Source organism: Sinohyriopsis cumingii, chromosome 5 (genome assembly GCF_028554795.1).
Source record: "Sinohyriopsis cumingii isolate HCF-2022 chromosome 5, ASM2855479v2, whole genome shotgun sequence".
Lineage (NCBI taxonomy): Eukaryota > Metazoa > Mollusca > Bivalvia > Unionida > Unionidae > Sinohyriopsis > Sinohyriopsis cumingii.
In genome coordinates, this window is record NC_142965.1 from 42,259,979 (window position 1) to 42,320,926 (window position 60,948).

Genomic DNA, 60,948 nt, shown 5'->3' on the forward strand with positions numbered 1-60,948 from the left:
GGATAGGTCAGTTACGAAGAATTGTATTAGATGATGTTATCAACGACAGCATCAACAGCTCAATCGCTGATGATACAATAAGAAAGAAATTAGCCGGTTACAAACAGAGCGACAAAAAAAATGGTAGAGAGTTTGATCCAAGTTTGGATGTTGAATTTGTAATACAATTACAACAACAGCAGAATAATCACTGTGCGAGTTGTAATTGTTTATTGCTGTGGCAGTATTCGAAAAACGACCCAAGACAATTTACCGTAGATAGAATAGATAGCAGTCGCGGTCATACACGTGAAAATGTGATGTTGACCTGTCTTGAGTGTAACCGACGCAGAGGTGTTGCTGCAGTTATTTAAGTGATCGAGGTGGTAATTGTGTATCCGTGGGAATCACCTGAAGTTGCTCGCGTTTAAATCCGCGTTGAGGAGCAGTCGAATCTAATCTGTAGATGGGAGGTCTGCCGGTTGATCTGGTTATGCTGGATATCTTATGTGTAGTAACACTCCATGTGGGATCGGTTGCTCTTTTTTTTCCTCCTTCTAGTTCGCCTGGTTCGTATAAATACCTAACGGTGACATTACCCGCTAGCGTCGTTGGCTGCGTTGAAACATGTCCGTGAATCACTTTAGTGATCGGGGGTATATATTTCTTTGTGATTGCATTTATTGGCCTCATATTTGTTGTTCTGGTAATTTCATTATTCAGTGCGGCTATCACGTTTGGCAGTCTTGTAACCCATTCACGAGATCTCGTATCGTAAATGAATTCCCTCGCGTACTGGTATCCGAATAATCTCTCAGCGAGTGTTCTATTAAATCGCTCAACAATTGCCTGATCCCGATGAATTTCAGTATGCCCTCGTCGTATAACAACGTTATGCTGCTTTGTCAACGATGACACCGCGCCCTGAAATTCCTTGCCAGGATCAACTTGTAATAATCGTGGCCAGTTTAGAGGTCCTCGCTGATAAATTCGCGAAAACGCAGAGGCGACTTCGGACGCTGTTTTTGTCATTAATGGTTCTGCTTCTTTGTATCTACTAGCAACATCAACTACTGTTAACGCGTATTTGTATATTTTTCTACGGACAGTATCATGAGGCAGAAATAGTATGTCAGCCTGATGAACTTCATTGGGGACACTAACATCAAAATGTGCAAAGTTGATTTGTCGAGGTGGTGGTAGGTAGATTTGCCATATTGCTTGTTTTGACAGCCATTTTTTGGCAGCCTCGCGTGGTACTGATGCCGCGTTGGCGAGTTTATTAATTGCTGAGTTACCTCTCCAGTATCCGGCCGGGGAATAATAAATCGCTTGCATGGAAACACTAGCGTTGGAAGTCCTTGGACTTGTCTGCATCGTTATTAATTATCCAGCGCCTAATGCTAATTTAGATTTCATCGCTGATCTTACTAACCAATTAGCGAGTGACTCCCTAAATGATTTATTTTTTATGGCGCTTAGTGCATGAATTAATTTCACATCCGCGATATGCCTGTCTTGTAGATCTTTACTTCGATAAGCAATATCATGTATGTGACACGCTGCGTCGATAGCGTTTATCGGATACTCGCCGGGTTTGGGCTGATCGTTGCTGTCAAGCCTGATATCTAGTCGTGTTCCCGGACCGCAGTAATTGTATCCTGGGAGATGTTTTTCTCCGGGATACTTTCCCCAAGGGGTACCTGGAAGTCGTCCGAGGGCGGCTGCAATGTCACCACCTCGTTTTTTTTTTGAAATTTAAATTTTTTTGTGCCACATCGCGTACACGTACCTGAAGTTGCTTGCCTGTTATTTTTTGTTGTAACCGTTGTTAGATCATTCGTAGGGGTTCGTGCCCGACACTTCACACAATATAGATCCATAATTATTATTCTTTGTATACAAATGGAAATTACAGATTTTTCTGCAACGCGGCGAAGGGAGCCAATCAAGCATAATTCGGTGTTGCCAAATTCTATCAGAATGATTATCATTGGACCGTCAGGATCGGGTAAAACGCAGTTGTTGCTGAACCTGATTATGAAGTGGATGAAGTGGGATAAGCTGTATTTGGTAGCACCATCTGTAGACGATCAGCGATGCTATAATGTTATAAAAGATTTTAATGAGAGTGCAAAAGCGCTGAGTGAAGACGGTGAGGAAGTAGTTGAATTTATCACTGATATCGAAGAAGCTCCCAGCGTTGAGGACCTCGACGGGGAAAAAAATAACCTAGTAGTGTATGATGATGTGATGCTGGATAAACAAAAAAATCCTGCAAGGATATTCTCCCGGGGTCGTCATAAAAACACTGATGTCATTTATGTTACTCAACGTTACACACAAATACCAAAAGTAATCAGGGATAACTGTAATCTTCTTGCGATATTCAATGGAGTTGATGTTCATATGCTGAGAAATATTCATCAAACCTGGTGTGGTGGCGATATGGATTTAAATAAATTTAAAAATTTCTTCAGTCATGCTCAAAGAAAACCTCACGGATTTGTAACAATAAATTTACACGACCCGCGGACACGATACCGTATTGGACTTGATACACTATTTGCAACATAAAAATGTTTTCTCACAGCAGCAGAGGGGGGGGGCTGGACCGATCATGGATTTTTCAATGACGACCCCGCCACGGAAACTGTTTCAGATTTATTGAAGTAAACCAAGTTGCCAGCGGCGTCAACGAGTTTGTCCCTGGAAACTCTTCGATGAGGGATGCTAGCATCGTCGGAGACATTTTTTTTGTTGTTTTGTATTCTGAATAGAAGGGTTTATTTCGTCGAAATAAGCCCTCTATCGAGGAATAGTTTCCTGGAGGGGTTTGTCATGAAAATAGTTTCGGTCTGTTCGCCCCCTCTGCTGCTAAATCCTTTTGTTTCTAGTTTAAAAATCTTTATTGGAAAGGATATTCCTTCAAAATCAAGCTCCTCATCAATCCAATCCACATTCTCTCCCTTTTCCACATTTGCTGGTATGATGGTATGACTATCATTTTGCATTGTCTTCTAGCAGCAACTCTAATTGGTCTGATGCACTTCGATGGAACTGCTATTTGTTTGTGAAGGACTGAGTGACTGCACAGCATGACCATAGAGCTGAAGTACACATGGCATATCTTGCAAAAACTCTCATTTAGCACAGATTGAAGCGAAGGGAAATAAAGATCCAAAATGTGTGTGCTGACCAAAGTGGAATGTCTTCTGTTTTGAGACTTTGAGTTGCAAGTAAGGATGGAAATTTGTGCAGTCCTCCATCTTTTTACGCGTTCTGAAACTTTAAGCCCTTCACATGTTTGAACAAGGCGGTAAAGGAGGAGGAAGAAACCTGTCTTTTATCTTGTTGAAGTATGAGGTTCGTGCTTTTGAACAGCACGTGTTGTCATCACACTTCACAATGTGAAGCATGTATTGGCTTGAGTGGACATGGGTGTCACACCAGTTTTGATCTCTGCACAATTTATCCTGTTCTGTGAGCTCAGAATTTAATGGATCCATATACTCAGCAATGGTTGTGTAATTGTCTACAGTAAACTCTGACCATATTTTGGCCAATGTTTTTCCGGTAAATTCAAAGTTTTTCTTCTAGTTCAATGTCATTTGTCTTACCTCATTTGTCTAAATGGCTGCCATAGTTGTTATGAGGTAATATTGTCATGAGGTTGAATATTAATCCCTGCTCAGTGGCGCCATCTTTCTCTAGTCTGTTAAAAGCACTTCATCCCGGAGCATTTGTTGCAATGAAGACAGAGTCAAGATCAAGTTTTCAAGAAATGGTGGATGGCAACCTTAATGACTTTTTGATACCGTGGCTTTTCATCCGGCCCACCATCAACAGTAAACATGAGAATCAGCTTGACCAATTTGTCAGTATCAGTCCTGGTTATGGTATCAAACTCTGTCAGACACAGCAACTTTTCAAAGCCAGATCCATGGCTGAGTGATGTTGATGCAGAGTGTTTTCCAGATCAGATGGCCATAAACATTGGGCCAGAAAAGCCCATTGTGATGGATCTCGGTGTCAGCATACTTATTTTATTTATTATTTTTTAAAGAAGCGTTCCACACTCATATTTACTGGGACATCACATTTCTTCAACCCCCCTCCTGCTCATCACACTTCGTCACAAAATTTTTACCCCCCCCCCCACTTACTGTGTGATGTCAAATGTGAACAACCCCATAAGAAATAGAATTAAATAGAATTAAATCACTTATTTGCAGCTGTGTCATCACTGGCTTTTTAATTAGTCATAACTATGTCAGTTTAATAAGTACTGAATATTTGTTTAAAGTGTCAAAATCTAGTACAGTAACCGTTATTTTCTGCCATTATGTATAAACTTGGAGTACGGAATGGTTTGAGATTGTGCAGCTGTATAGCTGTGCTTCAATAGTGTCAGAGATGCTTTATTAATCTGAAAGCGTTTTTGATTGTGATTTACTGTATGCAAAAATTATAAAATACTATGCCCCTGTAGTATCAGAATATAACTTGAATAAGCATTGTTACTGCCAAGTAACTAGTAACACATATATTATAAGAGATGTAATTGTGCTATCCCTTCTCAGCTGTTGTTATTAAATGGTTTAATGCCATTTTTCAGCACATGATAAGCTATACATTGCAACCAGTACTACTGTTGAAGGAAGAACTCAGGAAAACCCCCAAAAGAACCACAGAGAAGCTACTGGCAAACTTTTTGTCATGTAACCACATTGGCTGAGCACAAGACTCGAACCCACACAGACTGGTGAGATGGCAGTGACCCATAACAGAGAGCGCTTTAGACCACTCGGTCACTCATTGGAGCTTAACTGCAAAATCTTAAAATAACAGCAGATTCATCCTGTTAAAAGTGAAAAGCAAGAAAATTGCATTTAAAGTACTTTTACATAGAATGGAATATGATGCATTAAAAGGTAGTGATAATTCTGTCCTTGGAACTCCTCCCCACCCCTTTGTAATCTTGACCCTTGCATTTATGAAATATGTGTATCCTTTTATCATTATGATATTGATACTTTGTTATAGTAATTTTATTTTTGTTCTGGTAATACTCTTTGTTTTGGTTTGTTCCAGTAAATCTCTTTCCCAAAGATGACATAGACAAGGCTTGAGCAACAATAACTGTATTTTCCAAAACTGAACTGGTTTGTTTTTGTTCAGTGCTAGGTCTGCGACTAAGTTTTGAGAGACTTCTTACTCTTGTGGCCTGTCATGAATAAAATATTTCTGGTAGCAAACCCAGCATCATCATGCTGTAGTTTTAATTGCATTCACGCACATGTGTATGGACTGGACTCCTGCATACTTGCTAACAGCTGCCATGAATTAAGGTAATTGTTCTGGCTTTACAGGTTCACAGATCAGCAAATTCAAGAGATTTTAATGTGTAAATAAGGTCTCTGCTGCTTTGTCAGATATCTTCAGGAAAAATTTAAGGATTTCAATGGATGGGAGTGACTATATACACAACATTCAGGTAGTCATTTTGCTTGAAAATGACTATACCCTACAGTCATGTATAGCCAATTTTTAGAAATTGGTGTGTGACAGCCAGGTCGAGTAATTGGCATGAAATTGCCGTATACACGACTGTCCAGTTTTGTTGTTGTTGTTGTTGTTGTTGTGGGGTTTAACGCCATTTTTCAGCACGATAGGCTATACATGGCGGCCAGTATTAATGGTGGAGGAAGAACCCGGAAAACCCCGGAAAGAACCACCGACCCACGAGAAGCTACTGGCAAGCTTTCTCACATGCCCAATTGGCTGAATCTTAGACTCGAACCGCCGCAGACAGAGGTGAGATGGCAGTGATACGTAACGAAGAGCGCTTTAGACCACTCGGCCACTCGTCCAGTTTTGTTATTTTGTCTTAAAATGATGATATAAACCTACCGTACTGTCATGAATATAAAAATTTAATTTATGCAAGGCCATGAATTACTGGATTTTTGTTAAAGAGTAATAATTTTGATAATTCACTGAATGGAAATGAGATATAATTTGTCACTGCCACATCGATAACATTATGACCAAGAAGTTGGAGCTGTTTATAGGTGGTATAGTGGTAAATATCGCAGCATCACATGCAGATGAACCAGGTTCGTACCCATTAAGGTGCATATAATTTTGTTAAAATACTCTTTTACATGTTTTATTACTTTGACTTGGGAAGGAAAATTATGTTACTTCTGATATTTTCTGTGTGAATAGACATGAATGTAAGTGGTTAGCTGCTGACATTAATGTGCAGGGAAATTTAAATATCACTACTTCTGTTCATGATATATATGTTATGTAGGTCAATATGTTTGAGCATACAGATGTAAAGAAAATTGAATGATTGTGTGTGTGCATTATGTTTATAATGCATGTGTCAGATATATCTTCATATAATACCCCTTAAGTTGGCACATCTGTCATATAGCTTCAGTCATGTATAAAGTCATTTTACCAGACATTCAGATACTAAATTACAATTATGGCTATATACCCAACGGTCAGCTTTCAGTGGACATGTGTTTGTGCGAGTTGCATATTCTCTTGTCTGATGTTCCTCATCAGCACCACTTTGGTGATTTGTTTGATTGTTATTATAAGTTAGAGTGATGTAAGATATAACATATTCATGAATTTCAAATTTTAAAGAAATTAGGGTCAACTGGTGGTGAAATTCTACACCTCTGGTTACAAAATAAATAGCCTGAAGGTATCTGATTCTGAAATGAAGGGCATCAGGGTAAAATTTCTTTGGAAAATATAAATTGATTTTCTCAAATTCTTCTGGTTAAATTACTTGCTGGGTGGGTCTTCAGATACCAGGTTTTAGGTAAAATTTTAATTTTGCATTCAAGATTAAGTTGGCATACTTGAAATCTTTGTCTCTCACATTGTTGATTTCTTTGTCAATTTAAATTTCTGTTTAAGGCTGCACAACATTTTTCGAGGAATTCTTATAATATTTCTGTGCCTTATCAGCTGGCATTTTTGTGTCCCTGGAGGATAAGGGATTTTTGTTGGCTTCTTAAGTGGCCACTCATCTCATGTGGATTGTGTTAAAGTAGAGCATTGTGTTAAAGTCCAGCATAGTTTCAGTGCAGTATGCTTTACGTAAATAGAACAAAACTTCATACTCATAGTTTTTAGTGTTTTAAATTTCATTTTAAATTATGTATAAATAGGGGCCCTGAGTGGCCGAATGGTCTAAAGTGCTATCCGTTACGGATCATTGCCATCTCACCTCTGTCTGCGTGGGTTTGAGTCTCGGATTCAGCCAATGTGGGTATTTGAGAAAGCTTGCCAGTAGCTTCTTGTGGGTCCGTGGTTCTTTACTGGGTTTTCCCAGGTTCTTCCTCCACCAATAATACTGGCCGCCATGTATAGCCTATCGTGTGCTGAAAAATGGCGTTAAATCCTACAACAACACCAACATATAAATAAGACACATTTTCTTTCTCACGACAAACTGGCATCAAGTCATGCTCTTGATTCACCATGGTACAGTTTATGCAGATTTCTCATAAAATATATTAAGAATTATTTTCTTCATAATTTAAACATTTCTAATTTATACAGAAGATTTCTATTTTTTTAAAAACAGAGCAGTAATCTAAAAAATATGCTGTAATTTATTTTTCTTGAAAATGACTGACCAGACATCAGAATGATGTCTTAAGTAAAGAATCGGTTAATAATGCTATATAAATATATATATTTACATTGTTACATATCTTGGAGTCACATTGGGGGAGGGGGCATGCTTTCATGAAGGTGGTGTTTCTTTTTTTGTGGGAGTGGACAGAGTCACATGAACCCATCATATACAACACACACACATGCACACAGCTGTAGAAAAAAAAAAACATTGACATTGAAAATGCCAATGTTCCATGTTGTGTTTTGTTTGGTTGCCTCTGTGAATTGGTCTATTTCGATAGCTTTTAATTCTTTTTCTGATAGTTCTTGAACCTTGAAAGATACCCCTCATTAACCTTTAATTTGACTGACTCAGTTCGGCTTCCTATGCTTTTATTTTTGTTATGTATCGCTTGGGTGATGGGATGTCATGGAGGATTCAATGTTTTGCTTCTGTTTCATTCTCATTGCTTTTAATAGCCATTACAGGGCGCTGAGTGGTCTAAAGTGCTCTCCGTTACAGATCACTGCCATCTCAACTCACCTCTGTCTGCGTGGGTTTGAGTCTTGGGTTCAGCCAATGTGGGTGCGTGAGAAAGCTTGCCAGTAGCTTCTCGTGGGTCGGTGGTTCCTTCCGGGGTTTTCCTGGATTCTTCTTTCACCATTAATACTGGCTGCCATGTATAGCCTATCGTGTGCTGAAAAATGGCATTAAACCCCACAACAACAACAACAACAACAACAATAACAATAGCCATTACAGTATCAACAAACCTAGAATCATTCTTCTCTAGGGCTGCTAGTATTTTTTCCAGTTCCTTGTCATCTAATTGTTTGAAATCAGCAGGACGTTGCTTGGAAACATCTGTAAGATACAGCAGATGTATATCAATAGTGTATGGTAAAATATTTAGCTGAATGATATTGGAAAAGGAGAAAAAAGGCTGTCATTTCTGTTTACTTGCACAATTTAAATTTCAACAGAAAAAGCAGTCTTTTCACGATACTGCACTGATAGTTCACATTGCAAACAGTATTGGAAACAAATGGTAGTCCCCAGATCTGACCAACGTTAAAAAAAAAAATTACATTGCAGAAATCCCATTCAATTCATAATAAATGGAATTGCTGGTTGTAAAAAATTTGAAAGTTTAAGATGTATCAACCCATGTTGATTCCATGGAATTCATCACAAATTAGCAATGTTTTTTATATTGCATTGCCAACCTGGTATAGTTTCTGGGTTTGTGTATTTAAAACATGTGCAATCCCATTGAAAATACTGAATTTCACAGTAAGAATTAAAGGTTTAAATCCAGGATATCTGCACACAGCTAGATATCTACACACACCTGGATATCTACACATAGCTGGATATCTACACACAGCTGGATATCTACACAGCTGGACTGGTGGCTTTAAGGCAATGCAGATAACTTCTGTTTAGCGTGGAAAACTGAATTTGTCTCCATTTGTGGATACATGCTTTTGATGTTTATGACTAATTGTAAATAGAAAATATACAATATTGACATTTTTAAATGTATTTCTAACATACTCAGAAGTGAAATATAACTCTCTTAATAGAGCAAATATAATTGCTGTGTACATTCAGACACAACCAATACATGGATATATTGAATCAGATCATTTTATTGTTGCAGATACTCTAAAAGCTTTTGTCATGATTCTAATTGGTAACAATACATTCATTCAACTTTTGAGTTGGAAGTGTCCCTTTGAAGTCAATGAAATATATTTGACATTGTGTCTCAAGTCTGCAAAATAGGTAATTTTTAAACAAATTGATTTGATCTCATGCATAAAATTTCATACGTCGATACTTTATTGTACCTGCACATGAGTGAAAATTGTTATTTTTGCAAAAGTGCCTATTTTTCCAGAAATGACTGGTTGAACTCGGAGCACATATTATTGCGATTGAATACTCCATCAATATGGCATTGATGCACTATAATGTTAAATGCTTGGATTTTTATATACTTGATACTTATACATTTAAACAAGAGATAGTGAGAGAGACAGGAGGCCTGGAAGAGATATGATTTATAAAAAGCATGCATGTGGTGATATTTGATGGTGAGTGGGAGATAACTGTTCATATTCTGTTTTGTCCAGTTTAGTGTCAACATAATTCCACCCATGAGACCGCCCTGGTGGCCTAGTGGTTAGAGCGTCTGCCTCGGATGCGGGAGGTCGTGGGTTCAATCCCCGGCCGAGTCATACCAAAGACTTACAAAAATGGTACTAACAGCTGCCTCACTTGTCACTCAGCATTAAGAGGTTAGTGTTAGGACTGGTTGGCCTGGTGTCAGGATAATGTGACTGGGTGGGACATCCTGCTACATGTCTGTGGCATGATGCCCCATTGCTAGACATCACTATAAACTGTCACACTGCAGACATCGTAACGATGTGACTGAAAGTTTTTAAAAGCTACGTTAAAAATCCAAATCACACACACACACCACCCATGAGTCTTTGTCATTGTTTGTCCTTGGTATTAAGGAATCATATTAATTTATGTGTATCCATTGTTTAGATAATGAGATACCCAGGGTTAAATTAGAATTTCTGATCAGACAAATACCGTAGTTAAAATTATAAAGTAAAATTGTATATAATTTGTGCATTGTTTCTTTTTCATATGTACACAGATGGGTGTTTAGCATTGTTTATCATTGTAAATAATGGTACAAGATTTTTCTCCTACTTTTTTACTAAAACAAAGGCAGAAAACATTGTTGGCACAAAAGGGACAGTATTTACTATCCTTTGGAATAATATGTTAGGTAATGACCATTTTCTATTTGCAGAAATGGAGCTCTGATTTAAAATGGGTACAGATTTGAACCCCTTTCTTTTCCAAGCCAAATAATATGTATATTTTAAATTCAATATTCTTAATGATTTTGCTGTCAACAGATAATTTAGGACTTTTATAGACTTTTTTTTTAACTAAACATTGTGTCTTTGTGAAGGTTTTGCTTTAAGGCATAAATCAGTTTATTTGTTGAGAATATGTTCCAGTTTTCCACAACTTGTCCAAATCTGAAATATTTGAATGTATCTTTGAGAAGTTTGAAAAATAAAGAAGTGACACTGTGTTTTCTTGTAAATATTTGTGTGTATCTTTGAGAACTTTGAAAAGTAAATCAGTGACACTGTGTTTTCTTGTAAATATTTGTATGCGTGTAAGCTCTTGGAGATTCCAACAGATTTAGATCTTGAAGATGTCCTGTGGATATTCACCCAGCTTGCTTCCTGATGCTAAGTTGCTGCTAAATATTTGAATGCCTAGGTTATATTTTAAAATTTGATAAATAAATTCTCTATTCAGTGGTCAGAGTCTTGTAATTGTGTGAATACAGAGTTCATAAGTTTAACCCATTTGTTAGCATTTATGAGTGCAGTTGTGAATTTGCTTCATTGTCAGTATTGTTTTCCTGCCTTTATCTGATAGTGAAAACCTTTTTGTAGCTCAACAAAGCAAGCACCAACATATTTACCCCATTAAGATATATTTTTCTATGATGGAAAGTATATGATCGCTTTTGTTCTGCATCCAGCTCAGAAGCCAATTTAATATTAAGTATGTCGATGTATTCTTTTAGTGTTTTATCTAAATTCTTACCGAACATTCTCTTAAGTGGTGCTATACAAAGATGTTATCAATATTGAAGAATTTCAGATTAAATGAGTCAACATTTTTTGTTATTAGATTAGTACATTTTCTTGCCACTCTCACAGGAGCCACTACAGGACTCTTAGTAATGTAATATGTGCATGGGTCCAGTACACCAGGGTAGTTTCACTCATGCAAATCAGTTTTCTCATAGGGGTGTAAGATTGCATGTAAAAAATCCCCTTGGTGTCAGAACTGGTGTCAAAATAAAAATTAGGAGTCTCTGATGCACACTTCAAGGTCAAGGGAAACACTGGAATTTATTTGACAAGTGGATGAGTGATTTATCTTTTGTGTATTGATACCACTAGCATTTAGTGTATCTTGTAAAATTGTACCAACAATGTTGGTAGCTACTCAGTGAACACAATAGATGAATGAAACATTAAAGGGAATGTCAAATCATGTATTATTTAATATATCGGACACAAGATGGGGAATAGTAGTAATTTTCAAATGGATTAGTGATGGCCAAGTTTTAATGATCCATCAGCAATGTTAATATAACCGGATGTTTTTCTATTAGCTTTATTTTGAATTTAGAGGCAGATTATCATGTCATAAAATAATGACTTAAAGTTTTATGGTACATAAGGCCATTAATGTTTTAGACGTAAATATAATATTTACTGACAAATGTGTATTTTACCCACTGCTGAAAAGTTGATGCCCCTATGAAATGGTCATGAATAATTCATGAACGGTTCATGAACCATTCATGAAAGTTCATCAAAAGATTCATGAACTATTCATAAATGAGCATGAACTGAAAATGGAATTATGAATTCATGAATTGTTCATGAACCAACACTTCACAAAGTGTTCTTGAACTATTCATGAATTCATGAACAGTTCATAAAAGTTCACAAACTGGGTCATGTTGTTGTTGTTGTAGGGTGTAACGCCATTTTTCAGCACATGATAGACTATACATGGTGTCAGTATTAATGGTGGAGGAAGAACCCAGGAAAACCCTGGAAGGAACCACTGACCCACGAGAAGCTACTGGCAAGCTTTCTTGCATTCCCACATTGGCTGAATCCGAGACTTGAACCCATGCAGACAGAGGTGAGATGGCAGTGATCCATAACGGAGAGTGCTTTAGACCACTCGGACACTCGGGGCCCCCCAAACTGGGTCATCATCATTCATGAACAAGTGCATGAACATATTCATGAACTTTAATGAACAAAGTTTCTCATGAATGATTCCTGACTTCATGAACAGTTCCTATAAAAAAAAATATTATCTGACAAACAAATACCTATTTCATCCTGATTAATAAAATAACCTTAGATGTGGGTTTTTGAAAACAGTGTAAAATGCAACATATTATCTTAAAAACGGTTTTTAATTTCAGATAAATTTCTAATATGCAACAAAGAACATGTAAGCTGACAAGCAATACTTTTTTTTACTCTTAGCAACACTTTGAATGTTTTGTAATTTTTCTTTAAAACTTTTTCAAGAGATATTGCGTGGAATTAATTCATTTATGGTAAAGTATTTATTTTTATTTTCAGATTTTTAAGTGGCAATTAAAGGCAAAACAGGTCTTTCAAGATGTTAGAATTTTTGAAAAAGAAGTGGAAGTCCAGAAATGCTGTTGAGCCTAGCAGTTACATAAGGCAGAGACCAGCCAAGTTAAAATGGTCACCATTATTTTGGATACAGAAGCAGATAAAGAAAAGGAAAAAGAGACCAGCCAAGTTAAAATGGTCACCATTATTTCGGATACAGAAGCAGATGAAGAAAAGGAAAAAGAGACCAACCAAGTTAAAATGGTCACCATTATTTCGGATACAGAAGCAGATGAAGAAAAGGAAAAAGAGACCAACCAAGTTAAAATGGTCACCATTTTTTCGGATACAGAAGCAGATGAAGAAAAGGAAAAAGAGACCAGCCAAGTTAAAATGGTCACCATTATTTTGGATACAGAAGCAGATGAAGAAAAGGAAAAAGAGAGAAGATGTATTCACTGTGGAGTCGTCTTTTAAATCAATCTGCGAGTCAATGTTTGATTCAAGTAACTTACACATTACAGAGGAATCAGTTTATAGTGCAAACCATACGACATCTGCTGACAGATTGACTGGTTCAGTACCCATAGAAGACAGGGTACTTGATTTCAGCAAGGAACAGGAAGAACAATATTCATTAGGAAATGAAGCTGATGCAATTACAGTTGAAACTAAATTAGGCAGTACCATGCCTGGGAAGGCAGAAGAAGAGAGGAACATTGACTATTTTCTTATAGATATTTCATCTCTCCAGCTTCCTGATAAAACAATGACCATGCTGATTTTGGAAGAATCAAGGAGGGACAAAGAAATAGAAAAAGATGAAATAGGCAATACAGTATCCTTGGTTACAGACCAGAGAGAAGAGACTTTCCAGCACAACTTGGATTGTGAGAAAATGGAGAATAACGAATTCAAACCACAAGTGGAGGTTAATAAAATGAGTATTGTGATCATTGGTGACGGATTGAGAAGTTGGCATGATTCAAATTTCCAAATGAACAATAAAGAAAATGACTTGGCATTGAATGTTGATAAATTGGAACTTCTGCCAGAACCTTTCCTGTTACCATCAGAAATCAAGTACATTCCTATGACACCAATAAAGAAATATGAACCGCAGGAAATGGCTGACAGCAGTAAAGAAACAGAATGTAAAACAGCAAATGACAATGGTGGACTTTGTGGAATGGATTCACCAGCTACAAAAATCATGCTGTTGGCAGATTCCAGACTTACTGCAGACAGTGGCCTTGGTGAATCCTCTAGAAGAGGTTTCATTGAGGATGAGTTAGACAGTGAACTGAATTCTGATGAAATTGCTGAGGAGAAATCATGTCACAAAGTTTTGGGTCCCGACATGATCACTCCTGTCAGTTTGTCGTATGTGAGAGCAAAGCATGTGGAACAGCAGATTCAAGATCCTGTTGATTCATCCAGTCATCTGTATTTCCATAATGAAGAATATATGTATGTTACATCCCACATGGAGTTGACAAACCAACTTAGCAAAGTAGAATGTCACAAGAAACAGATGAAGAAGAACTTTAGTCCCAGACCTGAAAAAGAGTCTGTGGCAGAGTCCAAATCAAACCCCAATAAGAAAAAAACATTCATCAGGTGGAAATTATATCTAAGATACAGACTTTGTTTAAAGAGGAAAAGAAACTACAAGAAGAAAAAGATAAAGTACAGTGGAAATGTTGCATCTGGCAAAAAGGTATGCTGCATAGATGACCAAACTGACAATCTTGTACATCTGAAAGTTCATCTGCCTATACAGTCTTCATTAGTGTCCTCAAATCCCCATCAGTTTGATTTTCTGAACCAGGTAAGAAAGCTAAAGACAGATAAATCAAGAGGTGTAAGTGAAGAGACAAAAAGCATCGAAGAAATTTTTATTGGTGATTTTCTGAAGATTTTAACGTCCACTTGGTATATTTTTCCAAATATACTCAATGGATTGCAGACAGTTATCCTCCTTCCAGTTGGTTTACAGTTGTGCTTTGAGACACTTCTTCGCAGGCCCCCTGCAGAAGAGAGAGAAAGGATGTCATATGAGTGGCTTCGACTGCATTCATTCAACAGCTACCCCGTATCTGCTCCAGGCAGAAGAATACGACTTTCTCAAGCAGGTTTTTCCTATAGTGGAAATGGCACCGTAACCACATGTTATGCATGTGGAGTGCAACACAGTGAATGGAATTCTAGTGACAACCCTTGCGAAATTCATCGAAGGATATCACCACATTGTCCTTTTCTGGGAGGTACTCCAACCTATCCAAATGTTCCAATCATGCCAGAGGGGGAAAAAAATGTCATCCCAGTTGGAAATAATGCCCGAGATCCAATCCCATCACACAGTACAACTCTGACAATGGTTAGTTCACCAACCGACATTAACGAAGCATCGGAATTGTATCCATCATCCACATATGAATTGAAAACCTGGCCATTTTCCCCATCTGAGGGGCATGCCCCTAGAACAACCATGCCACAAGCTCAGAGTTCACAGGAAAAAGGTCAGGGTCAAGATGCAGCTGAGCAGATCGTGTCACAGGTTGAAAACCCTTCAGACATTGGTATTCCTTCCATTAATCTTGAAAGAACAGGAGATTTTGACCGCAAACCTGCAGTTATTGGTCAGCCTGTAGAATCAGGATCCAATGCGTTCAGTGCCAGCAATGGAAAATTTCAGCAAGAACATTCAGCAGAAGCAACTAACCAGGTTAATCTCTTTATTTGTCCTATATAAGAAAAGACCTTTATTTTGACATTCTTATTTACCTATCTATCCATTCTATTAAGAAATTTAAAGGCATCTTCATCCAAGGTTCTCTTTGAAGTTGGCTTATAACTTCACTGTCATTTCATTGGTCATTGAAGTCGTTTCATTCAGGTCCAGTATAAATTTGATAGGTCAGCTATTTGCCATAGTTACCTGTATCTGATAATGAAAATCTCATTGCAATTGCTCCTTTTATATGATTCATGAAAAGTGACCTAAATATTTCCCTGTGCCACTCTACATCTGCAACAAGATGGCATGTACATATATATGTGTGTGTCTACCAATGTAGCAGTTAGAGTAATCATACATTAGGGCTTTGGTTTCTTAAAATGACAGATTAACACTAAAGACTTGGAATCTGATGGATAGCATGAAGGAAAATCCGACTTAATTTTCAGGTTGAACACTGAAGCTTAAAGGTTACTTACAACAGGTGAAAATTTTCTTCTTAATAATTTGATTATTTTCCTTGAAATAAGGCAAAGAGTCCAATTCCATCAGGATTTTAAGTACTTTAATATTTCCTTACACTAAAGTTCTGCACAAGTGTTTTGCATTTTAGGAAAGGAATAACCTTTTAATTTTCATGGGAATTTAGAGTCTCTGCCAACCTCATGACAAATATAAAATAGAGGCATATGAAGGATCTTGTATATTTATATATCCTAGCTTATATTATTGAATTTGTACACATGGAATATGAGACAGTGTTATGCAAGCATGTATGCATGAATATGAATGGTACCTCACTGTTGTAATACAGATAATTATAGGTATGAAGGTATAAATGTCAATGGAGTATGTTTATTTGTCTGTTGTTATTTTTGCCATTTCTATTGGTGTGGCCATAATAGAAGGTCTCAATATTCACTGAAATAAACCTATCTCTACTCCTAGCAATCTAGCAATGCTATATATTAAACATAAGTTTTTCTTAAAAAAAAAAACACCTTTGTTCTTATTTTACAGAACCAGTCTCAGCAGGGTCCTATTGATGTTGAAAGTCCACAATATGTAAGCCTGGATAATTTAGGTCGTTCAGTAGAGAATCCAGAACTTGTTTCAAGCCCTCCTAGAAGTTTAGAATGCTCAAAATATCCAGACTTTGCCCTTCTTTCGGCCAGAATTAATTCTTACACCAAATGGCCAAGCCATCTTGTTCAGACCCCACAACAGTTAGCAGAAGCTGGATTCTTTTATACAGGTAGGTTCATTTAGTGGATGGAGCCCTTGAACATTGCCCAGAAATTATGGTCTAAATATAATTAATTTAGTTCGTATAAAATGACCAACTTGTGATAAATAGATCATGATATAACAGCTACTGATGTACCAAATTGAGTCAAAGTTTAAACTAAGACATTTTTTTTCTGAAGGTAAGTTTAAGTTAGTTTTCTTGTTTACCTTTACCAATGCACAGTACATGTACTTAGAGATTAATTTTGATAATTTGAGGTCACATCATGTAGAAACGAGGATAATCATAACATTTTATGAATAATGCACAGATAGACACACAGTCTGTCCATATGTCCATCCATCAATTTTGAAAGATTTCAGAAGATATTTCCCATATTTTCCAGAGCCATTTATCTCTGCTTTGGTGATTTGTCAAGTTTTACTTGTGTTCTAGGCATAAGAAAAATAGGATGAAATATATGTCAGCCTAATTAGATATTTCTTGCTTTGTAAGTGTTGGACAGCCAAATATTTTGATCTGACATAACAGCAGTAATGTCTTCTCTGGATTTTACTACTACTACTACCACCAACTTTGACTACTCATATGGCCAAGTAAATATTAAGTTTGTCCTTGGATAACATGTGTGAAAGAAAATTTTAATTGATATGCACCATATCAATTTATGTCAGATGATATTTGACAAAATGTAGTCTACATAATAAATCAGAACATGGTTTAATTATTTTCCAGCTTTCCATTTTCTTAAACCAGATCATGCCCTTTTTGGTTTGAGATTTAACTAATTACATTGCCCGCAAGCTTGTCACCCATCTTGAGTGTCCATGTTTTTTTTAGATAAACAAGATTTTGTAGCACTCAGCTTGACCTAGGTTGCAATTACCATTTTTTGAAAATAATGTCACTCATTGGCATTTTCCATTCTAGAAGATTCTGAGGTCAGAATCAAGACTATCTTTTAGCTCAAATTCATGTAATCATGTTTACATCAATGACAGATACACTGTCTGATTTTCCAACCTGTGCCAGTTTGGAATAGTGATTGCAATAACTGCAAAGAGATTTCCTTCAACTTTCCTAAGAGTACACATAGGACAAGTAAATAAATAATCCTTTTAAAGGTGTGCTTTTTGAAGAAAATTAAACTATAATCAATATTATTTTGGAAACATAATTTTTTGGTGAGGAAAGTTTTGCAGATTGATAATGTTTCTATATTTGTTAAGGACAGAAAGTTATAATGCTTTATTGCATTGACAAGTAAATGAAGAGCAAGAAATGGTACCTACCATCGCCATACCAAAGCAGCGATATAACTGATATGGAAAATGACCCCAATACCAAGATGTCAAGAGTCAGTTCCCACCGATTCCAACCTCTAGGGCTTATTGATCCATTTCTTCATCAAACATCCTTCTTCATTATTTCTGAATACTTTGGCAATTTTCTCTACTTGAAGAAAGGATCTATTGGTAAATTACTTCAGCAAATAGGCTTATCATTAATGACTTTTGGTGTTGTTATTGCAGTTTAATTGTTCAATTTATTTTGATTACTTCGCTATTTCCAAGCATAAAAGCAGCATGAATGCAGTCTGTGGTCACTGTTGGTTTCTTTGTTACCATATACCAGCAGGGCAATGGTGATTTACCATTTTGGTGGCCTGGGTAACCAAATGGTCTAAAGCACTCACCTTTACTGATAACTGCCATCTCATCCACTGTCCATGTGGGTTTGAGTCTGTTGCTCATCCAGTGTGGGTATGTGATAAAGATTGCCACCAGCTTCCCGTGGGTTGATGGTTATTACCAGAGTTTTCCCCAAGTTCTTCCTCCGTAAGTTATACTGGCCTTCATGTATAGCCGATCTTGCATTGAGAAATGATGTTAAACCCAAAACAACAAGAACTTATCAGTTTATAGCTGGGTACACAAATGGATGAACAATTATTAAGTATATCATCCATAAAAAGTACACAATTTTTAAGGGCATGATTTCTCATCCTTCACAGTCATTTCATGTGCTGTATATTTAATCCACTTTCTCTGATTCTGTTGTGATGCCCTGACTTGAATGTTTTTAAAAGCAGCAACTGTCAGTTCAGAACAGTGCTAGTTTTACCTAAACATAATGATTTGTTGATTTCTGTTTTTGAATAGGTCAAGGTGACTATACTTGCTGTTTTCATTGTGGAGGGGGTCTCTGGACATGGGATCCAGGTGATGTTCCATGGATTGAACACGCTAAGTGGTACCATCATTGTGCTTATGTGCTCCAAAAGAAGGGCCAGAAATTTGTAAATACAGTCAGGGAACAAGCTGAACTGGTAACAAATTAGATTTTTTTTTAATACTTTGTTATCAGTATTCCTACACTTTATGCTACATATATATCAAGTGAAACTATATCAAGTTATTGCAATTTATTCATCTTGAAGGCAAAAGTGTTGATACACAGTACATTACACTGAATTGCACACCCTTACCGAAACAGATGGGTACAGTTCATTTGGGATTGTGAATACCCATGTTGCCACAGTGACACAGTGAATTTCTATGCGCTGCACCACATTTATTATTATTTCATAACTTATAGTAATCCACACTTGTGCACACATGGATGTGGGGTTCCCACACATTTCAGCAGAGTAAACAATACTTAATTTAATTACAGTGCAGTGTGAAATGTAGTTTTTGGAGGGGGGGGGGACTTTTTATTTTTTTGCATTACTTACCTGTCACATTTGTGTAGCTTTTTGCTTTTTTGTGCTGAAAAACCACTATCCATTTTGATTTGAATACATCCATCCACAGAGTGGAGAATTGTTAGTATGCAGTCTGCTCATGCACCTGGTTTGAGGCATGCGTAGAACTGTCATCTTTTTCAGATGATTCTGCCAGGACATCAAAGCAAGGATGGAGGAGGACATTAGACAATAGCGACAGTGAACTATTTAAAAATTAAAATTATTCCCCCCAAACACACAAAAAAAACCTACATTTTAATAGCAGCAATTCTTTAGTTGAATTAGTTAGGTGGGTATGCAGGCAGGTGGTTTTGCTATAACTGATCAAAAATGTCAAGTAGAATGTATTCAACCACTGTGGGATGGTTCATGTTATAGAATATTGGTGTCTCTCTGTGTTACATGTTGTTGTTGCAACAATAGGTCCCAGAGAAACAATTCCTGTGCTTGTTGTGTGTAGTACACCACTCCATTGATGGCAGGGAGCAACATTATACTCTGAAGATTTAATGAAGGTCTTTACTTTACTATGAAATAAGACTTATGACGAGTCAGATGCATTGCCATGGCATATGTGCAATGAGCTGGATAGGTTTGGTAAGCCACTTTGGGGAACGTATCCAGTAACTGACAGGAGAGACTAGGGTTCTCAACAGCGAGGAAGAGATCGGACCAGCCTTGATGAAGCCAAGTGACATTTTGGCCTGCAGTGAACTCAGAGAAATTTCCTCAGTCATGGAGAAATGAGGACAAAGTAAGAAGTCTGGTTAGGGTTGCACAGGAGATCTTTTTGGACTGTGTGCCAGAGGGTTTTGGGCTGAGAGTAGGGCTTGAACCTAGTATGAGGCATTAGGCGCTGCTTCCACCTCAATCTTGGAGTCAAGGAGGATAGAGAGGACATAATTAAGGATGCTTCCAGGGTGCATGATTGTGTTATTCATGCAAACTTTGTTCAAATTCATACACTTGTAAAGCAACAATGCAAGAAAACTCCCACAAATTAGTTTTACATTGTGCATGGGAAATATATTTTGTGCCAATATTCAGCCATTTACCCATAAAGCACTTGTCTAGACATAAGCATGGTAAGTCAAGCCAATTGAAGTATTGTAGCTCACATTTTTTTGTAACTGTTTACAAATGATTTATTTGGCTTCACATGAATGGTTAAACTAAATTTAGTTGGCACATTGTCATAGTTTGAACCTTGCATCAAGGAAGTTTTGCAAATGCGTGTTTATGATACAGGTTATCAGGAGGACCCCAAATGGCTGATTCCCAGTGTGGTTCATCTTATGATGATGGCAAATGCTGGCCGATCATAGTGATGAAGCAATTTCTTTTTAAAGTTAGGAAGTCTATTAGATTAATGGAGCTACGAAAGTGTTAATGGTAATAGCAGTGAGTGATTTTGAACCAGAAAATGGTTTGAATATGAGTTCAGTGTACGTACTCGATGGACAGAAACAGATGACATGCTGGTCAACCCCTCATTTCAGCAAGATTTAAAAATTCCTTGTAGAAAGGCAGACAAACAAGACAAATTAAAATGCAGACAATTTAAAAGTAGAGTACAATTTTCATTTCTTTTCCCATAAGAATTTAGTTCTGCAGTATCATATGCTACAAAACCAAATAGCCCTAGCATAAAGGTTACGATAAATCTAATAAAAAGGAATCTAAAATGAAAGTAAGAAGTAGGGCATTTTTTAAAATCAAAATACCAATTTTCTAGCAAGTAGACTATGACATTGATGGACTTGAAATCCTAATAACAGCATTTATGGAACAGTAAATCTGGCATAGTAGTCTGTAGAGTGCTCATTCAAGAAAGTTAAACTTTGGCGGAGCTTATATTAGTGAAAAATCTTATTTTGGAGCAGAAGTATCTGAAAAGCAATACATGTGACATAGCAGCCATAAAGAACAGTTTCAAACTTGTCCCAGGTGACTAAACTAGCTATGTATAAGCCCCTTCAGACTGAAAGAGGGTACGCAGTACAGAACAATATTAATACACGGATAAGGAACAGTTTAAGCTCAGACACAGTCAACAGATTAATGCTTATGCAACAAGAGTCAACATCTTTTAAATATTTTATTTTCCGTTGGAGTCTTGCATAGTGGGGCAGGAAGTCAGAGATGGATATTGATGTGTTATGTAAATATTAAGCATGGTAATTTCCTCTTCCCCCTCATTTTTTGTTCATCTCTCCACTTATTTTTGTGACAAAGGGGAAAACCCCACCTTATGATAAAATCCTCAGAGCATCTCTGCATAATCATCAATTAGCATACTCAGAACCTGGGACTGGTTGGGCATCAGAGAGGGCATCAGTGCACACTGTGCCAAATCCCATAATTTTTGAGTGGGGGGACAGGATTGTCTGTCTGCCCTGGATGATGTGACACCTTAGGCCATCAGTTTGGATGTGACCTGGTGAGGAGGCAATGGTGGCAAATGAGCAGCAGCATTACCTCTACTGTGTGGATAGAGTCTAGTAGCCCAACAGGAGGGCCAATAACCATGAGGTGGAGGATTCATTGGATTAATAGAAAAAGGGTGGATATGAATCCATTCCCCTTCCCTAGTCTTGGTTCATTGGGCAGACTCCCAAGACTCAACAGGATGGGACACTTGAAGGGGGGGTACACAGTCTGCTACATACATCGCAAAATCCTGCTCTTCAATCAAATACCCATAGTGGGCTTGATGATCATATTTAAGTGGGCAAATGTACCACAAAAAAACAATTTCCTGAAGGCTAAAAACATTTTATTTATGTGAAAAAAACATGAAGACCTGCAATGAAACATTAGATATATACTCAAAAGGATTTTCTAGTATTAGATCTAAGATGTGTTTATATTTATGTATTTTTAAAACAATTAGTTGGGCTTACTTATAAGATACGGTATATGAACTGTAGCACTTAACTATCATTTAAACTTGTAATTTATAATAAAAGAACAAAATCCATAGAAATAGATCTACATACTCTGGATTATTTATGTTTAATAAGAACATGTTAGTAAATGACCATACTCTTGTTATGGTGCACTGTTATCATTTGGGGCAACACTATTTCTAAGAAATCCACATGCAACTCTGCATGTTATTAACATCATCTTGTATATTAACATTGTCTAATGTACATTAACATTGTCTAATGTATATTAACATCATCTTGTACATTAACATTGTCTAATGTACATTAACATCATCCTGTACATTAACATTGTCTAATATATATTAACATCATCTTGTACATTAACATTGTCTAATGTAACATCATCCTGTACATGAACATTGTCTAATGTACATTAACATCATCCTGTACATTAACATTTTTAATGAAAGCATTAAAGATGGTCAGTAATTATGGCAGTGTCACATAAAAAGACCTGATTATTGACATTACGTATTAGTGTGACTAAAGACTGTGATCATAGTGTAATAACTCAGATACTACCCTTAAATGAATCGGTAATATCTCAGTGACATATCTAATGGTAAAATAACTTGTCAGAGGTGCTGTACAGATAAATCATCATCATTTGAATTACATTTTGGGTCGTACTCTATGCCTTCCTCTTGAACACTGTTGAATGCACAGCAATTAACTTTGTTGCTGAATTACTTTCATTGTTTTTTTTTAATATAAAAAGGCTTTACTTTTAAATAAACTAATATATACAAGTTATTTTCATCTCTTTTTTTCTTAATCAGTTTGAAGTTCAGAATGCTGAACAAAACAATTACAGAACAAGTACTAAACAAACTCCTGGTGGTGCTTGCGATGCTGACTCACCGTCAAAACAACCTGCAATACAGTCAGGTCAGTATTTGCGAAGCAGTGTGATTTTACCATTATTATATTGCTTTTACGGTAGCATTCCAGTTATCAAACATGTCCAGAGTTAGAAGTTATTCCATCCATATCTGTCTTGTACATACATTGTAGGTAGCCACATCTTTGACCATAAAATTACTAATAAATGAGATTGTGTTATTTCTGAAGTGTGCTAAACATGCTGCACTTGCTAAACAGAGTGTGGCTTTTGAAAATCAAAATAAGTGTGAATTCCACTGTGTTATGTGTTTAGGCACTTACAGAACGTAACAGAAAAGAGTAAAGACAACAAGCTTTGTAAAATTTAACAAATAATTTATTTCTCTAGAAAAACAAGGTAAAAATAAGAAAAAGAACCTAGGTTTTTACAAATCAAATCCAAAATTAATCCCAGAATTAAAAGATAGAAGTCCTGTTATTCAAAAGCCCTAAATCAATCTGAGTTTGAGTCCTGATGAAATCCAAAATAGAAGGGGATGACGTCTGTTGCAACTTTCAGAGTGCTGTTATGTTAACAGTTCCTTGTTGAATCAAAGAAATAATTAATCCAGTTTTGAATTACGAATAAATTTCAATGAATGTCTCTGTCCAAACATTCTGTATCAGCACTTATACATTTCCAGGGAAAAGAATCGCTTGTATTCCATAAAATAAAATTTCAACTTCAAATTGGTCACAACAAAACACCTTTAAGTGTCAGTGGTTTAGAGCCTGAATGCCCAAATTCTATCCAGAAAACAGTGGTTCTGAATCAAGGTCAGCAACTAGATAGTGTTTCTATATTATAACAGTCAGGTCAAACAGAACTGAACTGAATTTCTGAAAAAAAATGTCAAATCTAGTAGATAAAGTTACCTTATAACAGCATGTAATGGAATTTAAAAAAATTAAAACTAACAAACAAATGATTAAATTACATAGACATAATAACTGTGAGCAGGGCATAGGCTAGTAATATGATATATTTGTCAAAATATCAGATACTTCAGAAAATAATATACAAGGAAGCTTCAGAAAACTTGAATCCCTTGGGACCAAATTATATTTTGGTTTTGAGAAGTGGTTGATTTACTGAAGGTTTTGCAGAATTGAAAGAAATGTATTTTCATAAGCGTTTTGCACGTTTAATTGTACAAGGCACACATAACCATCATAATTTACATGTTCACGATGAGTGGTAATAATAAAGGCTAAAATTCTCATATAGATGAAAATCAATCAATTTTAGTTTTGTGTTTTAGCTGAAGAAACATCATAACTTTCCACACAAAGGATGTAACTTGAAAGAAAGAATGTAGTTACAAGATAATACCTATGTTTAGCATATATATGAACACTGTATATTCCTTCTTAAAATCGCATTCAGTCATGAATTTATGCAGTTGTTCCATGCAGAAATACAGTCCTTGTCAGTACAGTCCTTGTCTCAAGAAACAATTAAGGAATGAGATACTTTAATAATTCTGCTAAAGTCCATTAGCATTATGAATAATAATCCATATTTAAATACTCCATATGGATTCATAATTTGTTCATAATGTTCCTTCTCCAAATTTTTCCCATAATTTCTTCAACTTGGGATATGGCACAGATTCATACTCTTTGATTCAACTAATTTTGTCCTGTATGGATAATTCAATCCTTCAATGCTCAGCTGGTTGTTGAGATATCTTTGCATGCGAGTAAAGACAAAAAATATGACAGTCATGACCACTTATATACTGGTACATCTCTGTAAGGATCTTTGTCATTTGAAAATAAGTTGATTGAATCAGATTTGTTGAGTACTTTTTTGTCAGTCTCTGTTAGGGAAGCATCAGACATGAGGCAACATGTCTGGCTAATAAAGCCTGGGTATTTAATTAAGACAGATCATAAATGTTCTATTTATATCAATGAATATCTTTCAGTCACAAATAGATAATAAGCAGGTAAAATGTCCTCTTTAAATTACTTATTTATTTATAACATTGATATGATTATCTGTATTTTGTCCTTGACCTTAGTCCAGAATCAAGTTAATGGTATACCTAATCAGAAGCATTTATTTTGTGAACAACATAATACATAGCTAACATTTTTCTATGAGTACAGATGAAATATTCGAATCATTATTTATTTTAAACATGTTTACTTTTGTTTGAGTTAAAGATACTCTCTTGATTCTGAAATTATAAACTTCCAGAAAGAAAATTTCTCATTAAATTGACATAGTATTTGCAGAAAATGGTTATTGCAACCAAAGTCAATTGGAGGGTTATATAAACATGTTTACATTAGGATTATGCATTCATGTTGTAACATTGTAACATCTGAAGCAGAATCGATCTTATTGTCATGTTCAGTTATAATTTGGGTGGATTTATTTATTCAGATTATTATGCACTGGAATTACAAAGTGCTCAATAATATTCTTTGATTAAAACATTAGTTTGGAATTATAGTGAATTTAGACAAGGATTTTATTATTGTGAGACTACAGACACCTCAACACATTCAATCTTGGTATTTATTGGGAATACCACTGGAATTTAATTGGACCTTCATACATTTGGATTTGCGATAGAACTTTTAACATTATGTGGGATTTAATTCAAAATACCATTAGTTCTTTTTAAATTATCACTTTGTATTCTAGGAGAATAAATTGTTGAATTTTACAAACCTTGTTGGTTTTCTCTCGTTTCAGTTACTTACTTTAAGACCATAGAGTCATAATAACATATTTTAAAAGCTGGGTCATTTTTATGGTGCAAAGGCTTCAGATTAGCCTATTATTGGCCCTACTCTGTGTCATCACACATGGCAAGTGTTATTTAAACTTTATGTGCCCTTTCTCACTGATAGGCCTTCAACAATTTTCACTAACTACACATTATTTGGTCCAGCATGTGCTAGGAATTTAAAGTATGTTTCCAGGAGTCCGTTCTGGTGGCCTAAGTCTTTAGAGTGTCTGCCTCAGATGCTGGGAGGTCACAGGTTCAGACCCCAGTCAAGTCATACCAAAGACATAAAAATGGTACTTGCTTGGTGCTCAGCATCAAAAGGTTAGTGTTAGGACTGGTTGGCCTGGTGTCAGGATAATGTGACTGGGTGGGTCTTGATGCCACATGGCTGCAGCATGATGCCTCAGTGCTAGACATCACTATAAACTGCCACACTACAGACATTGTAACAATATGACTGAAAAAAAAAATGTTAAAAATCTAAAACTCACACATTTCCAACATCAGGTGAGTTTTGGTTTTCTGCATTTTTTTAGTGTTAAAATTAAAATTTTAGTTCACTTTTTGTTTCTGTGAATTTGGGGTTTCAGCTTACTTGAAAAATTTAGGGATTTAGGGATTCAGATATACAGAGGAGTCAGTTTCAAGGGCTTTTCACTATGTTTATAGACAAAACTACATATGTGTTTTGTTCCAAGTCAGTGGAAAAGAACGCATTTGATACTGCACAGGAATGTGTTGAGGATGTAAGGCCATGACGGATGTTCTTAATGTTGTATCAAATGAGTTCTTACCCTATCATGGAACAAAGCACTTATGTGTTTTTTTATTTATTACATATCCCCTATTTATTCACAGATTCCTATCAATTTTTTACAAATGTATACTTAAAACGAAATAAATAAGGCATTTGGCATTTTACGAGAGATATTGTACAACCCTCAAAAACATCCCCATTTACGTAACTGGCAATAGCCTAGATATATATTATGCAGTTGCATCTTCGGGCTATCTGCATTGCAGATATATATTAGCTCTTTAGTTTTGAATTTTTAAAAATGTTATATATGACATGAATGGATTTAAGCTCAAGTCACGGGGAAGTGGATTTTCTTATTTTGCAAATGGAACAGATTTTGGACAAGTAAAAGTGACCCTATTTCTTACACTACTTATTGAATAGACATTTCCAAGCAAATTTCATAGATAACAGTATTTTAATACATTCAGTTGCATACATTAATTAATTAATACACTCATTAATTTAGAATACTTTCAAACTCTCTAAGTTTATATTTTCATTTAAGACAAGAAATTATTGATGTATTGAACTTAAAGTGATAATTTATCCTTATATTTTAAGAAATAGAAGATTCAATCTCTTTCTAACTTGCAGACTAGATTTTTAATATTAATTTTTGGATATTTTTATCAAGAAAATTTTAAACAATAATCTCTTCTTTTCTTTATTTTCTGCTTTAACAGTTGCAAAAATTTAAAATGTAAACAAACATACACTTCCCTTCATGTGACCAGTGATAAAAAAAAGTCTTGGCAACATTGTAACAAGATGTAATTCTTTCGTAATTCTGCCGTTCTGTGTGATGTGTCTAACTTCATGCTGCATATGTTTGTCAGTTTTTTTTACATAGATTTACTAAACAAAATTTTATTCCTCAGTAATATTTAATCTAATAGACAAATTGAAAATCCAGTTAAACTTGCTCCTTAAGAAAAATATAATTCTGTAGAACATATTTTTGAAACTCAGAAGCTGAAATGAATTTTGGGTAAATTTGGTGTTTTAGATGATTTTTATTTATTAAGATTAAATGTTTATGTAATAAATATGTATAGTAATCCATACTTGTATACTTACATATAAAATTGTTCTTATATTTATGCTCAAAGTACATCTTTACAATTGAAATTTTCAAAAAAATAGTTTACTTAAATAATAAATTGTTGACAATATGTAGTTCAATGTGAGTGATGGATTTGTGCTATGAAATATTTTCAGATTGTTGTGCTTATTAACTTTGGAGTCTGACAGGATGAAGGTTTTGTTTTGAATATGAAAATAAATGTTACAAAATGTAAAAATATATCACTAACAACATCATCTATCTTCAGGTCTTATATTTAGCATAATCTGTAGGTAAAATTCAAGTCTATATTTAGCATATTCTGTAGGTAAAATTCAAGTCTATATTTAGCATATTCTTTAGGTAAAATTCAAGTCTATATTTAGCATATTCTGTAGGTAAAATTCAAGTCTATATTTAGCATATTCTATGGGTAAAAACTCTCAAAGTGGCTATACAAGTTTTGCTCATTTATGGCTGTCAGATAGACGCGCCTCCTTTTGACGTACAACCATGGTGATGGTGATGATGTTGAATGGTTTCAGGATTTGCATTGGTCACCTTAATTTTTTATTATCTTTTGAAATAAGGATAAAGTTTTAGTTACTGAGATCCAAAATTTAAGATAATCTTATATTTCTCTCCTTTTATCTTCTCAGATCAACTGGAAGCCATAATCAAGCATTTTAAAGCTGATAATGAAAGTATCGCTAGAACTGTCCAAAATAATGATGCTAGTATTGCAGAGTTGCGTCAAGAAATTAATCGCTTAAGCCAGAATTCTAGTAGTCCATTAATGTCATCAACCAAAACAACAACACATGCCAGTCATACTAGACATTCCAGCCAAACTGCTGGTAGAAAATCAGATAGACAGAATGCTGGTGGAAGATCACATAGACAAAATGCTGGTAGAAGATCACATAGACAGCAAGCTTCAGAAAGTAGACAACATAGTGGAAGCACTTATCAAGTCATTGACCAGACTTCCTTGAATCATCCAAGGGCTCCCAACTGGCAGAATACGTCAGATCATATCGGCATATCACCATCCTTTATTCCATTAGGAAATAAAGAAAGCCATCGAACTAACAATTTAGCAGCAGCCAAAATTCAACAGTCTTCACAACTAGGAGTAGAGCATCTGCCAAATCAAGGTAAGAAATCAGTGACTTGACATGCACTATAATTCTTATTTGATTTTAAAATATTTGTGACTGGACATTTTTGCAAAATCAGTATTTGGTTCCTACTTCAACAGAATGAAATGTGTAGGCCTCTACCTGCATCGTAATACCCAAGTATTTTTTTTCCTTTCTGCATTATCTAAAAAGTCCAAAATTAACTTATCACAATCATGTAGTATCATTTTTCAGAGGTGAAAACTTAAAGTGCATCTCAGTCGTATGCAAATGAGAACATTTTAATCATGAGCTTAAAACAAATAAACATTGAACATAAACGTCTGAGGACGAAACATTTTATTGTGAATATTTTTCTGGCTTCACAATATACATTTATTATAGCCATCATATAGACTAATTACTGATTATGGAGATCTGTAAGTAAATGAAAGACTAACATTAAAGGTCAAGGTCACAAATCATTCTAGGAAAAATATTTTTATTAATAAATATTGTGGATATTTGTTCACACTATGACGTGTTCAAAAACTATTTGTAGAATGTTGATTTTAGAAATAGATGCATAATATACAACTTTCTGGTCTTTAAAATATATAGTTATCTTTCAGAAAATATGCTTATAAAGACACAAATAGAATATAGCTTTCTTCTGTCCTTTTGTTAGGAATTTTAGCTCTTAAAATAATTGTGGTTTAAATTATTTGAAAATCCCTCAATTAATCATGATGCATAGAAGTAGTTCGTAACGGTTTTTATTTACCCACTTGCCCACTTTTCTGTCTTTTCATCTGTCCTCGACTCTACCCACCATGACCATTTAGCCCTTATGTTAGTGCTGTCTGTTCACTTTTATTTGACCTCACACATACAAGCAGACACATGACGTGAGTGATTCAGTCATAGTGTGTTGAGTCTCATCCAGATGGAAGAGTTTTCAAGGAGGGCTAGCGTGAAACAGCCCCAGTTTTGTACTACTCCTCAATGATTGTAAAAACAAAAAAAAATCCTGCAGATGGATGTACTCAGGCAGGCAGGCCTATGGTAGTGATAAATATATAAACTGAATGAAGATTTGTTGTTTAATTTGATTTTCTCTGTATATCCAAAGCTGTTTTGACTGAGACGAATTGCACACGAAAATCTTTAATAAAGCACCAATGAGTTGTGATTGACACTGCAATTTGCCAAAATTGAAATCAGGGTTGGTATTGGTAATCATATCTTCTATAGTTGCAGCAACAGGAGGTATTGCATGATCATTAGGTCACCTAAGTATAAACTGTCGATGATCTGCATGTTCAGTTGCATCTTTGACAAACGTTGTTGGGCCAACTGTTATTGTGTAATCATCGCTGTATCTGGCAAGTCCAAGAATCACTGTGACCACATCAGCATTGTCCAAAACTGATCAATTTCCTATCCATCGATGGAGTAACGTGCACTGTTGAACAACTCCGTGATTCCATTGTTAACAAATCCCACTATGATACTGGCAGCGTAATTGGCATTGTTCTCGCATGCCAGTTTTCCCTCCACTTCCAAAAATGCCTCAACTGGAAGGAAAAACCTAGATGTGTCTTGTACTTTTAGTTCTACTTTTAACTGATTGGGATATCTGGCTGGATATGAGTAATACCCCATATTTACTGCATATGTTGGGACACGATAAAATAATTATTTTTTTTCCTGTCCCAGAACTTATGGCGAAACATTTTTTTCACTTTGGTCATATGTCCCAAGACTTAAGAAACGAAATAAAATTGTATTGCATTTGTGCTTCCCCCACCCCACTGCACGTTGCAATAAAATAGATAAATAAAGCGTTGAATTGTTAATAAAAGAAAGAAACTAACCTTGTGTTGTTATCATTTATTCCTTTTTTCAACACGAGCATTTAAGAATAAAATATTTCCATGAAATCCGTAAATGTAGGATTCTATACTGTAGCGTGTATCAATTATGTCCGATACCACACACCACGTTGTTCACATGAACATTGAGAAGCAATCGTGTGTGTTTGTGCTCCAAAGTTTGAACATGTTATCCAACTGAAAACTGGAGCCAACAAAATCGCAAACAAGAGGAAAATAGTCAACCGATATCTTGAAGACGCCATTCACGCATGACACGGTGTTGGGTGCAAAATAATCAAGATTGAATTATATCCAGGTCTACTGTATGACAGTATGTCTCAAATAAAAATGATCATTTGAAAACACATTCACTTAAGTGTAATTGACAATCTTTTCACCAGCTTGGGTTACAAAATTATCCTTACTATTTACCCGCAGATGTCAATGATCCTTTGTATTAATTGTAACCACAGATGCCAAACACATAGAACATAGAAGCCCTGGTGGTGAATAAACACGACTGGCAGCAATCAGTTAACTCCTTCTTTGAATCTACCGACAGGACATCAGAGACAAAAGGTGATTTTTATTACAAAGCAAGCTGATCTCAGAAGCCGACTTTAGTCCCTTTTGTTTTTTTGGGTAAAGGATATCAATACAAAGGTTAATTTTATTGCAAAGCAAGCCGACATTGGAAACTGACTGGATTTTGTGAAGCAAGCCGATGTTTTTTCTTTTTTTTTTTTTTTTGTTTAATATACAAAGACGGCTGAGATATGGAAGCAAACTTGGGTTCCTTTTCAATTATATTCATGGGAATTTTTAAAATAAATTGAAACAATGGAACAAATTTTGACGCAATATAGTGCTTTGTGCACAGATGAAGATGAATTCGCAAACGAGAGGGAAATAATCAACCGATATATTGAAGACAACTGCCATTCACACATGGCACGATGTTAGGTTCAGAATAGCCAAGAATAATTTATATCCAGGTCTCCTGTCTGACAGTATCTCGCAAATAAAAATCATTTAAAAACACATTCACTTGAGTGCAAGTGACAATCTTTTCGCTGGCGCGGGTTACAAAAGTATCATTACTATTTATCGGCAGACATCAGTGCACCTTTGTAATAATTACTACAAAAATCGCCAAGTACATAGAAGCCCTGGTGGTAAATAAACACAGCTGGCAACCAACAGTAAACTTCTTCTTTGAACTTACCGACAGGACATCAAAGACAAAGGTTATTTTTATCACAAAGCAAGCCGACGTAGGAAGCTGACTTTGGACTCGGAAGCCGAATTTTTTTTAAAGGATATCAATGCAAAGGTTATTTTATTGCAAAACAAGCTGACCTCAGAAGCCAACTTGGATTCTTTTACGTGTGCCGATTTTTTTATATTTTAGCTTCGAATAAACAAAGACGGCCGAGATATGGAAGCTAACTTTGGTTTCTTTTCACCAGTATTCATGACATTTTTTAAAATAAAGTGAAACAATGGAACAGTTTTTAAAGTTTACAGTATAATGCTTCGTGTGCAAACATCGATGACCCAGCAGCATCCAGAAGATTTGGAGCAAAATAAAATCACGTGATGAAGAGATCATTTTGCCGACAATATGATCATTAACATGGATAAAACTCTAGTGTACTTTGATTGCATCCCTGGAGGGACTGACTATAAGATGGGCATCAAAAGTGTGAGAATTAGCAAGACTAGTGCAGATTTGAAAAATCTGACTTTTGTCCTTGCAGTTTCCGCTTCAGGTGGTGTGTTGTCTCTAACATTTTTTCACGGTATGAGAAAGCTAAAAATATATTCATGTACCAAAAGAATAGATCGTACATGTCCAGGAGAAGGGTTGTGTTGATGAGATGCTGCTGCAGTGGATTGAAGAGTTTTATGTAAAATATACAGTTTTATATTTTTTTAAATAAAATTTCAGTTGGAGTGCAATTTCTGACATGTAATTTTCGAATGATTTAAATGGTGTCCCACAACTTACGACTCAAAAAAAATAATGTGTCCCAGAACATACAGTGCACAAAAAAATTACTTTTAAAATTAATTTAGGGTGTCCCAACAAATACAGTGTCCCAACATATATGGTAAATACGGTACCAAAACTTCTGTTGCTTTGATTCACTAACACAGGTGCTCCCATGTCAAATGCTGGATCAAATAAATCTTAAGAACTGAGCCATTGTAAAAACGAAACATTATTGATTTTTTTTAAATAATACTAATTACTGCCTAAATCCACTCCCCATTGCCAGATTTGCAATTGCTGAATCTAATAATTGCTATTTGAGTGGCCTCGTTAATGATTTTACTAACTGCAGGTGGCAATGATTCTGTCCATGGTAATGTAACTGGAACCACCTTTGATGGTGGTGCTTATGTTACTAATTGTCGTAATTGATCTTGAATTGACAGTTGTTGTAATCAGTCCTCAGTGGCACATTTAACACTATCCACAACCCGCAAAGCAACTTGCTTAGCAATGGGCAAAGCATGTGAGGTCAGAGCTCCAAGCACCTTTGGTGTGCCTGTAGATAATCTTTGAGCAACGTCACAAAGCCCAGTTCCATAATAGGTCATGTACACAGGTTTTCTCATGTTAAGTAATTGAACAGGTCTGACATATCCACGTAAGACTGTCATTGTTATTAGTATTATTATTATTATTAAACATCAGGTTGATGTATAATGCACAGTTGTGTTGACAGTCTTTTACAACACAGATCCACCATGCGTCCATCTTGATCCACAAGGGAAAACTAATATGGGTCAGCCGATTACTGTGGCATAGAAGATACACAGGTGCTGCGGGCGAAATCAATATCAAATAGCCTGGTTCCATGGTTGGTGAAAACCCAAACAGTATGTAACCCAGAATTACTACAACAACTGCTTAATGTCATGTCATGTACTTCATGACTACCACTGATGGTGTCGCAAGTTAAATTGATCCGTATTCTTGAAGTAATTCTCACAATGCCAGGCCCAATATGATATCCAGTGTTTTTAGGTCTTGCATGCAAAATAAAGATCTTTGAGCCAACCAAGCAATGTTCTTAATGATGACTGTCCAATGTTAGCCAGATATTTTGGAGATTCAGTGGCAATAATGGAGCTGAGTGTGGGCTCATATTCATGAATAGAAATTTTGGAGTCCTTGCCAGTCAACACTGAAATTCTTTGATGAACCACGTCATTAATTGTGGTAATATCATATGCAACTGTAGGAAGTTTTATAATATGCCAGGTGATACCATTATCTGATGAAAACACAAATGTGTTATTTGCGCTAAACCACCAAATGGTTGGGATTGAATATTAGGCCAACTATAATAATTTTGCAATGTTGTTAGTGCGGTCTCAAATGTGAATGACTCCCAAGTGGTAGCAGGTGCTGAAAAAGTTGCACTGAATTCTGGTTTTTAAATGGTGATCATCGAGGTCAAACTCTGGGTTGTATATACAACCACCTGTTGCATTGAAGCGTAGATTTCACATAAGACACAAAGTGTTTCATCTGTCTCAGAACTCATCATTGGTGAATGAACTTCATTTGTCATATATATCATGAATATTTTTAACAAGTTCATGCATCAACACACGATACATGTCTCTGTCCTTGAGAAGATTGGTGGGCAGCCACTGACAAATCAATGTGACTTCATTGATAACTTTGGGTACATTGTTGCCTGCACGAATTGATCACACGAGTGTTCTAATAGATCCACAAGGTCATTAGGGTTGCACAGTCCACCACTAAGGCCATCTCCTTCCTTTCCTTGTTTTGTTTGATATTCATTTTACTCTTCTATTTGTTTAGGTATAAATTTGTCATCTTTGTTTGCAAAAACTAATGGATGTAATAGGATAGTATTGATTTAACCACTCCCTAAATATTTCTGATTCAGCTTCGGTGCTGTAAGTACATTCATTCATTCATTATACTAGGCTTGGCAGTACATATATTGATCACTACCATAGACTTGCCTGTCAGAGTACATCCCTCTCTGCATGATTGTTTGTCATTTCTACAACCACTGCAGAGTAGGACGCGACTACACACCATGGCTGCTTCAGTCACATCACATGTCTTCTTGCAGGTGGGAGGTCAAAATTAAAGCTGAACAACAGGCGGTGCTTACATAGGGGCTAAATGGTCATGATGGGTAGAGGCAAGAATAGGTGAAATATCTTCAAAGTGGGAATAGTTGGGTAAATCCCCCATTTTATATTATTACAGAATTAAACTTAATACATGTTGTAGAGTTGCTCTGAGTAAACATTGGCCCTGACAAGGTATCAACTCTAATATTATTATAGTTTATGTGAAAATGTGGTTTATGTTTTATATTTTCTTTTCAGATACCCCATTTGTAAGAGGCGAATGTTGTCATCAAGCAGAAGAACAGTCTAGGTGCAAGATATGTATGGAAAGAATGGTGGAGCTTGCATTCATACCATGCGGTCATGCAGTGTCATGCAGTGACTGTGGGGCTGCCCTTCAACTCTGTCCTATATGCCGTGTCAAAATTAAGTCTTCCATGAGAATTTATATGTGATTATAGAGATAGGTATATATAATCGTTTTGTTTCCAAAATAAAGAAAAATCTTATACTTTGTTTTCCTGAAGAGGCTTCAGGGGAACTGTATAAAATCAAATTGTTTATGTTACATGATCAGGCTGCATGTTATTATATATATGCATCATGGGATATTTCCTCATAGTATTCACTTCACAGTTACATCTTATGACTGTCATCGTTAGAAAACAAATACTATCTGTTCTTGTTTACAAATGTGTTAATGGAATGGTATATCATTTAAATCTTTTAAAGTTTGTAAAACAAACCATATCACTTATGATCTGAATTTCATAACACCATTCAGATTCCAAAATTCTGTGCAGAATTATCCAACAGGATTTTTGTACTTTGGTGCCATGACCTGGAACTATTTACACAGTTGGCAAGAAATTTGTTCTAAACATGGTCAGGCCATAAATAGATAATTATTGTTTGATATGGTATTTCATTATTTTGGTGACTGTTTTTTATGTGTGTGTTTATATATATATATATATACATATATATATATATATATATATATATATATATATATATATATATAAAGTTTAGTAAAGATGGCAAGACAACCATAATAACCCATCTTGCAAATGGATATCATACTTAAAACTTTCATACACAATTTGGTTAATTTCATTCTAGCAATTTACAAGGTGATAAAATTATGAACAAAAGAAAAAGAAAACAATGCATGTACTAACTTATGACCAGACAGGATGATGACAGGAGAATATAATCAGTCATGAGAATGGAATGCATGCATGATGTTTATGGAAAGAATTGTACATCTAGCGTTTATGCCTTGCAGTAATGCAGTATTAGGTAGTGAAGGTGAGGCTGCCCTCCAATTCTATCCAATACGCGCAAAGTCAGAGTCTTATGGGTCACAAAGGAGTTCCACAGGGATCTGTTTTAGTGCCTGTATTATTGACATTGTTTATCAGTGACTTGCCCCTGTATATATGACATTAAACAACAGATCTATATGTTGAGTATGCTGCTTTGCATAAATCGAATTCTAGTATTATAACTTTCAAAAAAAATTTGTTAAGGTTTATATTAAGTTGAATATTGGTACTCACTGAATAATGCATCTTTCAATCCCTTAAAAACCAAGGCAATGTTAGCTTGGAACTAAGTGAAGATTATCTGTGAACAGAAGTCCAAATCTTGAGCTGTAAATCTCCAATAATGAAATTGAAAATGTTGACACAGAAAACCTTTTGGAAGTACATGTTGTTAAGAATCTAGAATGATGTTGCGGCATTTTTCAGCACAAGATAGGCTGTACATGGCGGCCAGTATTAATAGTGGAGGAAGAACCCGGGAAAACCCCAGAAAGAACCACCGACCCACGACATGCTACTGGCAAGCTTTCTCACATACCCACATTGGCTGAATCCGAGACTCGAACCAACACAGACAGAGGTGAGATGGCAGTGATCTGTAATGGCAAGTGCTTTAGACCACTCGGGGCCCCAAATGTTGCAAGTGAAGCATATTTTTTCTGTAATGAATTCCAGAATATCTTGTGTTTCTTGTGCCGTATGTTCACAAATATTTCCTCATTACTGCATGCGTGCATTTTTCTATTATATTTTTTTACAGTCTGTTCCTCTAAAGAAGTAGTACAGAGTAAAACATAAGAACAAAAGCCAATATTCATGCATACTCAGAGAATTTTAATTGAAAGTGAAAGATTTAAAAGAGTTTGATAATTTAAATTTTTAAGTCAGTGAGTTTAGAATTTGGCAAGTGAACTGTGTAATAATGAATTTTCAGACCAAATAAATGTTTGAGCTGTAGTCGGCGTATGATAAAGTATGGAGTTGGACTTGATGTATTACAATTTATGCAGATAATTCCTAATGCAAACATTAAAGGGAAAGATAAAAGGATTTACTTTAACTAAAACATAATAATGATGACAGTAAAATGGTGGTGGTTGTGATAATGTTTTCACAACACAGGCAAGTTATTTAGTGCTGGGGCAATGTGAGTACATCTCCAAAGATTCATCACATTGCCAGCCTGGTCTGATCCCATGGTGGGATTCATACCAGCACCCTTTTGGTCACATGCCAACCATTCAGTTACCATGGCTTCTCATTATTGTGAATAAATGAAAATTTTGCCATTTTTTTAAAAACAATTTTAATTACAAAATTAGGGTAATTTAAATCCATTAAATTTAATTACCTAAACTAACTTGCTGTATCAAGGAAAAAATAACTTGTTAAGAAACAAAAAAAAAATTGGGGGAAAAAATACAAATTTAGGGAAATTAAGAACTTTTCAGATAAATTTAAACTGTTGCACAATTATCCATTTTTGGTCAAATGTATGTTTGTAAATACAGCACAGGTATGGGACCCTGAGTGGTCTAAAGCGCTCTCCGTTATGGATCACTGCCATCTCAGCTCTGTCTGTGTGGGTTCGAGTCTCGGATTCAGCTAATGTGGGTATGTGAGAAAGCTTGCCAGTAGCTTCTTGTGGGTAAGTGGTTCTTTCCCGGGTTCTTCCTCCATCATTAATACTGGCCGCCACATATAGCCTATTGTGTGCTGAAAAATGGCATTAAACCCTACAACAACAACAGCACATGTGTACAAGAGTCTCCTGAAGTTTCTAATCATTAAAGTTCAGACTCTTAAGACAGCTGTCGTCAAGTCTGACAATTTAATTCACCATTAAACCATCTCAGTTATATGTTACTTATTAAACAGTTTCGTTATTGCTTTAACTTAGCCAGCAGAGATCTCAGTAAAATAAATATGTTTTTGGCATATACTTTTACCATTCTGTTTTCCATGCAGCAAGTGATTCACATGACAGATTTTAAGTTCTGTAAAATATGGTCTTTATTGGAATGTATGTGATGTTATATTTTTCCCAATCAGATACATTGACTGATCACATTGTATTTGGATAGCTTTCTTGGCTACCTCCGAATCCAGCCCTCCTGGAAAGATGAAGAAAATCTTGCCATTTATACATTATATAGACAAAGAAAAGCATTTCTTACATGTTAACTCTACCTTCTAGGTGTTATCATTATAGCTGGGTATACAGGTTTTTACTTTAAATTTGCTGTCATGCTGTAAAGATGTCCTCCATAAAATCCATCTCATCCTAAAATTAAATTATATCCTCGAGCTTTTATTCTCAGTTAAAATGATGTTTACATGGTGTGTGCAACTTTATGGAGAATTCCAGTGAATTTATTATAAATAAATGTAAATGATTAAGGTTGTGGAGGATACATACAAGATGTGCCAATGCATACAACCTTAATCATTTACACTTCTTGTACTTGGTTGTCATCTCTTTATTGAAGAAGAGGAAGAAGCAAGTGTATACAATAAATATATATAAATTTGAATAAATGGAAACCATGTTATCAAAACAACTTATAATTGTAACAGTTGATATGTACAGTGCCTGAAAATTTCTCTAATGAAATTGAATGCTACCAATCAGAAACACTTGACATTACAAATGATAATTCCAAAAATATAATAAATTTACTGGAATTCTCCAAAAAGTTGCACACACTATACCACTGAAAATGAAAGCTCAAGGATATAAATTAAATGATTTAAGTGTAATATTAAATGGATTATAGAAAAGCTGCACCGTTGTCCCTTCTCAATATTTATGCCTTCTTTGTATGAAACCCTTAACATATGTCAACTTGGCCCCTTCCTCCCAAACACACAGAAAGTATCGTTAGTGCATAGAGAATGCATTGGTGAAGACAGTGAAGTTGAACCTTCAGTGAGACATTAGATCGTGACATTTCTCAGTTTAGGGCATCATCCATGGAGAAGGCATGGTACCTGGACATAGCACAAAACATTTGGTAAGTACAGTGTGACCCCGCTATAACACGGTAGTTGGGATCCATATAACCTGACCGTGTTATAGACTGAACCATGTTATAAGCAACCAAACAAGTTAGCTGAAGAAAATGATGCATGTACCCCAACAAATTTGGGGGTTGGTTTAGGTAATAAATGTGGGCGTTAAAATATGTGCTTCATTGGCACAGTTACCATCTTAAATCGATGTATATTAAATGGAAATACACCTATAGTGAAAACAGATAAGGCATATATAATATTTTACTTTATTTAGAGAACCATGTCTTATCTGTAGCATGAATAGAGTATCGAAACCATGTATTCACCCGCGAATCTCATCACATACATTGAATCCACAATACAGGTAATTCCATCAAAAAAATCCACACAGATTTATAAAATATTCAATAATTTTGTCACAGGTCATATAGGTCTGAATTCAGTGGATAAACATAGCACAATCATGTAACGAATGATGAAGCACATTTACTTTTCAGTACGTCCCAAGTCGGTAAAAGTTAGTTTGCGTTTTAAGCCGCCATTGGTAGCATTTGTAAGCACAAACTTTTTCGCTGCAAAAAGGAAACTTTCACGGCACATTAAACATGTTCCACTTACATTGGAAAATGCAAAAATCCATCAGATTCCACTGCTTTTATTTGTTTGGTACTGACTTCTTTGAAGAAAAGTTCTTCGTTTTTATTGAGGATTGTAGTTGGCTTTCCTTGATGAAATAACTTGCGCTATTGAAGTTACTGCTAAAGGCCAGCTTTAGAGAACCAAACAAATGCCTGTTATTGTGGTGGCAATATCAAATAATTGTATGGCATTATTGAGACTGATTTTTTCCCATTTGCTTAGTACGTATTCATAACAGTCGGTGCTTCAAAGGTAATGTTTTCTTTGAAATTTCAGCAAACTATTTTATCTCCGTACATTTTTGAAAAAGGAATTCAATTGGCCATCATTTGGTCGATCATAGTAACAGTTCCTCCCTGCCTATTGAATAAACCAACAAGTAAGAATTTTTTTTTTACATTAAATTTTGTGGTTGCAGAGTGATGCTGTCTCCCACTCAGCTTAACAAAAGGTGAACGCAGGTTTGCTGGTCTGATGACAAGGATTAGTACAGAACATGTGGGCATTCTGAAGGATTTAATTCTGAATGAAAAGAAGAGGAATTTTACATACCATCCACACACACAAATGTCAGTCTATGTAAATATGTTAATTATTAGCGAGCGGCCAAAAATCGGCCGAAAGATAGATTACGCGATAGTGCCTCGTCCGGTTGATCTCCGCTACCAGATATGTCAACAACAAAAGAAAGTGGCTATCAAATAACATACAGTACTCATGCTCGATGTCAACATAAGCGGATTATGATATAACAATGCATTGTTAAGATGGCTTGTAAATATGGACAAAGAAATTGTTTATGTAACAATAGATAAATTTCAGTGCATTTTGTATCAGGTTTGCAAATTCCTTTCATGGGGCCTCTGAATTTCTCCACTCCAAACAAAAGGTTGTATATACAAGTTTAAACAGCTAACAATACAAATAAAATCGCCAGATGTTATATTTTGCCGCCAATTAGGAAAATAAATTTGCAGTTTGCGATATTGGCAAAGCCCTACGCGATCCTAGAATAAACATTTTACACTTTATTTTTCATATTTTTAAGAAGAAAAACTTTTTTCTTGTACAAGAAAAATACATATAAAATTTCAGGAGCCACTCCACAGTCGTCTTGTATTATTCATGCGTGATCTCTTCCCCAAAATGATAATAAACGTTTTACGGTTTTTTTTGTGTAGTTTTCAGAAAGAATTTTTTTTCGTGTGCGACAAAAATGCGGGTACTATATAAAATTTCGGGAGCCACGCCGCAACCCTGTTATATCCGAATTCACATTATAATGGAGCACACTATAGAGGGGTCACATTGTATTGCTTTTGGGTCATGACCAGAACAGCCATATTTCCCTCTTTCAGAGTTTAGGGTGGATGATCCTTGTAGAGAAGTTGGACCTTATCCTCATTTTGTCCATCTAGATATGGAACTCTTAATATGTATTAACTTGGTATCTTTCTCCTAAACACATTAAATACAGCTCATGCCATGGAGTACATTTCTTACAGCTCCACATCCTTTTTAATGCAGGGCTGGACCTGCTACAGTGTCAGTTTCTCTGCAATTTTAAAAAATGACAGTTTCTCAGATTTGGGGAATACACACCTACTGGACTTGTGATGGTCAGTGGCATTGAATGCTTCAAGATAAGGCTCTTCATAACAGGTTTTAGGAAATTAACACCATTCTCAACACATGGGAAGAATGTATCATGGATATATGGTACTGATAATGTTGGACAATTCAATTGTAGTAATGTACTTCTGCATCTGTGTGTGTGGTGGGGGGACCAATCTGATTAAAATCAAATCTCACTGTCCATTGTGAAGATGTGACAGTGACCGCTTAGGGGTCATATTTGGTGACCTATTTTACCATAACTGCTGATTTTATCAGCCAAACAGCTGAAGTCTTGTATCTTTCCGTTTGGAAGACTGATCTGTATGACTGAAGAGCATCAGTATGTGTCAAGCAATTTGATTCAATTTCAGATTTCTGAAAGCTGCTTTTTGATTTGCTAATTCAAAGTTCACCAGAACGTCATCCCTAACCAGTCACTCTCAGATCTTCATGTAGGACAGCAGAGATACGATTTTAATCAGATTGGAGGGGAGCAATCACCAGACTTTTGCCTCACGGTAGGGCAATAGCTTCTTTGGTACTCATGTAATATTTAACACATTTCTGGCCAGCTTCGAAATTTGAAGATAATTAAGAAATGAAGGGCACAGACTGCCATATCTCTGATTGCCCCACTAAGAAGAAACTGGATGAACAATTGGTTCAGTTTAACAACAGAAATAATCAGATGTGTCATAGCATCCTCACTCCACTCAAACAGTCATGATTGCTATTTATTCCATTCAAACAGTCATAATTGCTGTTTATTCCACTCAAACAGTCATGATTGCTATTTATTCCATCCATTCCAGAGAAACTCCTCCTTCACACCTGGCTCCTTTCTGGAATGTCCAGAAGAAAACATAAGTTTAGAGCTCCATCTTCTCTCCCCACCCCCACCCATGTACACACACTGAAACAGTCATCATATATGAATTACAATATATGATAATTTGAACTTAAACATGGAAAGTACGTGAGCTACATACAGTATCCATAGACCCGAACTACATTCAGTTCCATTCTAATGGTTCAGTTGTTCTGATAATGCAACTTGATTTCCTTCCTAAGAACAGAATGCCATCACCAGTTAACCAGCAAATAACTATTTGGTCCCACTTCTTGATTGATCTGTTGAGAGAAGCCAAGCTGCAGGACCCCATATGTACCCTCAGCTTTTACATGAGGTGCATGGAAAATATCTACATCAGCTGTAAAGGACTATTCCTACCACTTAATATAGGCATGCAAGTCTTAACTCAGCAAGCGCTGGTCATTTCTCTTAAGGGAGTTATTAAAATGGCATACTCTGATCACTTACAGGATAAGGTTCACTAATGAAGATTTTAGTTCATGCAATATGAGCAACTTCCATGAGGCTAGCCTTAGGCATATTGTCGTAACAGGGACCTGATGGAGTCATCTAACTGGTGCATGCCAAGTCTGCCTTCTCTAGCTTCTATTTGTGTGACATGGCTTCACTAAGGAGAGAACATAATCTTGTTGGGTTAGTGGTAACTGCACAGACAGTGACTACTACCTATTCATGAAAGCACAGCATTAGACCTGAGCATGAATTTGACACTTTCACTGAATTTACGTGGGAAACTTTTGATGATGAGACAATAATCAAGTGCAGAATACCATATGGACCTGTCGTGCATGTGTGTAAACATCCTTTTTGTGCTAAACTAACATTAGGCGAAGTTCATCCTTGTAGCAGACCAGGCATGCTCCTACTTGGTGACATGGGCAGAGGTAGAATGTTCAGCACTTCCCCCTCCTCTTGCCTATTCTCCTAATATAATGTGATCAGGTATTGTATTTGATGGAAAAAGTAAATGTTTTAGTAAATTATTTCACCTGTTAACATTGCAAATAATCACTGCTACTATACCCTGCACCTGCAATATGAACATACTTTTGAGGTTTCATTTCACTAAAAATCGGTACATTCAAGTATATAGGACACACGGTACTAATTATACAGAAGAACTGTGAACCAGTCTGGAAATGGGTGAACAAATAATAGAGTATTTAAGGGTTTGGTGGTCCATAATTGGTTAATAATGAAAATTAAAATTTTAGTAAAAATATCTTTTGAGAGCTTATCCTATATGTAATTTTTAAAAAATATAGACAAATTTCTACTGATGCAATTTTAGTACTTTTACAGGCTTGACTCAGGAGTACTCAATAATGAAAGTAGCACCTGATTCATTTGGTGCAGAATCAATAACATGTGTTTCATGCACATGTAGGTAAACAAAATGCTGCAGCTCATATGGTGTTCTCCACACATAAGCTTGCACCAAGGTTAGATGTGCATGGAGAATTATAGGTCTCATCATCAGCACCTAGAAATTTTAAGTTATTGAATTTTGAATATGATAATGTTTTCATATGTTTACTGTTGGAGTTGAATTAGTACCGTGAGTCCTAAAGGTAACCAGCTAGTGGGTAGAAAGGGAGTTAACTTGTAAGAGTTGCTTACCTTTGTCTATACAATACAGTATATAGACAGATGTTTTTCGTCTTTCCAGGAGGTCTAAATTCGGAGGTAGCAACAAAAGTTATCCTAATATAATAGGACCAGGTAAGTACTACTGGAAAAATATAATTTACCCCCCAAAAATGCTGAGCTGAATATAAATGTATTTTATAGGGAATCGGCACACTGTATTTATGATATAAAATAAAAGTAGTGAAGAAATTCTTAGGCAGGTCCTTTTGCAAAAGAAGTAAAGGCATGTTCCTCATACATTTAAGCCAGAGGAATGGGAATTCCAATACGATGCTGTGCTTGTATATTAATTTATCCAGAATCATTTTAATAAAACGTTGCTCATTTTAATCCATTTTATGTATGTGGGAATTCAGTGGATTTCTTAGTCCATGCAAGATATAAGTAATATGGATGAGAAATTCTTAAACACTTTTTTAAGATGGTGACTCATTATGAGATCACTATTCTTGTTTGGTTAGATGAATAATGTTTATATAAAAATGTGGGCTGTCTTGAAATGCATTATGATTTATCAAAACTAACAAGGATTGTGTTACATCAAGAAAGTTTATCATTTAAATTTCTTGGTACAAGACACTCATTTGATACAGTGAAATGTGGGTAATAGTCTTCAGACATCATTGGTCATAGACATCATAAAAAAAACTTGAATATTAAATGTTCAAGGACACTGTAGCAAAATCTATACAGTACATTTTGACTGTTGTACTTTATGATTTTAAGACAAGTCATTTATTAAGAGAATTGTACATTTTTGTTTCTGCATCTCTTCTTATTATCTATAATGATATAATTGAGTGACTTGTCTTAAATATGTACCAACTCATCATAATTCAGCTGATTTTTCAATTAAGTTTTTGCAGCTATAACACATGCACATACACACACACACACACACAAATATATATATATATATATATATATATATATATATATATATATAATGCACCTGTTTTTCTTTAAAATGCTGCTTTCTCTTCTTTTTCCAAATAAAGTCAATAGCACAAGAAAGTTCACTTGTCCCTCTCTATCCATGTAGTTCAACCTTATTTTAGGTATGAATATACAGAAGAAAATTTAAAGTCATTATGTCTGCAAATATAAAAGAATCTTAAATGCATTGTCCTAACACTTATACTTCACACAACAGAAAAGGGCAGATAATAACTCGTTTACTAGTAATTAATGATTAAATTGCATAGTAAAACTAATAGAATTAATTATAATATTGTCTTTACATTTTTTGTAAAATTTAATGGTTTCTTTTCAACTAATGAAATACATATTTAATATTCAATATAGTTGTGTTAGCAGTATGACTTTTTTACATCCTCATGTCTATAGCTATGAAATTCTGCTTTTGCATTTTAATGGTAAACTTTTTGTTCTGTTCTGTTCTTTTTTTAATATAACAAAAGATAAATGTTTATAATTATTAGAATAACAGAATTTTAACCTTTATTTATTGTACTTATTTGTTGTGGTATTTATTTATAATTTATGTTCAGATGAAAAAAATTACCATTTGAACAGCCATGGCACAAGGCATATGTACTTGTAATATTTCAGTTTTATAGGCATGTTTGCAAATTATGCTGTATAGTAGTTTGTACTTGCCTTAGTGTGGTAGTTTACACTTGCCATCGTGTGGTAGTTTGCACTTGCCATAGTGTAATAGCTTGCACTTACCTTAGTGTGGTAGTTTGCACTTGCCTTAGTGAAGTAGTTTGCACTTACCTTAGTGAGGTAGTTTATACTGGTCTTAGTGTAGTAGTTTATACCTGCTTTAGTGTAGTAATTTGCACTTGCCTTAGTGTAGTAGTTTACACTTGCTTTGGTGTAGTAATTTATACCTGCTTTAGTGTGGTAGTTTGCACTTGCCTTAGAGTAGTAGTTTACACTTGCCTTAGTGTGGTAGTTTATACTTGCCTTAGTGTAGTAGTTTATACCTGCCTTAGTGTGGTAGTTTGCACTTGCCTTAATGTTGTAGTTTATACTTGCCTTTGTGTAGTAGTTTATACTTGCCTTAGTGTGGTAGTTTGCACTTGCCTTATTGTAGTAGTTTGCACTTGCCTTAGTGTGGTAGTTTATACTTGCCTTAGTGTAGTAGTTTATACTTGCTTTAGTGTAATAGTTTGCACTTGCCTTAGTGTGGTAGTTTGCACTTGCCTTATTGTAGTAGTTTACACTTACCTTAGTGTAGTTGTAGGTTACACTTGCCTTAACAAAAAAGGAGGGCATAGATAGAGTTATATTTTAAAATCAGTACAGTCAAGACAGTTTGTTTGTTGTTGAACACCTCATATTATTATTACACCATTTCAAAAGCAAGACACCATGCCATCTGGGTTATCAGCAGAGTACTAAGACCATGACATCTGGGTTATTAGCACAGTTTTAAGACAGATTGACATCTGGGTTATTAGCACAGTACTAAGATACCATGACATCTGGGTTATTAGCACATTGGTAAGATACCATGACATCTGAGCTAGTAGCACAGTATTAAGATACCGTGATATCTGGGTTATTAGCACAGTTTTAAGACAGATTGACATCTGGGTTATTAGCACAATATTAAGATATCATGACATCTGGGTTATTAGCACATTGGTAAGATACCATGACATCTGAGCTAGTAGCAGAGTATTAAGATACCATGACATCTGAGTTATTAGCACAGTTTTAAGAAAGATTAACATCAGGGTTAGTTGCACAGTATTAAGATACCATGACATCTGAGCTAGTAGCACATTATTAACACAGTGACATCTGGGCTATTAGCACAGTATTAATACAGACATCTGGGTTATTATCACAATATTAGGACAAAGCGACATCTTGGTTATTAGCACAGTATTAATACAGACATCTGGGTTATTATCACAATATTAGGACAAAGCAACATCTGGGTTATTAGCACAGTATTAACACAGATTGACATCTGGGTTTTTAACACAGTAGCAGTACATGTATGTGCTCTGTAAAAAGAAGTTGAAGAGTCGTTCATTGAGGCTATGTACAGGAAGCTTATACAAAGAGATGTTGTTGTTTTTTTTATTTTTGTGCATAGAAATCGGTAAATGCATACATTGTTATATAATCTTGCTAAATATGGGTGATTATTATTGCAACATCATACAAGATGGCTGTTTTATGTGGTGTGTTTCCTACCTTTATGATGTTTGGCTATTGCCTAAAAACGTATGACTAATGTTTTACTTCAGTTTCAAAATAAAAGCTTCTGAAGCTAGCACAATTTCCTTTTTTGTACCTCCCTCCTGCACAGCCATATTATTGTAAAGACGTGATAACTTGGCCTGTGTCCATTACTGAATACTTTAGTTACTACCATAGGTCACAACTATTGTTTCCACTTGGATGCTTTCGAAGAGCTTCATGGATTTGAACCAGACCTTTAGGCATACAATTTTAAAGACTAGCAAGTTTAATTTCACATTTTTTCCCAAATTGTAATTGTTTCACGCCCCTTGTTTAATTAAGCAGCATGTCTTTGCCTCGTGAATTTTGTTTCCACTCATTGACTTTAAAATACATTGATAGCTTGAAACCAAAGTCGATACAGGAGATTTATGTTTCGAAAGATCAAGATCACAGTTAAAATTTCCTTACAAAATTGCATCATGTTATGACCACTTTTTAACTTGGAAGTTTTTCCTTGCATCTTTAACGTAAGTTTCTTTATTAGTAGCCTATAATAGCGAAGAACATCTATGTCTTTTGGAATCTTTATCCATAATAGCCCCAAGAAGAGTCAAGTGTATCTCATTGTGCATTTTGCATCATCTAATTACCGGTGTCTTTAGTAGGTTCGTCAGATAGTAAATGGGTTGTTTTATCTAGTCTCTTGAATGCAGGAGGGGTGAATATGCACCTGACTCGTCTTGTTCCGATTCGTGTCAAATAGTTTTGACTCTCAGAAATGAATTGAAGTATTACGTCTCATAATGGTCGGATTTTGGTGGATGAATACCACGCTAAATAGTATTGACTCATGGAAATGAAGTATTACGTCTCATAGTGGTCGGATTTTGGTGGATGAATACCACGCTAAATAGTATTGACTCATGGAAATGAAGTATTACGTCTCATAGTGGTCGGATTTTGGTGGATGAATACCACGCTAAATAGTATTGACTCATGGAAATGAAATATTACGTCTCATAGTGGTCGGATTTTGGTGGATGAATACCACGCTAAATAGTATTGACTCATGGAAATGAAGTATTACGTCTCATAGTGGTCGGATTTTGGTGGATGAACACCACGCTAAATAGTATTGACTCATGGAAATGAAGTATTACGTCTCATAGTGGTCGGATTTTGGTGGATCAATACCAGGCTAAATATTATAAGAATAGATATCTTTTTTTATAAAGAAAGCTGAGCACTGAAAATTGTATTCGACGACCATTCAGCCATCAATAAATTGCCTCGAATTCAAATGTGTTTTCATTATCCTGCAATCACTGAACGAAAAATTCCAAAAAAAGTAATTCAGTTTCAGTGAACTGAAACAATTGCTTACATAGCTATTAGACTATATTCCTCACAGTGGGTTGATATGGTATGGTATACTTTGGCATGATAATACCTATGGCCAACAAGTAGCTTTTCACCTTTTTATCCTGACATTACTGGTGGCGGAGATCAATGGTACATGTATACTTGAGCAGAGAGGGTGAACAGACCATAAAATTCCGACAAAACAAATAAAACAAACAAATAAAACATCTCGTAGAAAGGTCAAGATTTTTACAAATAAACTTTTCCTTGAGATGTTTTATTTCTGCAATGACCGATTGTACTAATAAAACCTCAGTTCGAAATAGTAGCTGAAAAAAAAAGTACTCTACGTGTTTATTTATTTCTTGTTTATTTTTTTGACGACCAACGTTGGTAGGCACCCTCTCTGCTGCTATTAATTTACCACCATACCAAGTTTGATGAATATTTTTCAATGCGTTCTCGCTGTCGTTTTTCCTCATCTGTTTCATCTTCATCTGAATCTTCGGAATTTGTTCTATGTTTCAAGTAATATTCAAGTTCTGATGGTGGTTTTTCTATTTTTGGATTTATGTTCTTTCTGTGTTTATAATATATCATCAAACTTCTGTATCGATCTCCACCGCAATTTTTACAAATCTGATATAATCCTCTAACGCCGTTGTTACATCCAACACAACTTCGTGGACCAGCATGAAGGTTTTTCTTTATAAGATAATTATGTTTCTTGCAATATTCTCCACGGCATTTTTTATTACAATTGTTAGTGGTTCCTTGACGCAGCCACGCACAGTTGTTCATTATCTGTTTAATTAAATTTAATTTTATCATCACCCCTGCTACCCAAATATTTTATCAATACCCACACGATATCTTGTTCTTGGATCATGTAAATTTATTGTTATAAATCCATGTGGGGTAGCTTGCGCTCGTGAGAAGAAATTTTTGAATTTAATTATATCCATGTCACCACCACACCAAGTTTGATGAATATTTCGCAACGTGTGTGTGTCTACGCCATTAAACACAACTAAAATGTTGCAGTTGTCTCTGATCACCTTCGGAATTTGTGTATATCGTTGAGTAACATAGATCACGTCTGTATTTTTATGTCTACCTCGGGGAAAATATTCTGGCTGGATTTGATTGTTTATCTAGCATCACATCGTCGTATACAACTAAATTATTAATAAATCCGTCTATGGAATCTACGGATGGTGCTTCATCAATATCGGTTATAAACTCTATAACATCATTATCCTCATCCAGTAATCGCGCGTTTTCATTGAAATCTTTAAGTACATCATAACATCGCTGATCATCAACGGATGGTGCTACTAAATATAATTTATCCCATTTCAACCATCTCATTATCAGATTAAGTAATAATTGCGTCTTACCCGATCCAGATGGTCCTATGATAATCATTCTGATGGAGTTCGGTAGCGCAGGATGATGCTTAACTGGCTCTCGTTGCCGAGTTGCTGAGAAATCAATTATATCCATATGTATTATAACATGAATTTATATTGTTTACGCTGTAGAGTTAAAACTCCAACCACTGATTTAGCCACAGTTATAACAAAAAATAAAAAAATAGCGTACGGTGGAAAATGTTCTATATGCGGTAGAAAGAAATTTTCGTTTTTACCTAATAGGCGCGGTGGTGATATTGCTAATTTGATGTCAAAGTTTCCAGGTGCTCCATGGGCTAAATACAGCGGAGAAAAACATCTACCAGGATATAATTATTGCGGTCCTGGTACCAGACTTGATATCAGGCTCGATGATCAAGATCAACCAAAACCAGGCGAGGAACCAATAAATGCTATTGATCGAGCTTGTCATGCTCATGATGTAGCTTATAAAAGTCAAAATCTACAAGATAGGCATATTGCAGATGTAAAATTAATTCATTCATTAAATTCTATAAAAAATAAAAATATTAGAGAATCATTAGCTAATTGGTTAGTAAGATCCTCGATGAAAGGTAAATTAGCGATTGGGGCTGGTAATTAATAATGGAATCAATTTATTATTCACCGAGAGGATACTGGAGAGGCAAAGCAGCAATTGGTAAACTCGCTGATGCAGCGGCGGTTAAACATTCTACTGCTAAAACGTGGTTGTCCAGGCAGGCAATATGGCAAATTTATCTACCACGTCCTAAACAAATTCAGTACGCGTATTTCGATGTCAGTGTTCCTAATGAAGTTCATCAAGCTGATATTCTGTTTTTACCGCATGATACTGTGCGTGGAAAAACGTACAAGTACGCGTTAACCGTAGTTGATGTTGCAAGTAGATATAAAGAAGCAGAGCCGCTATCAGCGAAAACATCATCTGAAGTAGCCGATGCGTTTGAACGAATTTATCAACGAGGACTCGGACCACAAGGTGGTCTACGATGGCCACAGCTACTACAGGTTGATCCTGGTAAGGAATTTCTTGGTCCAGTATCATCGTTGATGAAACAACATAATACCAAAATACGACGAGGTCATACTGCAATTCACCGTGATCAAGCAATTGTTGAGCGATTTAATCGAACACTTGCTGAGCGGTTATTTGGATATCAATACGCGAGGGAATTTATTCAGGATAAAAGATCTCGCGAATGGGTTGCAAGATTACCAGGCGTGATAGCTGCATTAAATAATGAGATCACACGAACAACCAACATGAAACCCATTAGCGCGGTCACAAAAAAAAATATACCAACACAACGAAAAGATGCTGGAAAACAAAAAATATTAGGTGATGTCACAGTCAGATATTTATATGAGCCTGGTGAACTTGAAGGTGGTAAAGCGAGAGCAACTGATCCTATTTGGAGTGTTACCACACACAAAATATCTACCGTGACAAGATCCACTGGAAGAAACGTAGGCGTTTCCAGACCTGCAATCTACAGATTAGATTCGGCCGCTCCTCAACGTGGATTTACACGTGAACAACTACAAATAATTTCCGCGGATACACAACTACCACCGCGATCACTTCAGTGATTTCGATCACTTAACTAGCACTAGTGCCTGCACTCAAGGCGCTAGCGCCTCTACGTCGATTACACTCAAGACAGGTTAACATGGTATTTTCTCGTGTATGGCCGCGACTATTATCTTTTCTATCTACGGTAAATTGTCTTGAATCATTACTCGAATACCGCCATAACATTATACAATTACAACTGGTGCAATGATTATTCTGCTGATGTTTTAACTCAATAATAAATTCAACATCAAGATCAAAGTCACGTTTATTTTTTTTATCAGATTGTTTGTATCCGATTAATTTTTTTCTTATTATATCATCATCGATGATGTTAAATTTATCAACGATTTCAGGAATTATGATTCTACGTAATTGAGATATATTTCTGACCCTCGATACCGCTAAATAAACTAAATTTGACCACTCGATGCGATCGTCTACAATCCAGACTCGTGTATCAGAAATAGTTAATCCCTGAGACGAGTGGATTGTCATAGCGTATCCCAACACCCATGGAGATTTGTCAGCGTGTATTGCATCTTCGACCACACTGATATCAACGGCGACAATATCATTTAATACGAGATTCTGTTTCCTTGACTCTGTCAAGGGTCCTGGAATATCAACATTAATATTCTGTTTTCGTGTATCTGATGGTCTATAACACAACGGTACGGGTAGTTCTGAATATTTTTCTTTATGTAGTTGAAATAACTGCTGCTGTAAAGCGTCTCTGATTATTTTTCTACTTGCTACGATCAAATCGTTGGGTCTCCATGAGTTCAAAAAATCACTCATTGATGTCTCTGAGATCACTCCACGTATTATTTCACACTGAATTTTGTTTGATTGTAATCTGATTAATTTTTTAAACTCCCTCAAATTTGCATCAAGAGCTCTATGATCATCATCTATTTCTTCGTAATAATCAACGAAATTTTTTAACCAATCATGTGGAGATGGTCCAACAAAAGGCGGAGGTTGACCATGATCGCCACACATTATTATGGCGGTATTTTTTGTCAACAACCAATCAAGAAACATTTTTAATGTATCCAATGAGACCGTACATATCTCATCCCAAATAATTATTTTAGGTATATATTTTTCTCCCATCCGTTCAGGAGTCCATGTATCTCCGCGCCACCGAAAGAAACTATGATACGTACACGATTGTACTTGCCGCTGTTTCATTTCACGTGCAAGTCTATGTGTGGGTGTCAGCACGATTATATCTGAATTTCTAAAAACATTAATCGTTCGAGTTGTTTTGCCGCATCCACCAGGTCCATTGAGATATACTGTCTTATATCTGGTTATTGGATCACTCAACGATGGTGCTTTCGATATTTCTGATATTTTATTACTCTCGGGATAAAAATCTCTCACTGGAACATCTGCTGATTCTACATAATTGTGTAATAATTCCTTTTTTATTCTCCACGAACCCCATCGTTCATCATTACTTGTAAATTTCATAACAGATTCTAAATATTTACTTGAAATATAAAACGAGTCCGTTGCGACTCTGACTGCGGTCTCAGGAAATCTATTAATCATCGATAATAAATTTATAGAAACATAAGCCAACATGGAAGATCTTAGATGAGTATATTGCGGGGATACGTCATTTATGTAACTAACGATCGTACCCAATTTTGTTCCGTCTGATAAATAAACACTCTCTCGATTTACAAATATATTTTTCGCCGTTGTATTAGCGATTATAAAATCGTACTCGGCATCATCTAGAATTAATCGTGCGTGATGTCTTTTATAATCATATGCACCACCTTGAGTAAATTTACCTATAATTTTTCTACCGAGATCTTTTGCGGTTTTGAGTTTATTAGGAATATCATCCTTAAACTCGCTGATAACTTCAGAATCTGACATGGGCAACCAAACTTTGGTCTGTGCATGATATGATATAATTGCCTCACTGACCACCAACGATGTCAGTATCATACAATCTAGCATATATCGCAACAAAACTATAGGTGCCCAACGTTTTTCACAAAAATGTCTGCCAAACCAAACATAACAAATCTTGTGAAGATTTTCGTTAAACTCGAACGATTCAATACAGGCGAATCCAGTCAGATCAAAATCAGGTAATGGTCCATTAATTGCCACTCGCGTCATCTCGTAGGGTGACCAAATCTTTCAAAGTACACAGAACAATCTCCGTATCCCAGAAAACTTCCTGGATAACATGCAACCATATCAACCGAAATAACATCATTGTAATTGTATTTGGTATTCCATAATCCGCCATGTCCATATTCGACGCAACTTGCGCGTACGTCCTCGAGTAAATCAAATCGTGTTGGTTTCCGTGAATTTCGTTCTCTGGCGAAATGAGCCGCAACAGATGGAACGGTAAAACAATTAGTAATTTGTCAGTATTTTCCGCGTGCTTGCACTGTAAAAACGTCGCAAGATTTTTCATCTCGTCATGGAGGGATTCTGTGCGATATATTTCACCGTTCGGTTTGACAAACTGATCAAATTCACCCTCCTCGTTACTTTTAAATAACCATACCGATACAGGATCGGTTTTACTTATTTCTTTAATAAAATCAAACATATCTGCCCCTATATCTGTGGGGTAAAATCTAACAGTTCGATCACGTGGAAATATTGTTACCGCGTTAGTCCAGGCGTGCGCGTTATGATCGATAATATTTATTGGAGCTCCTTTCGATTTATATTTCGACTGGTACAGTACTTCTCCCGTTATTGTCGCCACAGTTATTGGAAATTTTAATATTTTTCCTAACTCAGCAACATCTTTTATTGTAGCACCGGTATCCTTAACTGAATCAGCCCAGGAGTTTATTTTTTCACGCCTTAAATCAGTTAATCCATTTCCACGCATCGCGTTTGTAAAGTGTTCTATTACTCGTTCAGCCACACAATTTAACCTTGAAAATTTCATCGGCGCTAGTTTATCAACGTTAGGTTTTTTATTTATCTCATAGATTCCATAAATAACCGCCGTTACAGGATATGCTCGCTCATAATACGATCTGTCAATACCCGTCAGTAGACCCGGTCTGGAATTTTTACTTAATATGATAGTTTTATTATTGCCAAGGACAGGATCATATTTGTCACGGATAATCCAACTACCTGTTTCTGTTAATACAATAAATTTTACTCTGAAGAAATATTTTTGATTGCCATCGTATTCAGCGATGTAGTTAATGATAGTTGCCGCTCGCTTGTCGTTCATTGTGGCGTCCGTGACTTTGTCGAAACTGACTTTGTCAGCTTTCTTGACTCCGTCAGTGCGTATGATCTTGAACGTTGACCATGTATGAGATGCACCATCCGTGTAAAATTTCTTCTTGGCGTCGTGAATTTTCGAGATCAAACTTTTATTTTTCGGATCAACCAGATCTCGCACTGGCAAGTCAGAAGATAATCTGTCAAGGTTGAATTTATATTTAACAGGCCTAGTTTGGGATAATCTCTCAAACTCGTTCATATAATTAAAACAAATATTTAAATAAAGAAAATTATATATATATATATATACAATGTCCCAATGCAGATGGTTGATGATCGGCTCAGTAAATCGATGCAACAAATCCTGTAGAAAGGAATTTTGTTGGATGCACTCACAAAACATACGACGAGGAAGTCTAGGACCAATACCATGTCTACGGTGTGGTATTGGAGTGCGAGGAAAAACAGAATTATGTGGAAAGTGCGGCGGGAAACGGTTCAAAGAACTTAAAAGATATTATGACAAAAAAAATAATAGCGGTGAAAACGCTATAAAATCCGTGAGGGATTATATATCAAGATTTCAGACAAACAATGATTTAAACGTATAATATTATTATAATGGAGCAAAATATATTTGTCCCACATCCTGTCATAACAAACTATGAATCAAATCGTAATGGTATCATCAGACACTGCAAGTTGAAGAGACAAGTTGGTTGTATTAATAATCATGGTTATCTTAGATTTACAGTTGGAAAGAAACATTATCTATGTCATAGATTTACATACGAGTGTCACAAGGGTTTGATCAAAGACGGTCTTGTTATTGATCATATTGACGGGGATACTCAAAACAATAATTTATCCAATTTACAAGCTATCTCTCACAGCGAGAATAATACACGTGGAAATACAGGAAGATATAAGACAATCGGAAAGAGGGCGGTAATTTCCACAAACATAGAAACCGGCAAAGAAATTATGTTTCAGTCTATGAACGCGGCTGCGACATATTTTGATATTAACTCGCGTGTGGTAAAATACGTCGCAGATAATATAACCAGATCTACTTTCTCGAAAAAATATAAGCAGAAAATTACATTTCAGTATCAATAACTATCATCACCACATTATTAACTATCATCACCACATTGAATTAATTTTTTTAATTTATGTCACAGTAGGTCCTCCATACACTACTGAATTTTGATTATATAAAAGGGAGATTACTTTGTAATATATAGTTTTCTTCGTAGATTTTTGGTTTTTTATGATCGTAATTAGTCAGTTTAACTAATTACATCGTAATTAATTACATCGTAATTAATTACTCGTAGAAGTATTATTTATGTTTTTTAAATATTTCCCCATCATACAACATTACGAGAGATCATGACAATGTTATTGATCCGTAGGAAGCTGTGTGTAGAACAGAAACCGTTGTCATGGTAATCGACCTGCAGGTGTGTGTGTTCATGCCACTGTTATTATTGATTCTCAGTCTGCTTAGGAAAACCGCTGTTATAAATACAGAAACTGTTGTTATTGATTCTCAGTCTGCTTAGGAAAAACGCTGTTATAAATACAGAAACTGTTATTATTCAGAAACGGTTATTATTCAGAAACTGTTATTATTCAGAAACTGTTACTATTCAGAAACTGTTATTATTCAGAAACTGTTATTATTCAGAAACTGTTTATAAATACAGAAACTGTTATTATTCAGAAACTGTTATTATTCAGAAACTGTTATAAATACAGAAACTGTTATTATTCAGAAACCGCTGTTTAGTGTAAATATTGGTTCCTTAGCTATATAGCTAACTATATATTAACTTCCAAAACATATGTTCGTAACAAGGTTTGATAGCTCAATCAGTATGGTATTGGACTGTGACGCTCGCGGTCCAGGATCAAACCCCCATGGCTGACAATTTGTCGGTGGTGTACGCATAATTGCGATTTTTATAATAGTGGGGGGAACCGCAAAAAACCCCCCGCTCAGCAAAATTCCCAACCACAATATTGACTTGTGGTTGATACATATTTTTCGTATCACCCACTGGATTAATTATTGTGGGTGGGATTTTGCTGAGCGTACATGTTTGTACTGTCCTTAGTTAAGTTATATGTTTGTGCTGTCCTTGAAACATCCCGACGAACTCGCTAAACACTCGATAGGTGTTCTAGGGATATTTTTTTTTTATTTTAAAGATTCATATATTATAAAATGAACCATGAAAATATCAATGATGTAATTGTTGCTATTAAAATATTGAAAAAAGATGGAATTAATATATCTGATGAACTTAATCCTGAAAAAATAGTTTCTGATTTTGAGATTTTACAAGAACGTAAAACCCAGGGGACACACACACTATCATCTGAATACAGGCTCATGAAACGGATTCAGGCGGCAATGTTTCAGTCGCTAGCTACCGTAGAAGATGATCATGTGAAGGAGTTCGTTCCTCTCTCTGCCGCCGTAGAAAGAATTAAATCGTTATTATCCCACGAGTATGAGGCAAAGAAAACGATTAGTACCCGTATAAGACTATTAAGAAAAATTATGTTAGATCGTGAAACGATCCAAAGTAACTTCGTTACTGGTGAAACGATCCAAAGTAACTTCGTTACTGGTGAAACGATCCAAAGTAACTTCGTTACTGGTGAAACGATCCAAAGTAACTTCGTTACTGGTGAAACGGTCCAGAGTAACTTCGTTACTGGTGAAACGGTCCAGAGTAACCTCGTTACTGGTGATAATGAAAATGAAAGTTTTGGTAACTGGTGTCCATGTCAACGCTGACCACGTGTATTGGTAGTCAAAATCAAGAAAGTTCTAACTTTGTCAAATTGTTCCTAATAAATTTTATTTATTATAAATTTTATTTATTATAAATTTTATTTATTATAAATTAATTTTATTTATTTACTGAATTAATTTGTTTTTTTTTTACTGAAATTTAACAAAATTGTACAAATTTCTTAATTTTGACTACCATTTACCCCATCAAAAACATAAAATTGTACAAATTTCTTAATTTGACTACCATTTACCCCATCAAAAACATAAAATTGTACAAATTTCTTAATTTTGACTACCATTTACCCCATCAAAAGCATAAAATTGTACAAATTTCTTAATTTTACAAATTATTTATTTCTGAATTATTATTTTATTTCTGAATTATTATTTATTTATTTCTGAATTATTATTTATTTATTTCTGAATTATTATTTATTTATTTCTGAATTTATTTATTTTTACTGAAATTTAACAAAATTGTACAAATTTCTTAATTTTGACTACCATTTACCCCATCAAAAGCATAAAATTGTACAAATTTCTTAATCTGAGTACCATTTACCCCATCAAATTTACAAAATTGTACAAATTTCTTAATTTGAGTACCATTTACCCCATCAAAAACATAAAATTGTACAAATTTCTTAATTTTACAAATTATTTATTTCTGAATTATTATTTTATTTCTGAATTATTATTTATTTATAACTCTGATGGGTGAGTTGGTAAACCCTCCATTACATAAAGATCTACGACAAAAGTCTTACTACTTTACATACAGATTTATTACAAGCTCTTCTTCACGTATGTCAATTAAGCGATTAAGGTGGTCTGTGAGTTTAAAATTGATTCGTGTTAACATATTATTGTGACACCGCAAATACACGGGATTAGTTGGTTCTTGCACGATTAAACTTCCAGGGGGAACTTGTGGTGTGAACGTGTACAGGATGTATCCTTGTTGAGCTTGATTTGATCTTCCGAGATCTATTTGATAGCTGCCATCGATTACGTCACAAACCAGATTGACCGCGACCGTCGGTGTTATATTAACGATTCCCGGAGATACGTGTCTTCCGCCGCCGTGTGGATCATTATCATATCTGAGAACGGTTGAAGGTGGTCGCAGTTTTCTCCATGCATGGAGTATTTTAGGAAAAAACTCATCAATGACATCACTGACAGATTTTCTTAACTCAGTTACACTATACCCGGGAAATTTAAAATTTGGTACATCGGCTTCTGTTAATTTATATTTTTCTAACCATTTATATGCATCAAATTTTTTAAATGATTCTAAACTAACCATCGCTTGAACTATTCGGTTATTAAAATATTCCATATCTGATATAAGCTGATTTAATATTTCCACACGCGTGATGATTTTTTCACGCGATGACGCTGATATGTCAAACATATGTTCGTTAAAATATTGATTCAGTTGATCTAGTTGTTTTTTACATTCTTGATTGATTTCCTGAAAATATTTAATAATATCACTCCGATGAAGACCAAAAACATGTCCTGTTTCCCCCTCCCGACTTACAAAAATCCATGCCTCAATATCGTCGTGAAAGATAAAATGGCTAAACATTAATTTATTTTTAAAAATACGTAGTTTTTCCCCGTATGATGGATTAATTTCATGATATGATTGCCTATCCGTGACATAATCAGACTTTTTCGGTTCTGGTGGTCCTTCATACACCCTGGGAATTTCAGGCCATCCTAGCACGGATCTGATTGAAGATTTATAAATATCAACTACGTAATCAGGCGAGTTTATTTCAATCGTCGAGGACAGGGTGGGTTCATGAACATTAATTGATATTTTTGATTCTTTTCCCGTTATTGATTTTATTCTACGCGCAAATTCCTCACTGATCTCTTCAATCTCGTAACTGCCAGTTGGTATTCCAACAACAACCCAGTCAGGTGTTCCATCGGGTTTGTTCTTGTTAGCAAATATAAGCGAATTATTTGCTGGTGTACCATTAAATGATTTTGATCTGATATTTGGCCAGCTGTAATATACTCGTAATTGTGCTAGTGCTATTTCTTTTACTGGAATTGCAGTGGGAAAATTAACACTAAATTCAGGATTAATTGAACTTACCGAGATCATCGTTATCTTTGGCGGAGTTGTGTTGGTCACGATCTGCTGGAGTAATTCTGTCATTATTGATACTTGTATCTTTAATACCGATACCTTCGTCGTATATTTTGGTTATCATTGAAAATTCGAAATCAGATATAATTCCATCACTGAGACTCGCTGATAACAACGAGGATAATTTCGAGTATGCTACCGTCGCTGTATGTAATTTTATTTTGTAATCGGATAATTTTTCGTTCGTACAAGTACATATTTTTTTGTGATGATATTAAGCACACCTGCAATAGTTGTTGCTGCTGAAATACAAATAGTTACAGCTACTGGTGCCATCGTTGTCAACGCTGATAATATGACACCGGTTCCAGCAACAACAGCGGATACTGAATAAACAATCACATCAACGATAACCAATCGTCGTCGATATTTTTTACTTTTACTGTATATTGATCAACTTGATCTTTTAGCGCCGCCTGCCATTCACGTGCTTGATTGTATCTGTATTGTGCACCGTCCATATATATTTTTATGCAGTAACCAATTGAGGTGTTTCAGCTACAAATTCCAAACACCACCAGAAGGATGTTGCGGTTAATTTCTTATCATCTGCTTCCAGAATAAATATTTCTTCGGTTCCGCTATTTAATACAACAGATACAACCCCGGAAAACCTGTCTGTGGAATGACGCCATGGAAACGTTGTAAATATTTCAAATTTTGCAGCACTGAACACGGACAGCCTGTACACGCCAGTGACTGTTGCGGTATATTTGATAGTATTATTTTGCTGCGACCATGTTGCAAATCCCGATGATACCGTGCATACGATGTTTGTGATATGCCCGGGAGTTATTGCAGCTGGAATTTTAATCAAATTTGTTTTGTTGACAATCTCAAGAATTCCCGCTACGATGTCTTGCTGTGTTTGTTTGATCGTGTCTAGGTCAGTTTTGATATCAACGAGTTTCATGT

The 60,948-nt window shown here is 35.6% G+C and overlaps 1 protein-coding gene across 1 annotated transcript; it reads left to right on the forward strand.

The window, feature by feature from the left end:
- Nucleotides 1–12,867: 12,867 nt before the first annotated feature.
- Nucleotides 12,868–47,549, forward strand: LOC149799027 (uncharacterized). Its single transcript, XM_089957981.1, has 7 exons — nucleotides 12,868–15,586; nucleotides 16,619–16,853; nucleotides 19,010–19,176; nucleotides 23,327–23,435; nucleotides 28,701–29,198; nucleotides 35,429–35,637; nucleotides 44,313–47,549. Exons 1-6 carry the CDS (start codon nucleotides 12,902–12,904, stop codon nucleotides 35,623–35,625), a joined length of 3,891 nt encoding a protein of 1,296 aa, XP_089814107.1. The 5' UTR covers nucleotides 12,868–12,901; the 3' UTR covers nucleotides 35,626–35,637; nucleotides 44,313–47,549.
- Nucleotides 47,550–60,948: the final 13,399 nt, after the last annotated feature.

Excerpts from the sequence above, each read along its gene's own strand:
- LOC149799027 (XM_089957981.1), top strand. The coding sequence starts at position 12,902 with ATGTTAGAATTTTTGAAAAAGAAGTGGAAGTCCAGAAATGCTGTTGAG. Across the intron at positions 15,587-16,618 it reads CAGCAGAAGCAACTAACCAG|AACCAGTCTCAGCAGGGTCC; the intron begins GTTAATCTCTTT and ends CTTATTTTACAG. Across the intron at positions 29,199-35,428 it reads AGAGCATCTGCCAAATCAAG|ATACCCCATTTGTAAGAGGC; the intron begins GTAAGAAATCAG and ends TTTTCTTTTCAG.